This window comes from Simochromis diagramma, unplaced genomic scaffold (assembly GCF_900408965.1).
Source record: "Simochromis diagramma unplaced genomic scaffold, fSimDia1.1 OVJJ01000603.1, whole genome shotgun sequence".
NCBI lineage: Eukaryota > Metazoa > Chordata > Actinopteri > Cichliformes > Cichlidae > Simochromis > Simochromis diagramma.
Window position 1 is genome coordinate 14340928 of NW_024387414.1, and position 71359 is coordinate 14412286.

General features: G+C 41.3%; 4 protein-coding genes across 6 annotated transcripts in view; 3 read left to right on the forward strand and 1 right to left on the reverse strand.

Moving 5' to 3' along the window:
- Window positions 1–5485: 5485 nt before the first annotated feature.
- Window positions 5486–13958, reverse strand: dld (deltaD). The gene is made up of 12 exons (XM_040011817.1): window positions 13399–13958; window positions 12956–13249; window positions 12104–12164; window positions 11098–11355; window positions 9534–9594; window positions 9299–9429; window positions 9021–9190; window positions 8714–8930; window positions 8431–8607; window positions 7629–8334; window positions 7248–7503; window positions 5486–7160 (listed from the first exon to the last, which is right to left on the reverse strand). The coding sequence occupies exons 1-12, from the start codon at window positions 13450–13452 to the stop codon at window positions 7155–7157; spliced, it is 2391 nt and encodes a 796-aa protein (XP_039867751.1). The 5' UTR covers window positions 13453–13958; the 3' UTR covers window positions 5486–7154.
- Window positions 13959–20802: 6844 nt separating this feature from the next.
- fam120b (family with sequence similarity 120B) lies at window positions 20803–42956 on the forward strand. 2 transcript variants are annotated; one of them, XM_040011562.1, is made up of 15 exons: window positions 20803–20939; window positions 21226–21348; window positions 23275–23465; window positions 23630–23763; window positions 23855–23977; window positions 24081–24272; window positions 25755–26019; window positions 26107–26290; window positions 27252–27353; window positions 27766–27938; window positions 29586–29678; window positions 34349–34555; window positions 34746–34893; window positions 39828–40110; window positions 40184–42956. In XM_040011562.1, the coding sequence occupies exons 2-15, from the start codon at window positions 21228–21230 to the stop codon at window positions 40212–40214; spliced, it is 2247 nt and encodes a 748-aa protein (XP_039867496.1). In that variant the 5' UTR covers window positions 20803–20939; window positions 21226–21227; the 3' UTR covers window positions 40215–42956. The 2 variants fall into 2 exon arrangements, with proteins under 2 accessions (XP_039867496.1, XP_039867497.1); XM_040011563.1 differs by lacking the exon at window positions 20803–20939 and having other exon boundaries at window positions 20954–21348.
- A 21864-nt stretch (window positions 42957–64820) lies between these two features.
- LOC120721017 lies at window positions 64821–68132 on the forward strand. Of its 2 annotated transcripts, none has more exons than XM_040011015.1 (2): window positions 64821–65415; window positions 67667–68132. In XM_040011015.1, the coding sequence occupies exons 1-2, from the start codon at window positions 65077–65079 to the stop codon at window positions 67994–67996; spliced, it is 669 nt and encodes a 222-aa protein (XP_039866949.1). In that variant the 5' UTR covers window positions 64821–65076; the 3' UTR covers window positions 67997–68132. The 2 variants fall into 2 exon arrangements, with proteins under 2 accessions (XP_039866949.1, XP_039866948.1); XM_040011014.1 differs by having other exon boundaries at window positions 64885–65433; window positions 67667–68130.
- Window positions 68133–68880: 748 nt separating this feature from the next.
- rufy2 (RUN and FYVE domain containing 2) overlaps window positions 68881–71359 on the forward strand; it is a 23117-nt gene continuing 20638 nt past the window's right edge. The window contains exons 1-2 of the mRNA XM_040011005.1: window positions 68881–69145; window positions 70587–70781. Coding sequence (XP_039866939.1) covers window positions 70706–70781 — 76 coding nt within the window. The 5' untranslated portion in view covers window positions 68881–69145; window positions 70587–70705. The remainder of the gene's footprint in view (window positions 69146–70586; window positions 70782–71359) is intronic.

Below are 71359 nucleotides of genomic sequence, written 5' to 3' on the forward strand. Positions count from 1 at the left end.
GATGACTGAGAGAGAAATCTCTGTTTTCCCACAAGATTTAGCCCCAAAAATCTCTAGTCAGAGATGCTCTGTGAGCATGGGGATTTGTGACAAATTGAAATGCTAATAACAGACAGAGTGGAGAGGGATGTAAAGTCAGCGGGACACTGTTATGATGCTGCTCTCTGAGGCTGCGAATCAGCAAAAAAGTCTGGAGATGTTGAGAGAAAAGGCTCTGTGTTTACTTTGTGTGCAGTAAAATTAGTGCAACAAGTGATCAGGTGGTATTTAAAAGTGGTAAATATACTCAAAAATAGACCTAAACTTCATACAGGCTGTCTACATTCACATTATATACACATAACAATAATAATGGACAACAATAATAATCACACAAGCCAAATGACTTGTTGCCTGGGCCAATTCTTCCTCATATTCACTTAGGCTCAAAATAAGTCACATAATAATTTGCATTGTTAGCTGTTACATTTTTCTTTGTATACAGGTTATGATGAGCTGACTTTTTCTGTTATATTAGTTAAGTGAATTCAGTAAGGTAAGAGTCAGGATCAAATGTAGCAATAGTCTAAGTGGCATCATGAGCTTCAGTTTAAATTGATGTCTCCTGTCTTTGACGTAGCCTAACATTGACCCTGAACACCACAGCCTGCTTTGCACCACTCCAGCATTACTGCAAACTTCCCCACAATACTGAAACTATGGTCAGTTCAGCCTGCTCTGAATTGTACTAAATAACACACATTATCATTCAATTAATTTTTTTAAATCACATTTCACAATATGAAAAAAAAACATCTGAATGTTTTGTCCCAAGAGGACACAAAAGCCATCGTCACAGTAGCTGAAGTTCAAACCAAGCATCAAAAGGCTGATTTAAGTGACTTTGAACATGACATGGTCATTGGTTCTAGAGGGTCTGGTCTCAGTATAATAATAATAATAATAATAATAATATGACATATTATAAACCTGCTAAAGCTCTTAGGTCATCTGGAACAGGCTGTCATTTAGTTCTCCCAGGATTCCCGAAACTTTGAAACTGTATTTACTTCATATGTGTTTTAGTATTTTATACTTAATTATTATCTTATTATCAACAAATGTCTGTGAAAATATTGTCGGGCATAAACCGGTCCGTGGCGCAAAAAATGTTGGGGACCGCTGTACTAGACTAGGGGTGTCAAACATAAGGTGTGTGGGCCAGAATCAGCCCAGCAAAGACCCCAGTCTAGCCCATTGGACAGCTCTGGAAAATGTAAAGGAGTGCATAGATTTTGAAGTTTAAACTGTATTTCCGTAGGCTTTACCGCTTTTCCTGTTTATAAAGACCCCAAAACATCACCACCAACTGTCATTCATGCTACACCAAAGTAATTAAGTAATGGCCGAAAGTTCCTGTTTTTTTCACCATCTACTATAGGAATTTACATTTTTACAGATGGTTCACAGAAAAAAAGGACATTTTCTATGAATTACCAAGACCTTTATACTTTAGGATTAAAGGACAGTCTTGGCAATGAAATACCAGAACATGTTCTGAAATTTTACACATTTTTCATGTAGAGTTTGACATCTCTGTGGGACAGCATGACATTTTTATCCATTGTCCCTCTGTCCCACATATTCAGGGGGACCAAAGACAACATTTTGACAGGTTCTAATGTCTAATAGTTCATTTGTTTTAATTATAGACTGTTCTAAAACCTGGTTTTTATTGATCATTATCAGTAGCTCGGGAGGTAGAGCAGGGCATCTGCTAATTGGAAGGTTGGTGGTTCAATCCTTGGCTGCTCTCAGTCTTTATGCCAAATATCCTTGGGCAAGATACTAACCCAGGGGTGGGCAATCTCAGTCCACGAGGGCCGGTGTCGCTGCAGGTTTTAGATCTCACCTTGGGTCAACACACCTGAATCACATGATTAGTTCGTTACCAGGCCTCTGGAGAACTTCAGGACATGTTGAGGAGCTAATTTAGCCATTTAAATCAGCTGTGTTGGTTCGAGGACCCATCTAAAACCTGCAGGGACACCAGCCCTCGTGGACTGAGATTGCCCACCCCTGTACTAACCCCAAGTTGCTCTCTGATGCATCCATTGGAGTATTAATGTGTGTGAATGTTACATAGAAAGTACTTCCATAGAAAAAATGTGCTTGTGTCAATGAGGCAAGTTGTATAAACTGCTTTTAGTGCTCAGCTAGAGTAGAAAAGCGCTATATAAGAACCAGTCTGTTTACGTGCCACATCTTTTGCTGCCTGTGCTACAATGTGGAAAACTGACTTTCACTTCATCATCACAAAGTCAAAGACCACACAGATTTTTGTGAAATATGGTAATAATGACCGCAATTAAAGGGAAATACAGATATGTGTCACGTAATGGAGTGCAAAAAGTGAGCACCCAAATACAGAAGTTCAAAAACAAAAAGTGAACCATTTATTTGTCTGATGAAAGTTCAAAGTAAAAAATTCCAAGATACAAAGTAACAAAACCTGGACAGCACAGAGAAATACACAGGGAAGAAGGCAGGCACGTAAACAGTACGACACAAAGTTTAACTGGAAGACAAGGCTGTGTATACACACAGAAACACACAGAGGGTTAACAAGGGGAGTGGAAATAACTGGGGAACAAGAAACAGGTGAAACTAATAAAAGATGAAGATAAAGTAAAACTGAAGATGAGAAGCAAATGAATTTCAAAATAAAACAGGAAGTAATCTAAATAGAGAGCCTTAACAGAAATGAAGACTTCACAAAATTTAAGAAGACACTAAGGTCGTTCTTATGCTTGCCCTGTCGCTTGTGTTGCATTTGCCGTCACAGCTGGATTGAAGACAGAAATGTAGGATGGTCCCAGTTTTTACCCCCATTTTAATGATAATACTGCACAGAAGCTCAGAGATGTACTGACACACAGATGTTGTAACTATTTGAAACTTGAGTTTTTGGGAATAACATGGGAGAAAAACACTTGTGGCTTTTTGGCCTTTTGACTTCTGTGCCTTAACAGCAGGTATAAATGGCTACATCTGTCTGATGACGACATGGCGGTGAGCATATAGGGTATATTGGGACCTCAAGGAAGCTACTCAAATACACCAGATCACAAATATAAACAAATTTTTACAATAAGAGCTACCAGATTACAAAAACACCAAGAACTCAATACTAAACATGGAGTCATTACTAAAATTTAAAATAAAAAAAGCCTCAAAGTAATAAGCTAATAAGTCTAAACAAACTCACAACTCAAACTAAACCCAAATCCAATGATTTTCATCCATTTTTGCCAGTCTTATAAAGAGATGTGCCGCTTGATAGATAAAATAAATTTATCCTTCCCAAACACACTCTTTGTCCCATGTTTGGTCTTCTTGGGATGTAGTCACCCCAATGTGTGACAGGTGACCATTACTTGGACTAAAGAAGGGTCAGCAGCCAAGAGTGAGCTTTTTTTATTCCCAAAAATCTCTTTCTGTCCATCCATCTATCCAACACATGCACACACCAGCCAAGATGTTTACACACACACACACACACACACACACACACACACACACACACACACACACACACACACACACACACACACACACTTATACATTCAAACAGATCTGTGAGAGGAGAGGAGTGTATGAATGGACAGATTAATCAGATTATAGCTGAGACACACTTAAACAGCCTGTTCTGTGGATTAGCTACGGTCCTGCCTACTCCCTGTCAGAATAAAAATTGTATTAGAAGAGAGAGGTGTGTGTGGGGTGTGTGTGTGGGGGGAGGCTGAACCAGACAATATATCATCCTACACACACACACAGATCTATAGATTTGTGTTCACATTTTTCTGTTGTGTTATTTAAAATATGAGTGATGGTACATCTTGGACTTCTTTAAGAACTAAAAAAAGAAAATGTTCAGGATTTAGGTGAACGGTAAGAAAAAGAAATGAGCTCATGTGAAGTGTGGACTGACTGGATAAACGTTTCTCTATAGATTTGACCATGAAGAAGTTTCGATTTCCCCCTTTCAGAAGTTCAAAGAGTTGCTGTTCTTTATGTGCAGCAGGACAGCAAATGGCAGCCAGTCACCGGGGCTTTGTCTGACTATTGACACCAGAGAGATGCCGAGAGGGAGGACGCGAGTGTGTGCGACTGTTCAGGGGCTGGAGGACAGCCTGACAACAACAAAGGACCAGCTTTAAGCCTGTCTCCTGTGATTTTCCAACTCAGCGAAAAGCTATTGTGGCACAGAAAAAAAGTTAAGTTAAAAAGCTTAGCATGGTATGTGCTAACAACTGCCTGCCGCTTGTGTAATACAAGCAAATACTTTTTGAGTAGCCACAGTTGCAGTCTTTGGAAGGGCAACCGTCGCTGTGTCTGCAGCCTGTGGGCAGGTCAGTGGTGTGATCTGCTGCTCTGTACGATCAGTTAGGGTGTGAAAGATTCATCCCTTAATGTGGCTCTGTGTCAATATTGGAAAGGAATTGTGAACTTTCTTTCTACTCCATCATTCAAATCTTACTTCAGTCAGCCAGTCCATGACCTCTCCTGGAGTGTGTGTTTGTGTGCGTTATTGTGCTCCATGTCGACACTTAATGCAGTGTGTCCTCTGTAATTGCAGTAAATTTCTGATCATCTGTCATCCAATTTCACCGTCCTGTGTATGTGGTGTGTGTGTTTATATAAGACTGCAAACCAGATGAGTTTCTTTGATGACTACTTCTGTGCTCCCAGTGGTCGCTGAATGACACACACACACTTAAACACACACGGAGTAGTGCAGGCAGGGGCAACTGGGACTAAATCCAGACTGGTGGTTTCTCTCTTCAGCTATAAATACCCCTGTGCTTAAAACAAGATCACACACACACACACACACACACACACACACACACACACACGCACACACGCACACACACACCAATAGTCCTGGACTCTGAGGAGCATAGAAAAAAAACATTAATTCAGAAACACAGAAAGATGCAGACTAAAGTAAATACACACATGCACATATGCAATCCCTCTCTCTTTCATTCATACACACACACACACACACACACACGCATGCACATATTACAATACACACAAGGAGATGGGTCTGGCCTCAGAGGAGGCTAGCTAAGCGTTCTATGATTATGGGGTGTGTCTTTGTCTCATTTAGTGGTTCCACAAGGAGACAGTCTTCTGCTGTGTCAGACAAACACACACATACACTCTCTCTCTCTCTCTCTCTCTCTCACACACACACACACACACACACACACACACACACACACACAAATGCAAAACACTTATAGTATCACTAAGTGACATCAAATCCCTCAGCTTCAATTTTCCAGATTACTTTTTTTAAAATAACCTACAAATGTAAGAACGGGCGAGTATTCATGCTTTGCTAATTTACACAGCTTTTAAGAGCATGTTGCATACTTCTCATAATCCCTCGTTAAGCAGAAAGGGAAAAACAAGCATTCAACACCAGATGTGCCATATTTCATTCCTTTTTTTTTTATTTTGGAAAAATATTGCGCCTTTTTTCCAGTATTAAAAATGACAGGCTCTGTACATCAGACTTTTCTCTTAAATACAACACAGTCACAGTGGTCTCAAGTGCCTAACACATACATGCATACATACTTACATACATACATTATCTGCCAGATAAAAAAAGAAAGAAATCCAACTTAAATTATAACAGGATTAATTAAAAAAATCACAATGAAATGGAGCACAAATAATTACATAATTAAATTAAAAGAATACATCTTTCTTTAGATAACAAATAAAATAAAAAACAAATGATCTCAACCAACGGCAGGCAGGGTGATGGTGTCCTTGAACTGGCTAACAGTGGAAGAGTGAAGGGAGTGGAAGTGAGCAGTGCATTCAATGACACAGGCGTGAACTCTCCTACATGCACACACAAACACACATACAACCACACACTCGTGCTGTCTCACACACATGCACGCTCACGTCTATAGTGCAATGAGGTCTTGGCAGTTGAGACTAGTCCTTTAAACTTCAGCCTACTTGGAAAAATCAACAGCATCACTAGAGGTCAGGAAGAAAAAGACCAAACTGTCAATTTGAGCTGCTGATGCAATTTCACAAAATTCTGGAAATGTTCTGGAAAGGGATGTGCAGCAAATTCAAAAAGAAATCATACACGAACTGATAACTAAACTTCAAATATGTTTGTTTTGAGTTCTTTCATCTGGATTTTTTCTTCTTGGTTCGTCCTCTAATGCCAAAAGTGTTTCCTAAGTTGCTCTGCCCAAAACATTTCCCTGTGTGTCACAACTTTCAGGGGTCAGAGGCCAGTATGGCCCAACAGAATCCATGTTGGATCGATCTGCAGTCACTACTGGAGTCCTTAGTTCTTTAGTTTGTGCCGAGAACCAGCTCAGCATTGTTTCTGTCAGTGCTGCAGAGGAAAAGCTGTTGAGCTGCTACAGAAGTAGTCCCACAGTTTTATTTGTGTCAAGAAAGCTCAGACTGTGATTTATATTTAATGAATAGATTGTAGCAGTTTAATGTTTCTACAACTCTGCTCTCTGCTCTGCAGCACTGCACAGAACTCGAACTACTCATTATCCATGACAGATTTTACACTGCATTGTAAAACACAGCACATAACAGTACTACAACAGTACTTTAAAAATTCTCAGTACTCCAAAGGTACTTCACTGTTCATTCAATCAGTACCCCATGGTACTACAATATCAACTGTCGACATACAAGTCCATATTCCACTGATTGGAGTTCATCCTGTTACAAGCAGTAAATCATCTTGAACTGCAGAAGACGTCTTCATCAGTTTGCCAACAGTCTTCACTGGACTAGACGAGTACTCAGCCAGCGCTGTTTCTGTACAAAGTCTGTACAAGCGCTCGCATTGCCTCCTGGTACTCCGTCCGTAGTGTTGAGTCAACATTAGACCTACATCCATCCAAGAAATATCCAGAATTCACCCGTAGTACTACCGTAGTACTAAGTCCTTGCCAAGTGGGCTCATCAGCACCTTGGCTCAAAGTCCTCTGATAAATCCGAGGGAACAGCAGCAAACAGCAGGAGTAAAACCTCCTGGAGACAAGCTGAGCTCTACTGCTCAGGGCTGGTGTATGTGGACCACCACCTGGTTTTCACTGGTATCATACCTGTAATACAGAAGGGACAAAGTCAGTCTTTGGAACTGCAGTTTTTGTGTGTGTTATGGGCGTTTGGGTCTATTTTTGCGTACTCACCTCTGTGGCAATGATGCATTCATCTTTCTGGTCTGATATGACGTAAACAGACTGGTATTTGGTGTCACTGGTGCACTGGTACCTGCTGTCACTGGGATCGTTGTATTCAACATCACTGGTTGACTGGAATTTAACGTCGCTGGTCGACTGATATTTAAGATCGCTCGCTGCGTGACAGTTCAAATCGGTGGATGAGTGATATTTTGCTTCACTGCAGCTCGGTGACTCGGCCACAGGGTTCTTTTCTGATGCATCACTGTGGGATAAAAGAGAAATTCAGAAATGCTGTCCTTCATGCAACAAACGCTTTCACAGTGATTAAGGGGACATCTGCATGAAATAATTCCAACCGTTAAGAATGTATTTTGATTGGTTGTGTACCTGTTTTTCCTCTTCCTGTATCTTTCCTCTGTATCTGACTCATCCAGCATTTCACATTTGGCCTCTGGCTCTTGGTGACCCTCCTCTTTACATGGTGGCAACTCCTCAGGTTGAAGCTCATGGACCAGGTTGTACTCCACGCTAGGGTACCGAGATTTAAAGCCATTCTTCTCTGTTCCGTTGAGCCCACCGATTCCACTCAGACCTCCGAGAGATCCAGTGAGATCCGAATGATAATCTGCCTTCTTGTTGGTGTTTTTAACTGATGTTGTCATCAGAACTCCCAGTTCCTTGTCGCTGCGGAGACAGTTGTTGGTGGTTGTCAAGTTGTTCATGGTCTCGTGGCTGTCACTGTGGACACTGTCACTGTGATGACTGTGCCGCTCCTGCAGTTTTACCCGAATGTAGACCACCAGCACAGAGCATCCGATCAAGATCACAAGAACCAGGAAGACGCCGGCGCACACGGCCGCCCAAGGGAATCCTCCATTGTCATCCTCCTCATCATCAGGATTTTCACTTCCAGAGTATATTCGATCGGGTCGATCCACAATCTCTGGTAAGAGGAACTGACAGTTGTGACCGCCGTAGCCGGGCACACAGGCACACATATAGCGGCTGCCTCGCTCATGACAGGTGGCTCCATTGTGGCAGGGGTTGTGTTTGCATCGGGAGACAGGGGAGCTGCAGTTTTTGCCAGTATAGCCTGTGAAAATAGTATGGTTTAAGAATCTGAGAAAATGACACTAAGCTGCATAAAAATTCATGTAAACATCAACAAATTTGTCAAAAGTTGTCATACCTGGGGGGCAACTACAGGTGTAGCCACTTCCTGTTTCCTGGCATGTCCCACCATTCTGACAAGGGAAGGAGAGACAATATCCAGAGACGCTACTCCCGCTTTCCTCACAGTTAGGACCTGAAAACCCTTCAGAACACTGACAGAGGTAGGAGTTCACCAGATCCACACATTCTGCACCTGCAGAGGGGAGAGGGATTAAGAGAAAGACCAGTGATTAGTCTCTGGATGTTTTAACCCTGGGTTCAATTGTAGGTTTAGGTGAAGTTAAAATCAGTAAATGTACCATTTAAACAGGGGTTGGACGAGCAGTGGTCAATTTTCTTCTCGCAGTTGAAGCCAGCATATCCTGTCGGGCACTGACAGAAGTAGCCACCTTCCGGATTGTCGACACAATGTCCGCTGTTGAAGCAAGGCCCGTCTGCACAGGTGTTGGCGCTTAACTCACAGTTGTTACCATAAAAACCAGGTGGGCATGTGCACTTATATCCATTGTCATTGTCCTATATTGGAAAGAATGTAAACAGTCACACACACAGGTTTCTTGTTTCCACATCATCTCTCTTTCTGTCTTCCTCTCCTGTGATACTCACAGTGCAGCTGCCTCCGTTGCGACATGGACTTCCGGAACATTCACTGACTTGGATCTCACAGCTGGCGCCTGTGTATCCAGGTAGGCAGGAGCAAGTGTAGCTGCCCTGGCCAGTGTTAGTGCAGGTGGCTCCGTTAAGACAGGGTTTGTGGTGTGTACAGTAGTTCAGATCTGGAAACACGAACAATAACCAACCGTTACAAAAAATATAGTTTAAACCTAAAGCAAAGAGGGTCCAAGCGGGAATTAAGCATGTAGTAAATGTGTCAGTAAACTCACCCTGGTTGCAGAAAAGCCCACCCCAGCCCTCCTGGCAGTTACACTGCCAAGGCTGTTGGCAGGTGCCATGGAGGCAGCCAGGGTAACGGATGCAGTCATCACAGTAACGCCCACTAAAGCCCACACGACACCTGTGAACACGACAATTATTTAACACTAATAGTAACAGAAGAAAATATATTGAAACGCTGTCATATTAATTTATGGAAACTTAAAACTGCTTTTCTGGACTTACTTGCACTCTCCTGGTTTATCACAGAAACCGTGTTCCTCATCACATCCAGGAAGGCAGATTGCTAAAGAGAGTAAACATGCACGGTTAGGTAACCCACTGGAAATGAGGCGTGTTTGCACTCCATCAATCTTCCAATCACTTTAATTCCTTTTCAAGTCACTGACAGCTTGTCTGACAGTCCATCTGGTTGGCCCCCAGGCCTTCTTATCTATTTGGTGGAGTCATTCATCTTGTCTGGTGCCATGTTTGTCTGCCGAATACGTTCACCTGCTCAGGCATGTTTCTAGAGTATTTTTATTCTCTATTATTAAGAGGCTTAATTCACCAGTCTTTATGGTTAAAGGTCTTCTGGAGGTCTTCTTAGCACTTATAATGCAAAAGAGTAAAATTTGGAGGGTAATTGGTGTCACTGGGTCACTCTTGTGAACAGGCTGACATTTGCTGGTTTCTTCATTGCTTCAAAAGTTGTTGAAAATGCTACCGTTTTGGCCTTAACACCCACACAAGGAGCTACGTCAGTTTTGGTCACCAAACGAGGGGGATGCAGCCAACAAGCCCTCTCTTTTAACATGGTTGTTCTCCCATACAAAAGCCTCCCACACAAAGCCTCCTTTCTCCCCTTGACTGTGGGTCAGAAGTCCTTTTTCTCACCCTCAGCCCCTCTCTTTCCATATCCCTCCCTCTTCTTTCTGATCCTCCTTTTTCCTCGTTTACTCTCCCATCCACCTATCCCCTCCTCTCATCTTCCTCTCCTATCCTTTCCCTTCTTCTGCTCATCCTGTCTCTCCTCACTCCCCCCCTCCTCCTCCTCCTCCCCCAAGGGCCAGCTGGTCTGTGTGGAACTAACCACCAGACAGCTGCTCCATTGTCTCCTCTCACCGAGCAGCTGCCCCCTCCACAACAATACACAACCGTGCTCGGCCAATCAACAGCCTGAACCACAACAATACAGGACCCCCACTTGGCCAATCGGGGAGGAGGTTTTGGGCGAGGAGGCCCCAGCGGTCTAATGGAAGGCACGCGGCGTGTGAATTACTGAGGAGCCACTGCGGCTCATTAGAATGGAGGCCTCTGGTGCTATGGGATAACTAACTGACGCCTGTTGCACACGGGCCCCGCATTATGAGGTGAAAAAAAAAGTCCCCAAACAATACAGAGAGGCAAATGACTGTTGGGAAAATTAACTTTGAAAAGTAGTTTATAAACAGTAGAAACTCAAAACCCCTTAAAGCTTATGTGTTTTTCATTTTAAAAGTTAAAGAACTATTTTTTTTAAGATGGCAGTAATTCCAGACTAAGCCGGAACTAGTGTTAACACGTCTCACTTGTGAGGCAGTATTTTGGAATCAGGCACTTTGTGTAAACATCACCGCTTGCTGCTAATGATTGTGCCACTCCTTCAGCTTATCTAAGCAGCTGCCATTGGACTGAAATTTTAACTACTGCATTACCACTAACCTGAAGGTGTTTGTGCTTGCCAACTATATCTCTCAGTTATGGATATTCCTCACATTGCTCCATACAGACTTACTGACATTGCTTGATTAAAACCAAAACCACTCACGTTCAGTGCAGTATTGTCCCTTCCAGCCAGAGTTGCATATGATCTCTCCACGCTCGCCGCAAGTGAAGTGTCCGAAAGCATCATCTCTCGGGCGGCAGAAAACAGAGCAGCCTTCGCCGTAGTAGTACTCATCACACAGGAAGCGGTAGGAGTATCGCAGCTCAGTCTTGCCAGCTGTCTGCACATCGCTGAACCACTCTTCTCCCACACTGAGGTGACGCTGAGTGGCGATCCTGCTGATCAGACGCTCTGGGTTGTCTGAAAAAGTAAATCACACAGCTTGTTGTGAGTCACATGTTGTTGTGAAGCATGGCTTTTCTGCAGAGCGTAGGACAGGATAGGACCCTTTCATTCACATGAAGCTGTCAGTTATATTTCTTTGTTTACTATAGATTTCAGGTCTTGCGGAAGCATGTGTGCTTACGCTCCTGCAGAATGACAGCCACACATGTTTTTGAAAATGAGTCTGTCATGCAGTGAAAAATAAAAGGCCAAGGGGTGAAATCTGCTGTCTGGCTTGCAACAATGCTTTTCTTGTGAACTGTTTTTTTCCCAAATAGAGACAGATTACACCATAAAACCTCAGTGCAATGATAAGATGATGGCTTAAAGATGACAACAGCAAATCTCACCACAAAGACAAATCTGAGAATGCCTATTATCACGAGACAAGTGAACCCACACAGGAAATTGTGCCATTATATGCAAAAACACAAATTTTATGCAACAACATGGCTATGTAATCAAAAACACACTGGACGTTTGCCTCACTGAGATGTAGTATTAGCTGATTCCCCACACTATAATCAGCAGACATTTAGAAATGGTTAACCCTTATTTACTTTTCAAGGGAAGGTGTGTGCCTCAAAAAGTTGGATCTTAATTCTTATAAAAATGGCTGAAAAGAGAAAAATATGACCTGACATTTGAAAGAAAACCAGGAAAACCTATTTGCCTTCTGCTCTGTCTTTGAGTTACACTACTGCCCTTTCTTGCTGTCACCCACCTGTTGTCAGGTCGTCCAGGGAGTCGGTGTGGAGAGCTTCAATGATCAGTGAAAACGTCCCCTGAGGAGAGACAGAGAGAGAATCAACAGCTGCTTAGCCTACAGGCCTCCCTCCCTTCAGAGCGGGCGGGCCATTAGCAGGCCTCCCAATAAACTTCACAGCCTAATTCTCGTGTTGATTAGGTGCCTAATAAGGCCCGGTACCTGCTCCCCTTTTCACACCCCTGCCCATATCACACTCTGACACCGCTGTAAAACCAAACGAGGCGGAATTTCACGCTGTGCTGCCAATGATGTGCCAACTCAGAGGATGTTAAATTTCCCACCACGACTGGTCGGAGGAGAGAGACGTTTGGTGAACACCCCCACATCTCTCTCTCTCTCTCTCTCACTCACACACACACACACACACACACACACACACACACACACACACACACACACACACACACCCTCCTCCCCTCCCCGTTTTATCCCACCAAAGAGCACAGAAATACTACAATAGCCCCTCTCACACACTGCTGACAAAGACCCTCACAAGTGTGGAGTTTGAGAGCATCTGTTGCGTTCTGCACTCTTCAAAGCTAATACATCTCAGTCTGTCAATGCCCTTCATTACTCAAAGTTTATGGGACAGAGAATACCTCAAAACTACGACTTCAAGTGTTTTTTTTTCGGGGGTGGGGGTAACTGTATAATTACCAACAGTGAAAATTGACGCATTGGGCCCGAAAAAACAAACAAACAAACAAAAACAGTAAATGCACAAAACTGAGCTCTAGACTGCAGCTTATCATTATTTCCACAATATTATTAATACTATTACCGATTATATGTCCTGCTTTTACTTACTGGCCATGTGAAACCGAAGGAAAAGCGGATCGGGTTGGTGAAGCTGTCCGCGTTGGTCTCCGGGACCTGGAAGGAGTTGGAGCCGAGGACGGGAGTCACAGTCCCCCCATACGTGCAGGGAGGCTCTGGGGAGACGTTGGCCTGATAATGCTTCAGACAGACCCGAAAGAAAGTCTTGCACTCACACTGCTGCTGGCCCTGCAGGTGAGTGGGGCAGCAGTTGGCATTCCCAGTTATCCCCTTCTTGTTGAGGAACTCCTGCAACTTCAGCTCAAACACGCCCGAGCACAGAACCTATAACACACACGCGCGCGTAATCAATCAATGGAGAGTATTTAAGGCAGGACCCGTGAGAATCAATCTTAAGATGTTTGTATTCAAAAATATGTGCAGAGGGTATTTCAATACCCTTTAATGTTAAATCTTGCTTTCATCGGACCTACCTGGCAGGTGAGTACGGTGAGACTGACAGCCAGGAGCAGACACAGGCGTCCCATTGTGTTGACAGCCCCTCAAAACCAGTGAAAGCTCCACAAGTCCGTGCAGCCCGGCTCAAACACTCATGGAGAAAGTCCTGTAAAACCTTCCCAGTGTCTCGCAGTCAAGGTGAGTCTTTGACGCGCAGTGGGGGTGGGAAGAGGAAGTTGTAGTGAAACTTTTCCTTTTGGTGCGTCTGTCTTCCGCCTCTATATTTTCCAATACACTGCGAAAGTTTGTGACAGAAAGGCTGTTGCAGTGCAAAGTAATCCCCAGCAGACTGATCCACTCGAAGAAACGTGAATGAAATCCCCGATGGAAAGAGTTAATTCCAATCAGTCGGTGAAGAAGCAACTCTTGATGGGCTTGTTTGTTTTTCCACTTGATTGATCATGATATGCTGATCATAAACACAGAAAACAAATCTGCGGTCCTCTCCGTTTTCCTTGGTGTGGCAGTGCGTGTGTCTGATGGGTCTACTGCCCCGTGCAGGGTTTTATACGGGGCCAGCAGGCGAAGGGTAATAAGATGCAAATGAGCCCCTCTGCTCCTCTTCTTCCCCTCCCTCCACCACCACCACAAGTCCGCCCAGGGGCCATCACAAAGAAAGGGAAGGGGGAGGTAGGGGGTGCACACAACTTTTCTAAACCCGCCCCCCTCCTCTCTTTTTCTCAAAGGGATGGACCAAATGGCTAGTGAGCTGTTAAATGTGCAACAACCCCATGCTTCCCCCGATGCCTCCCTCTTCTAGGACGCACTGGGCCCATTTACATTCCGACAAATTATTTTACCTCTGGACAAAATCCTCCATCAAGCGATTTATACACATGGTGCAGCCAGACGCACCGTGGCTTCTTATATTTGAGGGGCTATGGTAAAGGTTTGGCCTGGCTCGTTCCTTGGATGGCCAGCCGGCCAGCCAGCCGTCCCAACTGCGTTACAACGACCATCTGCTCCGCTGCATTCCTATGGTGTTACCCCTGCCGTGGTTTTCACAATGCCACACCCCCAAAACAAGTCCCTCTATTCTTATTATTTTATCTTTATTTCTTGGCTTAGAGACCTACAGCCTTTCTCCCCACTTGCGCCCTCATTATAAAAACATTGCTGCTGTTTTCCTAATGTAGGCTGCACCAAGTGTGCTGTTATTTTAATACCCACGTCTTGATAAAAATGGTACTGACGAGTCTCTTCTTCAAAACAGCATTGAATATTAGAACCGTGATACCGAGAAAGAGCTTCATTTTAACTCATTACGATTTTTCAATGAATACAATCGATTTCCTCTAATGGTTAATAGATTTTGAACCATTTTGAGTGGATAATGACCAGCTTTAGGTGCTCGAGAATATAAAAAAAAATCTCCGAGAGTGCGCTCAGTGGCCTCAGGCGAACACACCAACCGTATTTGTAGGCATGCCTGTGTATTTCCCTTACTTGCAGTTTGATAGAGACAGTAAAAAAAACAAAAACAAAAAAAACTTGGTGGTGTGTCACTCGCGTGGCTGTCATTAAGGGACTTTATGGGGGAAAGGAGGGGGAATATGAGGCGGGGGGAGGGGGAGTCATACTAGGAGTAAAGTTTTTTTTCTCTTTGTGCTTTCAGCTGTATGGTAATTGGGACGGCAGCACCTGCTCTCCCACAATAATACAGCACCAGAGAGAGAGAGAGGGAGAGAGAGAACGAAGGGGAAAACATGGCCGGGTGCATAAACAATAATCTTACAATGTGTTTTATAATAAAACATCATATTAACGAAATACAGTCAGATTATATTAGATGCTGCAGACCATCACCCTATTCACGCTACAGTGTAAGTCAGAGAGTGTGCTCGCTATACACCAGGTTGGCAACACAACTCGCGCAGGGTCCACTGTCTAATTTGCATATGTGTGTATATCCGCAGAGAAATGTGGGCAAGAATGCGCACTTGTTGGCGTGATTTATTCTGAGCTTATCTCTGGCATTCCCAACTGTGCTGTGATTCTTTACCAAGTCATTAATGTCTCACGGGATTACATATATATCTAAAACAAAATTAGCAACCCTGCAGGAAAGCAGTAATTAAGCAATTGTTTTTCAATATAGATAGAAATGAAAGGCTCCAAAGATAGCTGTTGTGTAAAAAGACGATTTCCGATGTGATTTTATATCCAATATGTTTACTTACATTGATACATAGACCACAGTCATGAGGATTTACGAAGGAATTATACATAAAATAAAGAAATTACATGTTTCACAATTTTTACTCTAGTTAATGTACCTATATTATTATCAGCCCAGCCCTTATTGAACTGTTATGTTGTGTTTGTTGAAAATTATGCTGCCCTCTTTGCCAGAAGTCTGTTGAAAAAGACATTTTAATGTCATTGATACTTTTTACTTAGATAAAAGAAGTTTATATAAAAATCATTTGGCTAAAAACTGATTGCAGCTTCTACTGTACCGTACATGGCGTTACATATGAGAGATATGTTTGGCAGACTAAATACCGACTTTTCCTTATCTATTTATTTTTGGACATTTCAGTTCATTCACTTTAGGTTCCGCCCGTTTTATGTAACACCACATTTTCAAAAAAAAATGAAAACCTTTAAATGAGGTTTGAGCAGCAGTCAGACTCAATGAAGAACTGAGTCCTCTTCTAATGTTTACAGACAGTAGCGCGCACTCACAAGGGCGCGCGCACTGGGAGATTTTTAAGGGGGGGGGACTTAATTAAAAACTCTAATGGAAGCTACTCCGTCTGCATATCATTACTGCTTTGGTTTGCCGCGGTACACAAACAAGGCCTTCATTCACACTCCACAGATAACATATGCACAACTTTCGGCCTGTCATGTCAGGCGCACACGGCGCTGACGGGCTGCTGCGGGAGCGCCGCAGTGCCACCATGCACAAGTTTGATGACCCTGCTTGGTTCTCCCCTCCGGGTCAGTGTATACATGTCTGATGTGGTTGCGTGTCCGCGATGTGCTCTTTACACCCCTTGAAAATGATTGAAAGGCCTTTAACCTTAAGCTTTAACGCTATTATCCCTGCCTGCCACCGTCTTTCCACATACCCGTATGTGTGTTTAGCTGTAGGACGCTGCTCAGAGCTGCTCATTTCATTTAGCCAGTTGATTTCAACCCCCTTTAATAGCCTGTGATGCGTCTATGTGGCGTGGCGTAAAATCCCCCCTTCTCTAGGCCTTTTATTTACACTCATCCCGACTTTCAGAGGTCCCTGGTGCTCTCTTTCCCTCTGTGTATCAGGCCAATATACCATCAGTCATTCATCACCATGACATGGCACACATTTTCCGATTACGCCAGCAAAGCGTGACTGAAAGGCATGGTTACATGGAAAGTGACCCCCCCTCCATCGTTCACCAGCATCAAGACAACATTTTACCCTAAAACGTAATTTATGCCGAGAGCTTCTCTAATTGTGTCTTAAGGAAACAGCAGAAAGTAGAAACTCCTCCCTCTTCTGATCCCCCTTTGTGTGTGCGTGACCGTGCGTGCACGCGTGTACGTGTGGGGTTAAAAAATAGTTTAACTGGAGGTCGATTGTTTAACTGAAGTGCTTTCCTGTTGTCTGTGTGTGTGCGTGTATGTATGTGTGTTTGTGTGCGCGCGCGCGAGCAGGAGCTCCGTGACACATAGTGGAACAACAAAGGAAGAGGTCTCGCGCCCCGCCGCCCATTCATCCCTTTCTCTTGCGAAGTAATTCCCATTGATTCCTATTGAACGGCGAGTCGCGAGCCCCTCGGGGGAGAACCGTGTGATTTGTGAAGGGTCGCGAGGACAAGGCACGCCCCTCCTCGAGCCCGGCCATCTGCTCACCAAACACCACAACACCAACCAAGTACCAAATGGCTTCCTTCATCTCTGTCTCTGCGTAGTCTCTTAATTTCTCCGTTTACGTTCACTCATCTACTCCATCTCTCCGCCACCATTCCACCTCTCACTCCTTCATTTCTCTCATCCCTCTTGGGTGAGAGTAGGTGGCCTCCGTAGGTGGATCAAGGCCTACTGGATGCCAAATCACAGTGGAGGCATGCAACGGGTATGAGGTGGCCATATGGCCTGTGCGTGTGTGTGTGCGTGTGTGTGCCAAGAAATGGATGGATGGATGGCCGTCGTGGGAACCTCCACATCATCACCATCACACCGACCGTAAACATTAACGCACACATGCTGGGACTGCTGTAGGAGAGATAGATAGATTATCTCATTAACAGCAGCATTGTGATCAGGAGGCTCACCTCACCTGGGCCAGGAATATACCGACTTACACCATCTGTCAGCCTCATTGCGACACTCTGTGTAATCTACATATACATTTATCATTTGAACCGGTTCAAACGTTAAAATGTGGCCTTCTATAGAATATACATCACATAAAAATACTGCCTGCTCCAGTGCTTGTGTTTAAGTAACAGGAAAAGTAAATGAATTAGTAAACAGAAAATAAAGCAATTGTTACCAGTTTCACACATTTCCAAAGATTACTTGGAAAACGTTTTATTTTTTATCTTATATTTTGTAATATAATGGTTATCGTACAATGTGACAAAGCACTGACAGAAATGTGAAAGTAAAGAAAAAATACCAGTGTGTGTGGGTGTGTCTGTGTGTCAGAACATGTGCCCCTATGTAGATATGTGAAGCTCTATTCACTCCAAATTATTATTATTACTATTATTATTGTAATAATTGGATTGTTGGTTGCTTTAAACAAGACATTTGAAGACATTCTCATAATTTTAGGGAATCTTATAAAAACATTTCAGTGACACAAAAATATTTTTCATGAAATATTGATATGAAATATTCAGATTTTTTCAAACAATATCTCTTTCATTACACCGAGTGGAATTTAATTTGTCTTTTTTTGTTGCATTTTCTTGCATCGTTTTACAATAAAAATGTTTACAATCTTATGGGTGACCACAAAATGTGAGTTACAAATAAATCTACTCCTGAAGACTGTGCAGAAATGGGACAAAGCCTACAATATCCTGCTATTTGCTGTTTGTTATGTTTGATGTAATGTTTGATTTATAAAGAGCAACCAACCAAACAAACAAACAACCCCTGCTTGCACTTTGAACAAAGTGAACACCCCCCACCAAAAAAAAAAAAAACTCCCTCAGAGGAGGGGTTTGCCTTTAGTTTGAGAAGCACCCTCCAGCAGCAGCAGGATTAGCCAGGCCAGCTGCCCACAGAGACCATGAGCCCTGAACACTGACATCAGGCGTGACCTTAGAGTGGTGACTATCAGAGACCCTGAGGGGATCTGGACAGCACTGTGTATGAGTGTGTGTGCGTTGTTCATTCAGTTGGACAACTGTTGAGCCTGTATAGATTTTGCCAGCGGTGTTCTTTGTACGAGTGTGTGCGTGCTTGTATGGTCAATTCTTTCCGGGGGTTAACTGCTTATCCAGTACAAATGGGAGGTGTAGGGGTGGGGGCGCAGTTGTGTGCTCCTGGAACATCTGCCTCTGTTTCTCCTGAGTCAAGCTGTGGTCAGGAGAGGAGGGGAGAGGGGGAGGCAAAAAGGGGGGAGCAACTCAAGGGGAAAGACATGGAAGCAGAGAAGGGAGAGTCAGCGCAGAAGAATGAGGAAGCTGAAATTATCCAAGAGGCACAGGTCAAAAACACTGAGTGCTAAAATGGGGACTGGACTGGTTACTGTGTTTTTATCTACCTATCTAATTTTACTATCATGTTTAGGTACTACTACTGGGTTTATTATTGCCCGCTCAGTTCACAACAGTAACAGTAACAGTATATATGTGAGAGAAATTGTGGAAAAGTAGAAATGGTCCACTCAATGCTGCTCACAGACTCATTCATTCACTGTCAGAATGAGCCACAGTAACTGGATGATATTAGTATGAGCCAGATTTGATAATACGTCAAGTTTTCATATAATGATTTTTATGGTTACATTGACCATTAGAAACAGCAAGTGTGAGAAAGAGATAGCTAAAACCTGAAAGAGTGAGTAGGTGGGTGAATGTGCTGCTTCAGCGCAGTCTCTGTTTCACTGCTGCACAAGTTAATATTGTTTACACCTGGTCTCATGGCTTACTTCAGGTTAAGGCACAATAATAACAATAAAGTTAAATTGCATAATGCTCTAATTTATACACTGATTTGTAAAACTAATGTGAAAATTACAGGCTGATTGGACTATTGTGATATTTAGCTTGATTTTGTGTCAATGATGTAGCTGACAGTGTCAGTGATGTAGTATTATTATCTGTGATGTTTGTCTGGAGGCACTCATATCGACACCTTGAGTTACAGGTCATAAACATAGACCTAAACTAAACCCTTGCAATGCTGAGAGTTTAAAATGTAGCACATTTCTTCAAACCCACAGTTAGCAGATGTTGCCCTTATATAACTTTCAAAGATTGTAGAAAAACAGTACAAAGACATATTAGAACACAGAAACTGTGTGTTACAGGTTCTCACACGTAAACATTTGATCATTTTTGTGCTCTTCTATGAAAGTAAACATCTTACATTTTGGGTTTTGGTATGCTGACCCATTCAGGGAACACCACTTTTTGTTTCTGGTCAACTAATGTATATAAATTAACTGTAATGAAGCACTGAGACATTTTCATGTAATTCAGTCTAAAAATATATCTTATCATTTGACTTGTCCTGTAATCTGTTAAAACACTTAAAAGATTTAAAAAAAGCTCAGGAATTCTGAACAATAATCTGCAGCAAAAAGCTACAGACTTAAAACAAAAAACGAATAAATAAATGAATAAATAAAAAGGGATATGCTGCCGTCATTTTAGCTCCAGGTGCATTTGGGAAAGGTGCCCAGAGCCTGTAGGCCAAGTTCTGGGTGACATCAAAATGCCTTCACAAGCCCAAAGGTCATAACTCTCGAGTGGGTGATTGGAAATGAAAGTGGGCAGATTTACAACACAGCTCCTCCCTCCTTGAAGATTAGGTTTTGGGTTTTTTTTTCTGGAAAGCGTAGATTATTGTCCTCTCAGTCCACAGAGCATCTGGCTGTAGAGCGACAGATGCTGACAGCTGCACTGACGGCCAGCATATGTCCCCTCCTTTTATTCCTGCTCTGGTCACACAATGGAGTGGAAGGTACCGGGGGCGCTTTGTGTGGAGAAGGTAGACCTAATGGCTTTCAGCAAAAGACTGCCCACTCTCCAGGAGAGCAATTAGCCCTCCTCTTATCCTGTGCTGGAGTGAAGTCTTACGAGCCCACACAAACACAAAGGCTCATTCTCATTCATGACATTCAGGATGTTCGCTAGTAAGAAGCGCCGTGCCACGTTTTTATTTATTTTTTTGTCTCTGCACACTCTTTGTTTTAATGAATGCGCGGTGGTCTCCATGCGCCGAGCACGTGCGTTTTGTTTTGTAACGTGATGACGCCACGCGTAGATTATAGGAAGTAGTTTGAATTTACACCAAGTAAACACAGCAGGGACCAATGCTGCTCAGTGTCCAGCGACATTTCAAAGTGAGTTTTTTTTCCTTTTGTTTCCATGTGAAGCGATACTAGAGTAGTTGTAGTAGCATTTGCTGTGACGTATCATCCGTGATACGAGTTTGCTGGCAACGGCACGAAACGGGGCTAAAAGCGAAGCTAACAGTTAGCATTCGTGTCAGTTCTCATTAAAATCAACTCCCCACAGTGACGGTGTTACACCAAAACAGATCCACCCGATTAAAAGTTAAAGTACACTCTATTTGGAAAGACGTGAAATGCTTCCTCCCGTAGCTCCCTGTGTGTTTCTGCTCAATAGGAATGGGCGTGAAGGGTCTACAGTACTTCATGGACCGCTGCTGTCCAGAAGCCTGTGTGACAGTGAACCTGAGAGAGATGGCCAGACAGCAGCAGGCCTCCGCAACCGCACCTCACACCAGCAGTTGAGTTTATTTCTGTGTGCAGCCAGTGTGACAGTGGCTCTGTGTCATTCATGAAATGGTAATATTAGCAGACCCCCCCAGAAGCTCCAGCTTTCTCCACTGGTGTGCATGATTATGTAAAGTAATGTGAGGAAACAGCTTTTCAGCTCTCAGCTTTTCAGATGTGTGTACAATATTTGGCTTTATTAACCTGTTAAAGCAGTGGTTCTCTATTTAAGGATGCAATTTTTTTTGAAGTAGAGCAAAGGTGGAAGATCCAAACGCAGACTTCAGAGACAGACTTGAAAAGAAAAAAACGAACCCTTTATTATGGCTGATAAAGTCCAAAAGCAGAGGAAAAACAGAGTCCTGACATCCAGGCAACCGAATTGAAAATGACAAGGGACCAGCGAAACGCACACAAAGACAGCAGTAGGACACAACATAGTTTAACTGAAATATAAGGGGTATAAATACAGACAGAACAAACTGTGGGATAACAAGGAGATTGGAAACAAGTGGGTAACAAGAAACAGGTAAATGTATCAATGAGACAGCAAAAGTAAAACCAAATATAAGACACATTGGACAAGAGACCAACAAAAACAAACCAACCCAAAACTGGAATAACATAATAACAATGAGCCTATAATAAGCCGTAATCACCCTAACTCAGAGATGGTGACTTAACAAATCCAGGAAGACACCAGGAAATCCAGGCTAGTTAAAAACACAAGTGGGCCATGGATGACCAAAATGGAGCAAGTCTCAGAATAGAGATCGAGGGGTATAAAAGTCAGTTCCCTGCAAAATAGTGCAACCATTCTTGGAAGATCCCTTGGTCTTCTGTTATATAATTCCACCATTGTGTCTGCTCTTATATTTGAGTCAATTTAAAGGAGATGTTTATCCAAATGATCAAAGCCAATGGCAGCTGCAAGGAAAACTGTAACTAAAAACTGACTAAGGACTGAAACACCCACAAGACTGATTGAGGAAAAAAGTCATAATAACTTTAATTATTAAAATAAGCCAACTTGCTCCAACGTTGCTGGCTTGGAAATGTTCCTATGATTATACATAGAGAGATTTTCTTTTAGCTTTTGGCTGAAGGAAATAGTTTGTTCTGGCTTTTGCCTAATCGTCAGTTTTTAATGTTCTTAATGTTTAAAAAAAGCAAAATAAAACATCTATTTAAAAAACTAACAAAAATCTGTGGCTTGTAAACGAGACAGAGAGAACACTACAACAACATAGGTGGTGGACAGGTGCGTGCAGTTTAATGAAAGTACTGCTTCAGCAATGCACAAATAAATACTGTTTACACCTGTTCAGTCTTTATTTCAGGGCGTGACATGGTAGTAACAATAGTTATTATCATGCTTGTACTTACAGATGTATTTGAAAATGTGTAGTAAAATTATGACCTACTGACAGAAAAAATATTTAGCTTAATTTGAAGTACATGTTTTCCTAACAGTAATTTTAATAGTATAGTATTAGTTGTGATATTTTTAGCTGTTTTCTGGTGGTAGTCATATGTACACCTTTGCTTACTAGTCATAACAACAGACCTAAACAAAGGCCATGCAATGCTAGGAGTTTAAAAGGTAGCACTTTTCTTTAAACCCATACTTAGTATATGCTATGCCTTTAAGCATGTTTATTCGGTGGATTGTAACACAGTACAGTGTAGTTGGTGGAAGCTAAAACAGTGCTTTTAATGGCATCTCTAAAACTTACAGAACAGGACATGTTCATGTTCCTTTGAAAATATATTATGACTTTTATATGCTTCTACTTTATTTTCCCAGATTGGTTTACTGTACTACTATGTGTATACCCACATCAGCAAGAACCAAGGCAGACAGTACACAACGGTGATCATTGTCTGGGTTATCATGCAGGTCTGCTGTATGTTACATTTTGATTTCACTTACTTGCAGACCCCACACTTGTTGTGGATGGTATGGCCTGCTTGCGCCACTGGTATTCATGCAAGGACTGGGCATGTGGGGGCCAGTGGAGGGAGTACTTGGATATCCTAAAGAGATGGGTTGAGGCATTTACGTCTGCAGGCATCCGACTGGTCTTTTTCTTTGATGGAGTAGTGGAGGAGCAGAAGAGGCAAGAGTGGGTGAGAAAATAACCTTAATAAATAACACCTTGGCAGGTTTCTACATACCTCAAATTGTCAGTGGTACAAGGGGTAGCTAAGTCACAAAATTTGCTTGAAAAACATCATAAATATTGGTCTCTTATTTTTGCGTGACTACAAAAAACCTTGGTTCTGGTCTACAGGTGAAGAGGAGACGCAGAGTGAACGGGAAGATTTCAAAGATATTTTGTCACATAAAAGAGCATGGAGATCAGCCGGGTAGAGAGCTTTTTTGTCTGCCCTCAGGATTGGCGACATTCACACCCTTTGCTCTCCGGTCTGTTTGCAAGACAGGACAGAATATATGCACCATAATTATAAAGCCAGTAATTCTAGTTCTTATACATTTGTTTTGTTTTGTTTTACAGGTCATTAGGTCAGGAAGTGTTTTGCTCAGTGCGGGAGGCAGACTATGAGATTGCCAGCTATGCTCGCCAACATGGCAGCATGGGTATTCTGGGAGAGGATTCAGACTTCATCATATATGACAGGTTTGTAAAATCAATCTCATAATTGCAGATTAACTTAATTTTATTGACAAACGTGGTCAAACTGTCTGATTGGAACATTTTGTTTTAACCCTTATCTCTAAAGTGCCCCTTATTTGTCTGTGGCAAAGCTGCGGATAAACAGCCTCACCACTGTCATGTACGACCGACAGAGGCTCTGCCTAACCATTGGACTGGCTGTTACCCAGCTACCACTGCTGGCCTGTCTCCTGGGTAATGATGTGGTGTCAGAGGAGAAGATGCGTGATGTCAGGAACAATGCGATGGCAGCTTACAGGTGCATATCTGCATCCGTATTGAATAGAATTAATAGAACATTGGATTTTTCAGTCTTATTTACTACTAAATCAAAGCTATATTTGTTGCTGGCTACATTTAGTTACATAATATACCCTTTTTATGTTAAAGAGTTCCTTGACTTCATTCTCTAAGCTTTTCTTTGACAGATTTTTTTTCAGTGTCTGTTTAAAAAATACACACTTATTAAAAATAATAGTAAGTGTGAAACCTGTGGACTTTGAGATCATAAGCATGTTCAAGTTTGTTTTTCCAACACCTCAGCCCTGCACTTAAATGCAAGTTCAGCCCACTCAGGTTATCTTTTCCTTATCTTGCTTCACTTACCCTAACATCAGCAATCAGGCTAAAGTGACACATGAAAGTGGTAATCCCAAGGTTTCCTAACTTATCTTTGAGCATGTTCACGTGAAAGGGATGGACTTAGCTCCCCTCTAATGTATAAGCCTAGAGGGAGCAGAGTGACTGATTATACAAAGGATAAAAATATAATTTGATAAAAATATTAAGAGCAACAGAGCTTCAGTAAAAAAAAAAAAGTGCTCTAAAAATGTATGTGGGCTTTATGTACTATGGTCAGGGAAACTGGAAGAGTCTGTCTGGTCTGTTCGAGGCCAGGAAGGAAAGCCAGAAAAATGCAGTCTGTGTGAATGAATGCACTTATCAGTATCACAGCACTATCATTAACACACGGCTCAGCAACTCTGGCAGGTTTCGGTTGGATGATGCAAGTAGAAGAGCAAATATGAAAAAAGAATGCATGCATAGACTTACTTTACAGTCATATTTGATGTTCGGCACACAGTTATGAACAGTTGTCCAAAATTGATCTAAAATTTCATCCAGCCAACTGTGAAATAAAAAAAGGAATAACATGTGGGAAGACCGTGAGTGGTGATGCTATTTTCAACAGAACTGGTTGTTCAGTATTTCATATCTTACTGTCAGCTTAACATGCTTCAAAGCAGGTTAGGTCTGCTGCATTAAGTTACCATGGTGAGCCACCTTGGTAACCCTAGAAACATGACGTTAAACCTGAAGTTACCTCAATAAGCCTGTGGTGATAGATCTTTTAGAGCGGTGGCCCCCAGGTTGTGGAATGCTCTCCCTCATTACGTTGCCTTGATTGTGTTTATTCTTTTAAAAAGCAGCTTAAGACTCATTTATTTAGATTGGCTTTTAATTAGATTTGTGCTGTGTGTTTTATTATTAATGTATTTTATGTATTTCTGTTTTATATTACTGTGAAGCACTTTGTGGTTTTTATTCTGTGAAAAGTGCTATATAAATAAGTTGATTTGATTTGATTTAAGCCCAAATCCTTCTTTATTATACAGAGCTCAGATCAACATGCGGTACCAACCCATCACTCTTTAATTTTGTCTGCAAAGAAAAACACTCATCTTGTTTGCGTTTGTCAATGAGCCAAAATAGTTAAAATTCTTCATTTTATTGTTCCCAGGAAAAACAGTCCTGCACCACATTATGGTGCTCCGCAGGGGCAGGTGGTGCTAGCAGTGTCCCAACTTGTGAGCTCTCTGTGGAGTACAGAGGACGAGGAAGCTGAACTGGTTCCACAGTCTCTGAATCTCTCGACTCCTCGTAGAGAGCTACTGAAGAAAGGTGTTTGCTTATACACACTACCTGGACAGAAACGTCCCGAGCTGTGTGAAATCTCCTCACTTCCCTCTGCTTTTGAAAAATATGTTAGTCCAGAAATCCTAAAGGTATGTTATAGTCATATATGTGATTTTGTTCTTTAGAGCTCCCTGCAGACTGGAATAAATGTTTCTTTACTGTGTGGTTTTCCACAGGCATGTAGAGAGAAGCATGCAGCAGTAGAGGGTTTCATGGTTTACACTGTCTTGTGTGTGGGTGTCACTGAGTGTAGCAACACTCTGGAGGATGAGGAGGACACCGAGTTAGTGCCTCAAGCCCTCGTCTACAAGCCCTGCAGACAACTCATCTATGGTCTCCTCCTTCTGCTTGGTCACAATGGTAAAACAGTTAATACATAAGACAATGAGAACAGAAGCATACACGAATGAAAAAAGTCAACAAGAAATGCCAAAAACTACAGTTTTTCTAGTGGTGAAATGAGTCTGACTCCAACAGCAATTTAATCCCCATAGACTCCAGTGTTAAAATACCCAGAAAAAACAACATATTATTATCCTATTAGAACTATGCAATGAGTTAGTTATTTATTATAATCATTTGAATTTTGCTTAAAAGGTTACAGGGATACTCACTTTGGCTAAGAGGCGTGTTGATAGCCAGTAGGTGTCTATCAGGTCTTATTTTCCCAACTCACCAAGCTGGAACTTTCCATTCATATTTGTGCCTTTGGTCTTTTTTTTTGATCAATTAAATGTAATTATCTGATAAATATGGCCTGCTCAGTAATACAGAGGCCCAACTTTTATTTTGAAGACAAACTGCCTTTGTTTCGTGGTTAGTTTGCAAGCATTTGCAGTCGGCAATTTCAGCATCCACCACTGTTGACGTCTTCCATGCAAACTGTGGGCAAGTGCAGCAATCTGCTAGTGACTAAAGCAATCAAAAGGAGGTTTTTGGTGCAGCACCCTTTTTGTAACGGATTTCACCTGCCGGTCAGGATATACACTTAGCAACCAGTTACCAGGGGGTTACCGATTGGTTTCTAAGTCTGTTGAGGTCTCATTTAACATTAATCAACAGACATCTGGGTCTGAGTGATTTCACAGTGGCTTTGTCTGTCTTCATATATAGTTTGTAATAGGCGCATGTAGATTCTGGCAACATCAAAAATATATCTTCAGTGGAGAGGCAAAGGGATTACGAACCGTGCAGACACACACACGTCAGTGGAGTTTTTGCTGTTAGTTTTTATGTAACGTGAGGAAAATGATGATGTTCTTTGCAGGAAATCGAGTAAATCTAATCCAAGCATAACCCTGACAATGTTGTGCTTTTTCAGGAAGGATTGTGGACCCTCCAGCAATCAGGGAATGGTTTGTCTTCCCCGGAAACCCTTTGAAGGAACCTGATATCGTCCACCCTCTCCCAGTCAGCCTGCCCTGTACTGTACCTGCTGTTTTTCATATACTTATCTCTGTATCTTTGGACACAAAATAAAACACGATTTCAGTACAGTTACACCACCAATACAAGATTTTATTTGATTTATTTTTTTAATCCCTGAGATGATAAAACGACAACTATGTCCATGATTCTTGGCTTATGCACTATAGGACTAAATTGCTCCCAAATAAGCAGCAACCAAATGAGTCCTGTGGTTATAAGTGATTGTTTCCTGGGAATTATGTTTTCTCTGTAATTAAAATCATTGTAGACTAACCCTGAGGCACCAGCGGCTTTAAGACTCACGTTGAAAAGCTGGCTCTGGTTACGTTTAACACATGAAAGAGATATTGTGCCATATTTTTCCATCTAAAATCCATAGTATTTTTCTCTTTTGCTCGAATCTGTAGGTGATCAACCCAGTCTGGACTTGTTATGGTTTAGCACGGGTCCTGACGTGGCTGCTCTTCGCCTGACAGCCTTCCTCACAATTTTTGGCTGTCCTGAGTTTTCGGAGCTGCATGGAGTTATTGAAGACTCTCTCCTGGCTGCTCTCTGCCTGGTCACATATTTAGTCCTACAGGTAATGTAGATGCGTTTATCTGGTAGCGATCAGAGAATGAAAATAGTTAATTAAGTTAATTAAAGTTATTTAAAGAGAAAAAAAGCAGAAATATTTGTATGATTCTCTGGGAAAAGGATGTGATTTAATTATTAATGAATCAATAGCAAATGTAACTTATTTTTATTTGCAAATAGGAAAAAATCGAGGTGCTTTTTGTTTGTTACACATGTTTTACAGTCTTCTCTGGTGTCATGTTGATCGATTCTGCCCCACAAAACATAAAAATAATATTAACAGCTGTACTTTACAAATGATTGCATCTGCAGCATGATTGGTCTTTCCTCTTTTGGTTGTTATTGGTCAGGGCGCATGTTTGGCTTGGGCTCTGGTTAAGCTGTTAGATGAAAGGGGATGATACCTACAGCTGGCGGTTCATGTAAACAAAGAAATGAAAGACAAAATATGTTTGATGGCAGTTTAACGTACGAGTCAGCTTTTGATTTGGGATTTACATCTATAACACGTACACAACAATTATTCTGCTCTTTTGTCACCGTGTGATGTAAAGTCAAACATCGCTTGTTGATGGCTTGACGGTAACCATTATCATTCACTGGGGGCCCAGTTTAGACACAGACACCGGCCTTTGTAACTTCAGCTCTTACGTCAACAAGTCCTGATAACCATCCAGGGGCTTTGAATAACTCAGGAGACAATTCTCAAACCACCTCAGAACTCGTATTACTGTATTTTGATTGTAAATCTAAGAGTGTATCAATCTGAGCTGCTTTTGATCCTGTTGTAATGCCCTGTGATCACTAATTCGTATGTGAAAGAAGCCGAGATTTGTGCTTTTGGTTTGGGTATTTTGCATTGACGTCTTCTGACTGAGCTTTAACACAACATTGGATCGCGTGACAGGATAACCGTGTGTGCGTCATGTTATAGAAGCGAAACATAAATTATACCTTTTATTAACTCTTTTTCAGAGACACTTGAATCACTTATTAATGCGTTTCTAACAAAGATACATTTTCAAAGAAAAGCTCAGATGTCTTGTTTTTGTGTAACATGTTATTTGCTGTCTTAAAAGTATGCTTAGAGTACTGCTTTCTTTTTTCTTTTCTAATACATTTAACACACGCCAACTGAAAAACACCAAAAGATTTAGTCTTATTTAGATCGGAGTAACTGTTTCCTCATGTTTGCCCCACCTGGAGAGACAGAGCTGAATGCTTTAATACTAAAATCGACAGGCAGCCTTTCAGACTGGTTTTCAGTCAGGCGCTGGCTGGCTGGCTGGCAGCGATTTAAATGAATGAAGGCCCTGACAGACAGGACAGTAGCTTGTTAGAAGGAGGCTAGACGAGCAGATGATTAAAGATGAGCAGACAGCATGACAGACAATAGTAGCTGTTGTCTGATCACTGCAGCATTCACATTCCCCTCTCGCTCTTCTATTTAAATAACTTCAGGGTTTGTTTGTTTTGTACACACAACTGGGCAGCCTTGTCTCTGTAGCCGCCATTGTTTCTTTTTGTGTTGACTTGTTGCACAGCGAGCAGACAAAACAGACTGACCCACAAAGAAGACACACTGGGATGTGATTGAACTGACTAACCACGTATTTTCCCTTGTGTGTTTGGTTTGTGCGCATGTTTTCAGGTACAAACTTTATCTCTAGAAGACGTGGATTCCTACCTGAGTCAAGCTGTGTGTCTGAGACTGAAATCCTCTCAGGAGCTTCAACAGATCGAGGTCTGTCACAAACGCATTTAGATCATTTGTAAAAGATGCTTTTGATATTTTATAGTTGTTTTCATATTTTCACCCCCACGTTTTTTTAACGGTGAAGCCAAACATTGTGTATCCCGCTGCAAGAAGACAATGTTCGCTGACGTTTACAGTAAACAAAGTCCTCTTGGGGTAAACACAGCTCTGAAAATGTTTCCATTAATAGAAAGTGAAGAGAAAGTGGAGAGAGAAAAAAATAAATAAGCTGCTGATTGACAGTCTTTCCAAGAAAGCATACAACAACCTTGAAAAAATAAGCAGTTATGATAAACTGCAGGGTGTTTTTGTTCTTGGAAATAGAAATTTTGAACCTTATTTTTAAAATCCGGTCGTCAGGAATGTCTTAAAAGCGCACATACACTGGTGGATATTTATTCTTTTTTGCATTTTCTGTGCAATTAAATTTATATAAAATGTTTATACTTGCTTAGCTAACAATTTAATTGTCCAGGATTTTTAAAGTTTACTTTCATTGTTTAGTTTTGAAACTATAAAAGCCACTCAGTTTGGGCAGCTTTATTTTTTTGCATTTTAATTGGAAGGCTTGCAGAGTAGATGGAGGAAACACATGAAAAGAGGTCCACAACATAGCGCAGAGGACATTGTGGTTAGGTAGTATGAACCTGACCCACAAAGGTCACACCAGAAACACTTTCATTTTTAAAATCCTCTCCCTGATTCTCATTTACACTGGATTGTCTTAAGATCAAAACTTGGTTTTCAAAGACTAGCATCCCCAAAGCAGCATCATTATGCAGAAATTAAAGAAAACTGAACCTATTATTGCTAATTTCCAGCTCCTTACTCTCCACAGCACCAGAGTCAAAATAATCCATACCTGTCTTGGATTAGGCCTGGGTTCAGCCCCTGTGTCTGAAGTACATAAGAATATCCCCTCTCTTTGACATCATACAGAGCCAAAGCATTCAGAGCAGTGTGAAGTGTGAGGTTTTAGCTCACAGGGATTATTTGTACACACACTCACATCATCGTTCGAAACTTTAGACATGTTTAAGTCCAGCATCCACCATTGAAATTTTATAAATACACTAGATGGATAAAAGTAATGGGCCACTTACACATTACACCTACACGAGCTTTATGGCATCCTATTCTAAATCCATAGGCATCAGTATGGAGTTTATCCCAGTATGAAGTTTATCCAATTTTGCAACTCTTACATCTTCCACTCTTTTGGAAAGGCTTTCTGCAAGATTTTAGAGTGTGTCTGTGGGAATTTTCCCCCATTCAACCAGAAGAAAATTGATTAGGTCAGACAATGGTGTTGGACGAGAGGTCCTGCTCATAATATCTGTTCTACTAAAGGTGTTCAGTGGGACATGCAGCTGGAAACCCATGCCATGAAGCTCCCGCTGCACAGTTGTTGTGCTGATGTTAATGCAAGATGACAGACGGTCAGACACAAGAATGACAAATCACTCTGTTCAAGGGTATTTTTGCTTGACTCTTCTTGTCAAATTTATTGTTTAAAGAGTTTTCTTATTGTTTATTAGAAATATCCACCATTGTAACAATGAGTACATGGCTTATTGCACAGGAAAAGCAAAATAGTTTAACTTTAAATTTGAGATGATTAAGAACAATACATTTTTAGAACAGATTGGTATAAAAATAGAGTGAACCAAAGTCCTCATCAGACATGTATTAACAAGGCAGTGGATACTGCTACTTTATAATTTCAGTCTTCAGTGAAGGGGCATCGTGGGACTTGTGAGTTCTCTCAGATGCGAGCGTCTGAGAGTCAGCTGTGCATTTCCATTCTCTGGGAAAACAACCGTTGTGTTTGCTGCCTCTTTGTAGCCCCATTTATTTTTACTGCTTAATTACCATACTTATGTCTAGTAATTTGTATTTGTGCTGCTCATCTGTTTTCTACACAATAATTAGGGCTGGGCGTTGATTTGAATATGTCGTATGGGAGAGGTTCAGCGCTGCAGGAGGGGTTTTAACTGAGTGACTAGTGTACGGATTAAATATGCACATAAACACAACACAAACAGACAAAGTGTTATTGATGTGCGTATGGTATTCATTTCTGCAAGTTCATATCTGTGTGTGTGTGTTTGCACAGTTTACAGACAGCTACAGATTCACATACATCACACATCAGAGCAGGAAGTAAAAATCACAAAGATTTTCTTTATTAAAAGATTAATTTTTGAGAGAGAAGTGTCTGTTTGTGAAAAAGTGTCACACCCAGTGTGTGTGTAGGAGAGAGGGGCTGTGGGTCATAGGTTTTTGGATGCGTTGGTTGTGTTGCAACATTCCTCCCCATGGGACAGTGATTTTGGCGTGTGTGTTTGTGTGTGCGACAGAAAGTAAGCTGGCGACAGTCGCCTGTCTGTCCTGGCTGACGCTCACCACATGGAGCTATTTACACCATGCACACTCCGCCCCACTGGACACACACATGCACACACACATTTCTGTCTTTGTCTCTCTGTCTTTTGTGTGTGTGTGTTCTCACGTTCTTATCCTTTTTGCACTCGACCACTCTTTCTCTCTCCCTCGTGTTGCTCTGTATCTCTTTTCTGTCTTTGTGTCTGTGTGTGCCTTCAGGCTTGTGTGTCTGTCCAGTGTTTCATTGTTTTCAGAAGGTGAAGCTGTGTTTGACTGGAAGCAGGTGGCAGGCAGGGATGAGTGTATGTGTGTGTCTGTGTACACGTAATCACTGTTATCAGTGCTATCTGAGGGACAGGTGAGAGCAGACACACACACAGAACATCTGCCTGCTGTTACAATCAGCTTGTGCTCCACTTCTTCATCCTCCTCTTATTCTTTATTCTTCTCCCGCAGTTTGTTTTTGTTCTCTCAGTTACACAAAACAGCTGTAAGATATATTATAATTTTGCCTGATTTTTTTTATTATTTACTCAGGAGAAACTTATCTTTATTAGGGCATTTACAGCACCGTGCAAAAGTCTTGAGTGCCTCATTTATTGATGTTTTGCTTCCAAGGAGACAGACTTTCTGTGGTGTTACAAAGTTTCCCTTTGTCCAGCCCTCTGGCTGTTTCCAGAGGAATGGCTTTTATTTTGTTTTCAATGACCTACGAATGATTCAAGCATAAGAAGTCGTGCAACTCAAAGGATGAACCAATGTGTCTACACACAGAAGACAACTGACCAAAAAAACAAGTTTTAATAGTATCTTTAGCCACTTTGATACCAACAGGCTGTCATAAAAAACATAATTTATTCCAGTTTGTTATGGGTTTTTCTTTTTTAAAATAACACATAACAGTTTGAAAGTCATAAAAATCATCAATAAGCTGATTCCCAAAGAGATGCTAACAGAAAAGTTGGCATATCTGAGCCTGATGTGCAAAAAAATTGAGGAAACCACACAAGTGGAATGCAAAAGAAATTGCTGCAGTATCGTAAATGACCTGAAGGTCATGCCTTTAAGAAAAATTTAGCAAATACCTGAAAGGTATGATCCATCAGCTGATCCATCTAGTGTCTACTGAAGGATCACCAGAAATGACTTGATGCATGCTTGGTGGAGCATGCAACTTCCAGATGAACTGAATCAGATTTCTCGGATTTCATCACAAATGATCTCAGTGGAAGTGTGGCTGTCAAGAAGCAATTCTTAAGGAAGGGAAGCAGGAAAGAAAGGCTGGGGCATGCCCGGCGTTTAAACATTATTGATGCAGTGTGGGCTCATCCTGACAGAAAAGGGCAGCCAAAATCCAAAAAAGGAGCTTTGAATGTCCTTCATAAAGCCCGGAGACCTGGCTGCACCTATTTCCCAATTTTCTGGCTAAATATAAAGAAATGAGGGAAGGGTGAAGACTTTTGAAAAGTAAATGGGGAGATTTACTCTTGTTTGCCGCAGTATAAGAGCAGGTAAACTCTGAGATATCTTTCCGGTTTTCATTTTACTTTGTTCATCCTCATCATTCAAAATGTCCTCAAGCATAGTTATATCCAGAAAAAAAAATGTAATTATGGTCTTAGTTTAAAAGCCAATTTGAGTCCAACTAAGCAAAGAAGTTTCACCATCACATGCAGCCAACAAATAGGAAGATATACAGAGATGCTTCACTGTCATCTGGCAGTGAGCACGAGGAAACCAAGTGAAGTAACAGTGAAGTGGGTGGCCTGAGGAGTATTTTAATTTTCTGATTTATGAGTCAGTGCAGAGCAGATATGTTTGTGCAAATTGGGGTTGGGAGACAACAATGTTCAGGAATTTGTTGCGGACGGTGACGCTAAACACATTGAAGGAACAGATGGTTCTGTGCAGCAGGACTTTTAAATCTGCTGCAGTTCAGAAAAGACACTAATGCGACAATCAGTGCTGCAGTTGATCTCAGTTTATATTTATCTATTGATGTTAGCAGCATTTGACAGTCAAAGAGCGATTAAAAGCTCTTAAATACTAGACAGGTAATTTTTGCATTTAAAAAGGGAAATAATCAACATCAAAGAAGTCTCTCTTTGTGCTGGAAAAAAATCTTCTCCTACATGTGGTAAGCTCAAAGAGTTGTGTTTGTGTCGTCGGTATCTATTAGGTGACTGACAATGGCCTGTAGCAAAATATTTGATTTTACTGTAAAGAAGTTACACAGTCTAAATATACAACCAAATGATTTTTTTTGTTTTCAGCTGCCTTTGTTTTCGAGTCGTGCGGTGCAGTTGGGATCTCTGTACGTCCGAGGGCTGAGCCACCTGCTGGGTGCTAACTGTGCCAGCGGCTGCCCGCTGCCCAGCGCTGCTCTAATGCCCTGGCACAGCTTCGATGGACGGCTGTTCCACTCAAAGTACCTGCTGGCACACAGCGGCACAGAGAAAACTGAGCTGCTGGACCACGATGTGAGTGGAGATGGGACAAGAAAAATGGGGCATTTATGAATCTGTCAAGACTTCAGAGGGAGAAAGAAGTGACTTCTTATTCCAGCTAGTCTGGTTTTGCTTCTGTTTATTAATTCAAACGAATGTCTTTGGTAGTGATAAGTAAATTAATCTGTGGGTGTGTAATCTTACGTTTGTCTCTTTCTCCCAGTCGTCCAGCCTGTCTCTGTTCCTCCAGTTAAGGGAGAAACTTACAGAAACTTGCAACAAGAGAGGCAGAGTCCTGCAGTCCAGACCCAACGCACCACAGTCACGTCCTAAAACCACAACACAAACCGGATACAGACACAGACACTCAGGTGAGACACACACACTTGATACCTGCTTTTATCTGATTATCTCTGTACATGTGAATACTGGCTCGTCACTTAACGTTTCCATTAACTCTTTCTCTTCTTTAGGACCTTTTGGTACAAAGTTTCCCTGTAAACATGTTGCTTAATTTGTCTGAAGCATAAAAAATTATATGAATATGCGTTCCGCATGTTCAGATGATGATGATGGTTTAAGTTGTTTTGTCTCTTTTTGTGCTGGTCTGTGGTATTAGTATTTCTTAACACTTTAGCTTTATTTGTCAGCTTTCCAAACACTTAGTCTGCTCTGAAAGCGATAATCGAAGAGTTAAAATCACACGGAAATGCGCACTTGGCCTTGTTCTGTGCTGTCATATCACAGCAGAATACAAACTGTAGAAAGTACACTGATGTTGGTAGCGCTGGCTCACAGAACAGCTGATGTGGTGTGCACATTTAAACGTGAGATCCAGAAAGTCGATCCAAAATATTTATTATGACAATGATGATTTAGTAGATTTAACAGATGAATGCATGCATGATTTTCTCAACACATTCAAATAAGAACAAAAAAATTTACAATTAAGGACCAAACCAAGTCACAGTGCTTTCATGCTACTGAAAGGACTGAAGAGATTAGAATGTCAACTTACGTCACTAATGCATCCACCATCATAGGATTTCTATTTATTTAAAGTTAATACAGAGCTCTCGTGTAACTACTATACATTTAAGTCAGGAAATATCTATTTACATTGCATGGCAATCAGATTTAATGTTAAACAGTCTTCTTAACTTACAGGTTCTTTGTTCTCAGTCTTTTGGTTAGGAGGTTAAAGGCCTACCAGGCCAAAGGGGTGGAGTTGTGCTGTGTGCTGGTGTAGAGAAGTTGATTTTAACACAAATGGAGCTTACTGTGCCTTTCCTTGTTTGTGCATCAAACATGGGCTTCTACTGTCAACATACGCATAAGTAATGCCCCTGGGCTGACAGCTCATTATAAAAGAGAGCAGGTATCCTCAATATGATCATCTCATCTCTGGATGTGAGCACAAAAGCACTTTTACATCTGCTGTTTAAACCTTGTGTTAATGAGGGGCAGCCAATCAGAAGAGAGTTAGGTTAAAGGTAGAAGCGCTAAAGTGGTTTCAGTGAGAGCTGAGAAGCTACGCTGAGATACAGTACAAACTAATTTAAGGCTGTTTAAATTGCTTCTCTAGACAGTCCTGGGATAGAAATGTGGGGAAATAAATTATTGTAATAAGTCGTCGACTTTTTTTGCCCTTACCATTCACTTTGTGTGTGTTGTTTTCGTGCTGTATAATTTTGCTCCCATTTGATCCATGACTCTTTGGAAAAAGATGTTTGATCTAAAGACCATCCTAAATGAGGATCAGAAAGAGAAAACCCTTCTGACTGAATGTTACAGTGTTTCTGGTGTGCTCTGGTAACCTCGTGGTTCAGATGCATACCATTTAACCATAATGTCCTCTGTGCTATGCTGGGGACCTTTGTTGCACATCAGACCAATTTTCTTTTCATGTGTTTCCCGTATCTGCATCTACTCTGGAAACAAAACAAAAAAGAAAAGAAAAGAAAGAAGCCCCAAAAAGAGATGCCACGATGTCTCTATTATTTTTTACGCTTCAGTTGTTTTTATATTTTAAGCTAATCACTGTCCAAAAGTATCGAGTGCTGAAGAGGCCCCTAGTGATCCGATGGGTGCAATCTGTCTGCGAGCTCACATGAAAAACTAATAAAAAATCCTCCTGGAGCTGAACAGAGAAGCATCATTTTAATCTGACAGTTGATCTGCGGTTGTAGTTCTTTGGGGCCCTCATGGAACCACATTACCCAGAGGGCCATGCTGTAATGAGCTCCATGTGTGCTGCGGCCTCATCACATACCGCCGTGCTCATTTGCACGCACACACACACACACGCTTGGATCCGAGACTTGCTTTGTCAGTGCACTAGTAATAGTGGGTTTCTGTTTATAGGCTGGGAGAGCTCTATTTTAAGACTCACAACAACTGATTACAGACTCCTCTCGTCTGTCTCTCCCCTCTTTCTGCTCCCCTTCCCCTCGGTTGTTCCCCTCTGTTTTACTTTTTCTATTCATCATCTTAACTTCTATCAGTGGGGTAGTTTTCTTCCAGCTTCCAGACTCTTCAAAACCCTTTGCTGTTTCTTGAACCTTTTTACACGCCTCCTGTTTTGTCATGAAGGAGCATTAATGCATTGTTATACGACGGTCTTGACTGCAGTGTGCAGTCTGTAGGCCATCTTCACCTCTTGCCTGGAGTTTGCAGACCCCATCACAAAAGCCAACTTAGCGGGAGCTTATGAAATATGAACCCGCAGTTTCTCTTCAACCCTGTGACTTATAAACCTTTTGCGACCGTTGCGCTGCATGCCATGTTGGCGCAGATCCTCCAGTTTGCGCCGAACTGTCTGCTTTCTGCCCAAGTCAACCCTTGTGGGTCTCATGAGGATGTTTCTGGTTTTATAGATGGAAGGCTATACACTCTTTATACCTCAGTGTTTCATTTCTGCCAGACACAGACACTGATCATTACTACAGAGCTGTGGGGAAATGAGTGTGAGTGTGTGTGTGTGTGTGAGCCGCAGAGAGAGCATGCATGTGCGTGAGAGTAGCGGTGGCGCTATGTGGTATCGTTGAGGACCCGGGTTTGGTTTTTGTTTGAATCAGGCCTGATGTTTAGTCTCCTCAGCAAATATCTCCTCAGCCCGCCTGCCCTCGCAATTACACTCCGGCAGTGAATCCAGTGTAGCTCCTCTTCCACGTCTCTCCAGCTTATATCTGTTCAAAAAGACAAGATGTAATTGTAAACAACCTTATTTTCATGCATTCTTATCAGAGCTGCACATATTTGCAATAAAATATTTACCCTAACCTCTAATGTTCCCCTTCTTTAGCTCCTCCTTTTTTCTGCAAGACATAAAACACCTTTAAAAAGATTGTGGTCCTTGTGGCCTCGCTGACGCATTACTCTCGTGCTCATGGCATGTGTTACATACTCTTTTTCTGCACCTTCACATTCAGGCACTGGATGGATGTGAAGATGGCGGTCTGATTTAGCCAAATGCGCCGCTCCCGTTTGGTAAACTCTAAAGTTGGACTTGATGTTTTATTTTGAGCACTTTGTAATTGGCATAAAACGTTCCACATCTGTCAGAGTTTCTTAAGTGTATGGCAAGTCCCAGGCTTCTGTGAATCCAACAATAGATTTTAGTGGCAGCTGAACACGCCCAGAGAAACTGTTCCTGCCAGCAGATCAATTTCATAATCAGTCGTGTAGCAATAAAAAGCTGCTCTGGGGATGTTTTGTTATTTGTAAGGAAAGCTGTATAAACTCTCAGTGCGATGAAAGTATTCTGTCCTATCATAATTCGGCTGTCGACACAGTTAATGCAAACTTGATGATTGTGTGCGTCCTGCCTGAAATTTTTAATTTTTGCTGTTTTGTGGGCTGTTGTCACATAATTGTGGGAAGACTTGAAAGGCAAGATGGATATCTGTGTATGTTTGAGAGAGGACGAGACGAATGTTGATACAGTTCGAACTGATTAACATTTACATTTAAGACTGCTGATTTCAAGCATTAGTCAAAGTTATTATCATTTACTGGTTTCAGTAAAGTCCTATCACAGACTCTAAATAAACTCTTATTAAAACACAGAATGTATATAAAAGATCGTCGTCTCTGGATCTGAAAAAAAAAAGCCGTTCCCAAGGAGCTCCTCCTCTCAGTCTAATTGTTTAGAAGTCCACAAGTAAATGGCCCTCCTCCTCATGACACTTTCCTCATGAGTTTATGGTCTCAATAAACTCTTTTAAAGTATTTTTAGTACAACATGTTTCTTTTGTGGTCCCATTTATTTATATGTTTTATTTGAGAGTTTTTTTCTCTTTTATGTGATAGAACAGTGGAGATTAGACAGGAAAACTGGGAGAGGGGGAAGACATGCAGTCAGACTCAAAAGCTTTTGGCTGCTTTCAGCCTTGCGGTACATGCTCACCTGCTCCACCAGGTGAGTTAAGCTGGTGCCCAAATTGTCGTCCTAATTTAAATAAATGTCAGGTGGCAGGCGCAGACTGGACGTCACTTTGACGGTGGCGTAAGGATAATTGTGGTCTGTTTTCAATTTGGCACAGATAGCCTTAGGATATCTGGAGAACTTGGGCTTGTCTTGTAATCTGGATAACTTTCATTCCAGGCTCAGTTGAGTTGCTTTATATCTGCCAGTATCAAAGAGAACCATGTTATTAAAAATGAAGTATCATGCTAATGTAGCTCATATAATATTCTAATAAAAATATTTTTTGTGCATCTTTTGTACAGTCATGGAGTCATAAAGACTCTCTGGACCTTTCTTCACTCTTATTTTAAGCTCTCATTCATTTGCTAAAAACACACAACTTACTGATTTCTAAACTATTTTCTACACTAGACTTCCAATCACATCATTTAAGTGATTGCTTTAATCATATAGAGACAATCTGATATGGTGATTGCCTCCCAAAACACATGGTTAGCCTGAGTGACCCAGGGTGGAGTCAGATTTCCAGCCTGCTACCATATAAGAAAGTTAGACATCAGCAGCTGAAATGTGCACCTCAGTGCTTCAAAAGAGTACATCATGTCACTGTGGGCTCATCTATTTTTTGGATACGGTCTGTGAATTATAAAATGAGGTAAACGGCAACTGTTCTCGAATTCGTCAAAACAACATAAAAGGTGATAAAATGCCAGAGTTTTGTTAATGCCCTCCAGTGACCAAGAATCACTCGAAGCAATTTAATGAATTAATAACTCGCACGTCCAAATCTCTGGACTGAATGTGTCTAAAACCTGTTTGCTGCATTTTTGGATGTTACAGAAGCACGGTGTACGGAGATTTGTGTCTTACCCTCAGGTTGGGCTCCCAGTGGTGGTACGCGTTGGAGGGAAAGAGAGGAGACGACGGGTGGCCATTGGCGTGGACGGGGACGGAGGGAGCGAGAGGAAGAAACAGAAGCTCGAAGAGAATATGAAAGCACAGACGGGCCGTGGGCGAGAGGAGGACACAGCGAAGGAGGTCGTCATTTTCACTCATTTTATCCTGACGACCACGATCGAGGAAATCAGAACACAAGACGCCCTCCGAAGCCCAGAGGTCGAGCGTATAACAACAGAGGGAAATACCAGCTGGCTCCGAGGTAGCAGCAGAATATGGCACAAAAATGTCAGTTTACAGTTTCCTCTTCTCTAACTCATCTCCTCTCCTCTCAGATGGCCGCAACCTCCGGCTCCAGGAACATAACTCGACAAGGATTAGAGGGGAGGACTTTGGCAGTTAAGAGGATGGGAAAGACACGGTGAAAGAAGAGGAGGAATCTAATTTCTCTGAACAAACTGCTTAGTGAATGAGCTGTCAGGAGTATTTGTCCAAAGGATGCAGGAGGTAAATGAATGGGGATTTAGAGAGGGAGGAATGAAGAGGTTTGGAATGTGTCTGACGTTTCATTTGTCAGTTTCGTCCGTCACCAGCCTCGGCTTAATCTCAGGAAAACCTGTTTTAACTATTACACAAAATGAACAGCATGAAGCCATCAAACAAGCAGTAAATGAGACGCTTCCATCTTACATCTGAGAGGTGGATTAACAGGTAACCCTTGAGGCTGTTTTTATGTCTTATCTCAAACAATAAAAAGGCGAAGATCTTAAAAGCTGTTTGTGTACAGTGCCTTAATCCTTTCAAAGGAATGGGATTAACTAGAGAAACAGTAATACTGGTATCAAATATCAAATGAGATGGGACATCAGTGGCACACGGCTTCATACAGTTCAGTAATGGGATACCATAGGTGAGGTGTGAGAAACAAAGCGAGGCCACTGGAGAGCCTGTTTTTAAGACACACGCACTTCTGTTGGTTTGCTCTAATGGAGAAATATGGAAAACTCTTGGAGAAGCTTTCAGAAAGTGCGCTGTAGCAAAGCAAAGGTCTTGACAGTCGTGTGATTCTTTAATCAGATTTAAATTTCTCTTAATGCCAGCACGGTTTTCCAGTTTTAGACCTTGTGTACGTAGGATTTAACAAATGACCTGTGAACATGAACCTGCAATTTGTTCTAAAGATCTCAGGGCTGCTGGTGCTCCTCTGAGACATCACTGCACCGAGGTGAAGCTGACCTCTCAGGGCTTATTTGCACCACTTAGAAACAGCTTAAAGTATTTTCCCACTCAGTGAGAATACCATCATCAGTACTGAGTGTGTGCAGATCAAATTGCTGTTGCATCTGTGTGTGTGTGTGTGTGAAGTTGTTGAGGAATGTATAGTCAGCTTGCCCACCTTCCTGTAGGACCATAATTGTTGTAAAACCCAGCAGAGAGGAAAAGGATGCAGAGAAAGTTCCCCAAGGCCTGAGTGCTCTCATTCCTGTGTGTGCACATTCATGTGCTCATAAGCAGATCATAAAAGAAGCGTGACGTTAGTCAGTAAATGGAAACAAATAGAAGGAAATCAAAGTATAGATACACAAGCTCAATCCATTTCATATTCAGATTACTACTGTGAACAGTGTGTTTTAAAGGAACCGACTGACGGTAATAAAGGTGCGATAAATTGTGCTACCTTGTTTTAAAGCCTGTGGGACATATGGGTCAAAGATTATGTCTGCATACACAAGAAACCTTAGTCAAGGTTTCCAAACCTTTGGGTCTTGCATGTGGGCTAGATCAGAGATGTCAAACACAAGGCCCGGGGGCCAGAACTGGCCCGGCACAGAGATCAATCTGGCCCACTGAACAATATAAATCTTGTGAATTTAACTTTATTTTAGTAGGTTTTACATCTTTTCCTCCCTCATGGCCATCTTTCACTACACCAAAGAAATTAAGTAATAGATAAACGATTAAATGACAGAACAAAACCTTTTCTTTTTTTAATATCTACCATGTATTTTAATGTATGTTTTTTTTGCAATGTGTTCCAAGTTGGGGAAAAAAAAGCTATTTTCTGTGAATTAAAAACTTTCAGCTTTATAATTGCAGAACAGTCTGGGCAATGAGCTACTAGAAATAATGCTATTAATGTAATTTCACACATTCATTTCTTACAATTTTAGCCCAAGTCGTAGTACTGATTTCTTTCTTTAATACAGCTCAGTTTCTTTATCAGAAACAAAAACGGAGACATAAAGTATAAATTGCACTTCTTTATTTTAAGATATCTCTGGAGATAAATCTGTAGTTAAACGTCCTTGCATTGATGGAGGGAGTTTCATTGGTGCGACTCATTTAAAATCAAAGTGGGCTTCGTGCGTCCACAATGTAAAACGAGTTTGACATCCCTGGAATTCAACTAAGACAACAGAAAAGAAAGAATTTGAAGAGGATTATGTATGAACCAAATCCTTCATGGACTGCAAATAAATTTGTGCCTTCATGCATTTACAGTGCTGCGATTTCTATTTTTTATTTTTGCATGTTTTACAAACTTAAGTGTCTCAGATCCATCCATCCATTTTCTTCTTCTTCTTTAATATTAGACAAAGGCAACCCAAGTAAATGCAAAATACAGTTGTTGAAATTATGATTTTATTTATTAAGGCAAAAAAAGCTATTTGAAATTTCCCTCCTTGTTAAATCTTGAATTAAATGTGATTAATCACATGCTAATGAGTTTAATTTCACGCTCAGGCCTGATTACTGACAGACCTGATGAATCAAGAAATGACTTAAATAAAGCTGAAACTGTCTGACAAAGTGAAATAGGAAAAGATCTTATAAAGTAACACATGCCATGATCTAAACAAATGGCTGAGAAACAAAGTTGCTGCCATTTATCAGTCTGAACAGGTTTGCAAAACCATTCTTAAGGTTTTGGGACTCAGTGAGAGCCATTATAGTACAACCTTCTCAGGAAGGTCTAGCATACCAAAGTTACTTCAAGAGTGTATTGATGACTTATGCCGGACTTCACAACAGAACCCAGAACAACTGCTAAAGAACTGCAGGCCTCACTTTCCTCAGTTAGGGTCAGAGTTCATGATTCAACGATTAGAAAAAGGCCGGGAAACATTGGCATCCATGGGAAAACCACTGCTGACCAAAAAGGACATAAAGGAAATGAAAATATTTGGTGGAGTTATATTGGGGTATGCAGCATCACATCTTGGACTTAAATCCAGTTGGGATGCTTTGGCATGACCTGAAACAGGCCGTTTCAGCGTGGCTGAATTAAAACAACTGAAAGACTAGTGGGCCAAAATTCCTCCACTGTTATTTCCATAGGGGCACAAACTGATGCTGTAAGACAACACAGATAGTTTTAATCAGGGAGCTGGCAGGTTCAGTGTTGTCTGATCTGACTGCACCAGACGTTTGCTGTCTCCATTCAGAGCTGCATGTGCGAAAACAGGTTTTGTGGAAAGCTATGAAGCTGTGGAGAGCTATGTTACTGATTTAAAACTGTTTCATCCAGTTGTGTATTCGTGGATTATGATCGGAACATAAACATGACTTGGGAGCCTTTTCATGGTTTTGATGTGGCACTATCCTGTGTTTAAAAGATAATCGTGTGATCTAGTTGTTAGAGTTTTGATGGGTCAAAGGGGCAGGGTAGAGGTACCGATCAATGGCCAGCGTTCGTTGCAGTCATACCAAGCGGGGTGTGACTGCACCATCCGCTCCCTGTCTTTCGTCTCAGGCCAGTGGCAGCAGAAGAAACAACAAAGCGTGTGGGTGTTTTGGGGTTAGTAGCTGCGGTGAGTTGAGTGGGTGTGGGTGTGTGTGTTAGGAGGAGGCCAAGGGTGGGGCACGCAGCATGCATGCATAACTCGGATCCAGTCACCCCTTCTAGATAATAACAATAACAGGAGGAGGGATGTTTTCTGTGGTGAAGAGGAAGTGAGGAATGGAAGGTTAAAGAGAGCGGAAGAGGGGAAGAAAAAATGGCAGAGGGATATGGAGAAGTTTAAAGGAGGAGTAAACACTGAGAAAGATGAGAAGCGAAGGAAACGCGGCAGGGTAATGGGGTGATGGCTAAGAATAGATAAAACAACAGAAAAACAGGATGAGGGGAAAAGGAGAGGAAGGGGGAAAACACAAGCAGTGTGAGCAGTGCTAGTCTTCCCTCAACCGAAGGAAACCCTGTTGGCTGCCCGACAGAAGTGCTTCCTGTTTGTGTGTGTGTGTGTATGTGAGTGTGTGTGGTAGAGGTCTGGGCGTGGTCCTTCCAGTAGCAGTGAGACAAATAGACAGTCAAACCTCCTTTTTTGAGGCCTCCTCCCTCAGATGGGCTCAGGCCTCTTTCCTCTCTGGCGGCGTTCATTCTATGGGCTGTCTGCTCTTTTTGTGTCGCACACTTTCTCTCTTATCTAAACTTTCTGAGGCTTTCTACCCACTACAGTCATCAAACCAGGCGCCCGCTTATGCAGCCCAGTTGGACAAAGAAGGGTTTTGATTTAAACCCTTGTGGCATTCATATGTGGACACAGTGGCCTGGACCTAAATGGATATGGGGATCACAAAACCACCTCAACATAAGCAGAGAGCTCAAAGGTTTCAATTATGTGAATGGTACACTCGGCCAAAGGCAGGTGTAACAAGGTAATGCTCTTCAGTGTGTAGGATAAAAGCAATTGATTGTTATCTCTGTTTTTGTCAACGTTTGCACAGGTCCATGCTGATAAAATTCAAAATAAATGCTTCAGTTACAACATAAAGTTGACATTTTTCAGCTTAAAGGTCATCTTTAACATGTTACACACTCCAGCAACAACTGCTGTGACATGGCATGAAATTAATAAATCATCAGTGTTATTGATGATTTACTAGTTTCATTTGTGATTATGCAGCTCTCAGATGCCAGCATTGTTCTGTCTCCACACTACAGTCCATGCATGTGTTAAACTGCAGGCTAGCGGGTCAAATCTAGCCCTTCCCAAGTTTTAATCTGGTTTGTATCCCATTTTGGGTTCTCAATAAATTTTTGTAGCTGTGTTCTACTGAGCAACACACACCCCGTGCAAATGCCAGACTAACTAATGCAGCAAAAAGGAAAGTGGAGGTTGAAGGCTGTCAGTTTAAAGGGAGGGCGGAGCCTGTGAGTAGCCAACATCTTTAATGAGAGTAAAAAGGTCCATGCATCAATTTTTAGGCGCATGAAACCTGCTCAGCCAAGACTTGTGCAAATATGTAGAATTTTTTTTTTTTTTACATTTGTTTTTATTTAGGCTTCTGAAGCAAGTTGTTGTCTGTTGGCTGTAGCCTGACTGAACGTGAACGTGATTCAGAATTAATTATTTTGCTTGACTAATATCAAATTAGGTGTTCAATGAAGTCAAAGTAGTGGCATCAGTAGGTGATATCCCCTAAAAAGCATGATAAACTTGTGAGCTTACAGCTAGTAACTCATCAGTTTCTGTATCCATGCTGTCAGTCTGCCCCAGGGCAGCTGTGGCTACAACTGTAGCTTGCCTCCACCAGTGTATGAATGTGAGAGTGAATGAATAGTGGAATTGTAAAGCGCTTTGAGGGCCCCGAAAAGCGCTATATAAATGCAATCCATTATTATTATTATTAAATGAGCTTTTTAAAATCATATATGTTTACTTACTTTACTCACTTTGGACATTTTGGAATGATATTTGTAAAGATTGTAGCTAATGGGGGTGGGTTGAATGAGAACTTGAACAGCCTCTGCTCCTTGAATCTTCGTCTTTTTCCGGTCTTCAATCTTGTTTTTTATCTTGCTTCTACTGACTTTTATTTCTCTTCTCTTGGGAGCAGACTGCCACTCTCAAGAGAAGAGAAACTTTATTCCAGACTTTATTCCACCTGCTCTCTACTTGCACTACAGATCACAATGCCATCTACAAACATCCGAGTCCACAGAGACTCCTGCCTGACCTCACATGTCGATCACTCCTGCAGGCAAGAACGGGCTCAGAGCAGATCCATGATGTAATCCCATCCAACCTGTGTGATGCGCCCACACATCGTTCTTGCTAATCATCTGTAGTCAGACCTGACTCACTAACTGCCCTCCTCTTTCTATCATTTCTGCATTCATCAGCTCCTCCTTCCGTCTTCTAAACACGCTTTCTTCACTTGTTAGCACTATGCTGCACATCCTTTCCATTTGGTACAATTTCCCCTTCCGTAGTGAAGTCCATGTATTAGACTCTATATAGTGACTATGACTATATCTCGCTTTCTAAAAGATGTTTTAGAAAGTGAGGAGATGTGAGAAGATGTTTTATTTCCAGGGACCAACGGCATGTATATACATATACGCATATATATTTTGTTCAACATATTTTATTCAAGCAGATCATATTTTATTCAACTAATGTATAAGTTAATGTTCAGAGAGAACAGTGACTGTACCTCATACAATCACACATCGTATATTGCTTAATTCAGCTCAGTCACACCATTAAAACAATACATGTTTGGCATTCAGATAAAAGAACAGAAAAATAACAACTTTTAAGAACATTGGTGACTCCTGACATTTGTCATGATCATGGAGCCCAATCTTGATATCAGTATTGTTTACATGTACATGCTGGTTCTGTGTGTTTGTGTGTGTGGTCCTGGCATTGCTCATGTTGTGAGCGCCTAAATTTGTTTAGACTGTCACATTATGAGCGTTGAGTTTTCTTTATGGGGAAGAAAAGCACAGGAAATGAAATATAATGTTGTGTGTTTGTGTGTGTTTGTCTGCGTAAACATACACAAAAACAGGACTTTGGTAACAGAAAGTGCTCTGTTATTTTGTTGTTGTTTTACTCGATTTTACAAAGGCACTCATTGAACAGACACAGGCATCCAAAAATACACCAAGCCATAGTGAACCAATATAACCCTCGTGTATTTACAGCAGAGTCTATAAATACAAACTGCTTTCTTTAGCTGAGGCCAAAACACAGAGGGAACAACTCCCAGACTGTTCAGTGAGTGCATGTGTGTATATTTGTGTGTGTATGTGCATGTGAGAGAGGTTAACCAGTTCGAGGACGCTTCATATTGCTTCCTAATAGCAGCAAGTTTGTGGAACTGGACACACAGAGGGAGGAGGTGACTAAAAAAGGGAAGACCACAGAGTAAAGGGAGAGAAGTAGAGTAATGTGAGCAGACACCAACTGAGGAGAGAAAGCAGATGAAAGAACCTTTTAGCTTTCTCGGATCTTTCTTTTTGTTTATAATCTATTGGCCTCCACACCAACTAAATGAAGGTTTAACATTCAAACGCTTTCTTCTGAGAGTTTCACAGCTGATCACACTTACACAGAATAAAACACAGTTTATCTGCTAAATAGTGAAAATGCACTCAGACTGTTATGAATTTTATCAGTTATAATCTGAGAGCATGGAACTACTTCCATTCCTCTAGCAGCCCAATCTTTTTCAAGCCAGTGAGAATTTCATCTAGTTTTCAGTTGAGATTTGTGAACTTAAGTAACCATAATGCCTCGTAATATTTTCAAAATAAAAGCTTTGTTACTACTGTTCCACAAATAGTGTCAGTAGTGTGACAATAAAATGAATGAGTTTATTTGCAGTTAACAGTTTGTTTTGGACCTGTGGCAGCTTCATAATTATGTGCAGTAATAATTAATCCTTTAAGTGACCAAGTACCCGTATGTTATGAGTGGCGTCACTCTGCTTCTCCTAATAGTTATTTTTTTAGAGGAACAAGCAACTAATGGAATGTTGTGGCAAATCATCTATGACAGGGAATATATACGTCTTGTTTTTTCTATTATAGGCTTTGATTTTATTGCAGTTATCCATCTCTGATCACTACATACGAGAGAGTTAGCAGCATTTACTGCTGCAGACACCTTGAGGCAAATACTTAACTGACCGTGCTGTGGGAAAGTATTTGCCCCCTCCTGTTTTTTGTCTTCTTCTTCTTTGGTTTTTGCAAGTTTGCATGTCTTAATATTAGAGAAAGATTTAACACAAGTAAATGCAAAGTTCCAGATCTTGATTGCAGTTCTTGCTCTCAAAGGTGGCATCATATAGGGCCTTAATAAATGAAATGATCATTTAAAAACTTAAATGATGAATGAACTTTTTTTTTTATGATGTACTCTAAATGTTTCTGTCTATTATTACATTTTGTTTGCCAATCTGAAAACAAATACGTTTAAAAAAGTTTAAAAAATATGCCATAAATAAATCAGGAATCACACCTCTGTAATCTGGGTTAACTCCTTTTTCCATCAAAATTTTTAATAGCGCAGATTGTAGAACATATATCATTTCTGTGGTACAATAACAAAAGTCTCACCTCTACCACAAGTTATTACAGCGGGGCTTTACACACGTTTTGCTTCTGATTGGGTCACACTAATGACACACCCACCAAACGAGATCGAATGTACTTCATTACACAATTTCAAGAAAACATGATACTCAACCTGGAAGCCTTAGCCAAACGATGCACTCCAGCACTTTCTGCAACTGTTTTGGCTTCAAATGTGGGCAGGAGCTCTTTGACCACTCCCTCCTTCGTCTCCTGCTCTCGTCCAATCAGTTCCCACCTCACTCCCCCACCAACTTCATCTCTTTTCACCTCCATCCATCCCTCTCCCTCGCTCACTCTTTTTGCCTTTTGCCCATCCCTTCACAGCCCCTCACCCCACCCCTGTCTGTCCTTGAATGAATGCTCTCTGACTAGTGGAACATATGCTGCTGGTTGTTCAATACCCTCCCTCTGAGCGGGGCGCATCCATGCGTGTGTGCGTGTGCGCGCTCATGTGTGTGGGTGTATAAGAGGCTAAGAGTGTCATGAGTGTGTGTTTATGTGTCTGCCTGAATACAAGTCAGTGTGTGTGTTTGTGTGTGTGCACGCGCATGCGTTCATTGAAACATATGCCTCCTGTTGCACATCGGCCATCTGTTCCTTGAATGGACTGATGGAGTGCTGCTGTAACCATGACGATAGGCCATTCAGTCAAATTGCCCATCAAACAACCCCTGGCTCTGTGTGTGTGTGTATGTGTGTGTGTGTTTGTATGTGTTTATGTTTAGGAATTGGCTTGCAGAGTGGAGGAATTCCCACATGTTGATAAAATGAAGCTGACCCTCCGAGTTGACCTGCTTCTACTTTATCTGAAGGTCCCCATTGATCTCGTTTACACAGATTCTTTTTTTTACACTGTAGCAGACTGTGGACACAGGAGACCTGCTAAACCCATTCACAAACCAGGGAGAAAACACGGTGCAGTTTAACCAGGAGAGAAAATACTAATAAAACAACTTTCTTTTATATTCAAATTAACTTTAACAAGAACTTTATAGGATAACATGCAATATAATATTTGTTCTTAGTTAAAGAGAGAAACAAAGAGAAACTTGTTAGCTCAAAACACAAGGCACACACGCGCGCACACACACACACACACACACACACACAAAACAGCAGCAGGGCAACAGTGAAAATGAATATTGCGTTTCAACTGTTTCTAACCACTGGTCTATTCATCTGCACCCTCAGTCAGACCATTCAACAGCCCCACCTTCACACACACACACACCCTGCCCCACCCAGCGCAGTGGTCTGCTGGCCATATGTCAGCCCTTCTCCTCAGAGACACCTCTTCTCGGACCCCCGCTCCTTTTGTATACATGTGTGTCTGCGTGTGTCTTCTCTAATGTGTTTGCCATCTCTCGCCGGTCTCACTCTCCACCGTATCCAGTGAAATTAAAACACAGCGTGTTAGTCCAGCTAACCACATAACATCTGCTTAGTTTCAGTATTTTTAAATTCTGGTCTCGCTGGTGAAGACAAAGCCTATTTTCTGCTGCAAGTTTTAGAAGTGAAAGCAGTAGATGTGTTTTAATTTGGACCTGCTGAAACCAGTGGTGGGCCCCTGTGGCTTGTTTGCCTGCGGGTCATCGCTGACGTTGATTTCTGGAGACACAATGGTACACTCAGAGTGCGGGTTTCAGCGAGTTGTCACAGTGGCGTCTGTGTGTGCGTGTCTGTCTCACTGCAGGCACATTAATGTAAACAATAACTCAATAACAACGCTGAAGAGAAACAGGCTTACCTCCATTACTCACAAAATGCAGCGCATCAGACGTTCTTGTCCTAAAGGACATTGTTGAAAGATTTTATTATGTTTATGTATAGAAGTACATTTCATTTGAGGTTCTCTAGATGTGTTTGCTCTTTGTACTAGAGAAGTTACACTGTGCAAAGCTCAGCATAAAGTCTCTACTGTTGTATGTTATCTTTTCCACTCATGTATCTGTGATGAAGTCTCTACCTTTCTATGTTATCTCTTCCACTCATGTGTCTGTGATCGTTATATGTTATCTCTTCCTGCATGTGACTGTGACGCAAACATGCTTGAGTATAAATAAAGGGTGGCAACTGCTGCGGAGTGTGAGTCTCCGTTTGAGCTCTCACCCGTGTGCACGTTAAACCTGCAAACCTGTCTGAGTGTCATTTATTCTGACCTGAGTTGCATTACAGGAAAACTCCTGACAGACATACTCTCAGTGCAGCACTTTAAAGAGCGTGCAACATCAGGACACACATCCATGAACTCTTTATTTGCAGTTACACAAAACGAGCTGTTTATACAAGAAATATTATTAGTCCTTGTAATTCACTCAAGCGCATTCTGCCATGCGCTTGAGTGAATTACAAGGACTGAATTTAACTGAAACATCTAGAATAATAGATATAAACTAGGGCACTTTGCAAATCTGCATCACAAAATGCTTAACATGAGCACGATACGATAAAAGAAACAGTGGAAAATATACAAAAAATGGGAAACTTATTCTGCTCAGTCTCCCGTCGTTTTAGTGCGTTAGTGCCACCGTCTCCAAACCACACGTCATACCGGCTCTCGCTAGAGGCTTGTAAATCCTCCCTTTGACGCTTGCTGCTATCCTTCTGTTACAAATCAGTGTGACACACATCAGGGCCAATGTAGCAATAAAAGAAAGATCCTCGGTGATTTTTCGAAAGCACATGGTTCTGTTGTGTTTATAAAACTTTACTTAAACAGGGACAAACAGTGCACTTGTTAGAACTATTTATGCAGATGCAGATTAAAACAAAATAGTTTTCTATTGAGTGTTGGCTCACCGGTCGTCTGACTAAACGATCATATTGGTGGTTTGTTCATAGCTGAAACAACATGCAGGAGTCTTTCCACATCACAAATGTCCATATAAGATATGGAGGGTAGTAGCTGACCAGGAGATGAAGTGTTTTGGATCATTTTTAGAGTTGGGTTAGGCACAAACTACTTAATAGTTTTAGGAAAGGATCAAGACTTCAATTCAAATGTGGCTTATAGAAACATTATAAACATTTTAGAAACCTTCATTCTCTTGGTTATCAGGATGTTGAGTTTTGCCCCATCGAACTACACACATTTACACACACTGGCTGTTAGAAGTCCTTACATTAAAAAACCAAACACACTAAAAGTGCTTCATCTCCGGGATTGTGGTTTTTGTTTTGTGTGTGTGTGTGTGGGGGGGGGGGGGCAGTCTTGTTTAGCAGCTGCAGTATTGGCTCAAAGTAAACTACCTTGCCCAAATTTACTGTGGTTAAGGAACATGTTACCAGTGCAATAATATCTTTTTAATGAACACATACTGAGTTCTGTGGCACAAAAGATAATCATATAATGGTGGTTTCATTAATTAACTCTTGATTTGGGTCTTTTCAAGGGATCTCTGATGGTGAAATACTTATGTATCTACATACAGTATATTTACTGCCTGGTAATGTAATTACACTCAATATGGCAGCATGTTTAGAATTGCAAATGCACTGAGGGAAATTTAGCATCCATATCGAACACTGCTCTTTGATAACTCCCATAATGAGCCTCTTATAATGTGCAAGAGGCTGGGGTGTTTTCCTTCTCCCACCCCAACCGGTCGCAGCAGATGGCCTGGTTCTGCCGGAGGTTTCTTCCTGTTAAAAGAGAGTTTTTCCTTCGCATTGTCGCCAAAGTGCTTGCTCATAGGGGGTCATATGATTGTTGGGCTTTTCTCTGTATCTACTGTACAATATAAAGCGCCTTGAGGCAACTTTTGTTGTGATTTGGCGCTATATAAATAAAATTGAATTGAATTGAATCAAAAGATGGTGAGAGAGCTCAGGTGTTTTACAGCAGTGGAAGGACATTTCCAGCTGTTACAGAACACGCATGTGCATAATGATTCGTGCATCTAACATCTGTCTAGTACAAAAGCTCCCAGGAATCCTCCTCTAAAACAACAGTATGGGGCTTACTTAAGCATCCTTGTTGTTTGGCAGACTGCGGCTCGTTCCATGTTGTGGTGTCTTGTGTTTGAGTCCAAATTATGATCTTGGTTTAATGTCAACCACCTAAATTCTTTCCCATTTTATTGATGTCTCACCACTGTCTCCACTATCTCATAACAGCAGACATGGCTTGACTATACTATTACATTTTCCATCAGTAATACTTCTGTTATTATTAGTGTTAATGCTGATTGGCTGTCACCAAAGAGAACAGTTCTGTGTGTTTCTGATCCCACAAGAGGAGAGACAATTGTTTCCTGATTTTTTAGATTAAATGCAATCAAGGGGCTGAATGTCTTGTTTAACTTCTCAAGAACAGAGAAAAACAAATAATTTAAATTATTCACATCCATCCTACATGTTTGTGGTAGTCTGTGACTTTTGTGTGTCTGTTTTGTGTTTATCTGACTATAAGCTTGTGTTTGTGGATCTGAGAAAAGGTAATAAAGCTGTATGGGACAAGTTTAGCTTTATAAAAAATCTGGGAAACATAAATCAGTTGTTGACAGATCATTAAATTATGGAAGGAATCATTGAATTAAAAGCCAAGGCAGATTTTAGAGCTCAGAATTAAAAGATCATTTCACTCAAATGACTAGTTTAGGGAACGGTTAATGATAAAAACCACTTTGTAGATTAGTTATTATCCTTTACTATGAACAACCTTTTGGGGGATAGACAACTAAAATACTAGGACCATTTTCTCCCAGGATCATTTTTAAAGGTTTAGAAATGAACAGAGACAGAGAGCAAGTGAGGATCCTTGGCATCATATTGGACTTTGATACTCACATTGGTCTATGCTTTCATACCAAGCAGGTTAGATTACTGTAACAACTTCAGCTGATTCAAAATGCAGCGGCCAGAATCCTTACAGGTACTTTTCAAATTCTTCTGTTAGTTCACAAAGCTCTTGATGGTTTGGCCCCCCAGTTCGTTTCTGACCTGCTCACTGTTTACAACTCAGTCAGACCTCTCCGGTCACCAGGTTCAGATCTTTTAAATGTTCCCAGAACCACATCTTAGTGTACTGAAGGTGCTTTCAGTTATTGTGGTCCTGGTCTTTGGAACATCGTGTTTGCTGACCTGAGATCAATAACAGCTGTGCACATATTCAAAACCAGACTCAAAACCTTTTTTATTCACCCACGCCATCGTTTTAAAAGGTGCTGTTGATTTATTTTGTTTGGGTTTTTTTTGCCTTAGGGCACTGTAAACCTACACAGGTTTTGTTAAGCACATTAAGTTTACATGTAATGAAATGTGCTATAAAAATAAAATTGCTATTGCTATTACATATGAGACTTAAGGACCAGGATCTCTGCTGACCCCGGGTATTTTCTCTGCTTGTTCTGTGTGTCAGAGCTGCAGGTCTGTGTGGTTGTTTCTGCATTTGAACTTTGTCAGAATCGGGTCTGGATGTTTTTCTCAGGGCTTTCTCACATGTAGCACACAGCAGGAAATCAGCCAGGAGCTTGAAACCAGGTCCAGAAATTAATTCTAAGGTATTTTGTTAAGTAAAGTTGTACTACTAGAAATACATGGTGTGGGTTTAGGGGAGGAACTGCTAGTATAGAGCATGCAGGATGCTGTACAAAAGACACCCGCTTGCTAACGGTAAATACACAGGAATATAAGCTACACCGTTTAGACATCAGCTCAGTAAGAGAACATGTGGACTTGATCAAACCAGCTAAAATGATCTGACAATTGCAGTCCCACATGCACCTCTGTCTGGTAAGTCCAAGTTCAGGGCTTTATGTGTGAAAAAAGTGCACAACCAAAGAGTACCCATCGGATAAAACCTGTGCAAAAACATCTTCCATGTGTTAGCTTATTGCAAGGTTGTGTGCGAAATTGTCAGCACATTTATTTTAGCTTCTAAACATAACTGCAGTGAAAAGAAGTTAAACAGTAATGTTTGTTTCTCTGATTCGCCGCTTCGCTCAGGGTGACGGTTGCTTAGGTCGTGCAGGTCATATCTACTAATCAGAAGGTTGGTGCTTTGATCGCTGGCTGCTCTAGTCTACATGCGAAAGCATCACTGGGCAAGATACTGAACCCAAGTTCCTTCTGATGCATTCACTGGAATGTCAGATAGAAAGCAGTTTTGTGTCTGAATGAGGCATGTTGTGCTTTGAGAGCTCTAGTAGAGTAAAACTAAAGTATTATATGAACCGGTCCATTTACCCCTGTCTACCTCACTCTACCTGTGCTGCTCTCTCTCTTTCTTTCTCAGGCCATAAGGGCCAAAGTTTATATGTTGTGCTTCCAAGCAGCAAACAACAGTGTCTAAGGTATAAAGTGTACCTCAGTAAGCAGTTTTAAGTTTTATAACAAGTTTTCCCACCTTATAGGGAGAAACCTTTGAAATTGTTTCTTGTTTATGGGAAAAGTTCATGCAATGGAAAAGCAGCTATAGTGCCACATATCGTATTGTAAGGTAAAGACCCTACATTAATACAATGAAAAAAGGGAAAACCCATGTAGTGTGACTTCCTGTGAGGAAGTGCTTTGCTTCGGTTTTGATGCTTCTCTATCTGACGGACGGGTCTGAGTTTGGTAAATACCAGAAAAACGTCATCTCCCTGACTGCACTCTGCCAAGTGTAACGTTTGGTGGAAGAGGGATAATAATACAGGGTTGTTTTTCTGGGGTTGGCCTGGGCAATTTATTCCAGTGAGAGGATGCGTCACATTAACAGACATATTAGTTCCTTTTCTGGTCCAACATGACTGGTTCACAAAGGCTGTGGAAGAACTTGACCCACCCAAACAGAGCATATGGATTTAGAACAGGGGTGTCAAACTCAAATACACAGTGGGCCAAAATTCAAAACTGGAACAAGGTCGTGGGCTAACATTAATATTTATTGAAAAAGAAAAAATCTTCCTCCAGATTTAAGAATGAATCTCTTCTTATGGACTCAAACAAGTTTTGCTGAAAAACTGAATATGGAACAAGCAAAGCTTAATACTAAACAATATATATATTAGCTGTATAATACCAGTAGGCCAGCTCTAATAATAATTTGGTATGGCTTTGCGGGCCAAATGTAATTAGGCTACGGGCCAAATTTGGCCCGCGGGCCAGAGTTTGACACCTATGATTTACAATGTCAGAAATCTCCTGCAGTTATAAAGTGGAGATGGTCCAATGCTTATATAGTTCAGGCGTTCTACTTCTAATTATTTTCACAGTTTCAATTTTCAATTCTTTCAGCCTTGACTTAACGTAAATAGAAAAAAAGGATGTTTTGTCATCTTTTTTTCTTTTTACTATACCCTGCTAAGATAAGACCACTTCTAATCACTCAAGGAGTGACAGAAGTTTTCCGGTACACAGAAGTTTCTCCTGAGTCTCTGCTCTGTCTCTTTTGTATCTTGGCTCTGTCCTGAGCAGCTGTGAAGCTATCTCAGTTGACAGATGCAGAAAAACATAGAAGCAGACACAATGAACACAATATATCTCTGTGTATGGTGGGGGCGTGATGTTGTGCAACAACAGCTGAATCATAGAAAAAAATTCAGTAAACACAGCATTACCGACCACAGTATTCTCAACTAGTTATGGTTAACCAAAACGTCTCTCTGCATTCTGTATGTATGCATGCGAAGTATAGCAGCAAACCACATCTGACTGCGTGTGTCCGTGAGCCTTTTAGCTGCAAACTCAGACCACGATCCAACTGTTGCTTATTCCATTCTTCTTCTCTTGATGTCTTCCTTTGTTTTGTTTGCAGTTTTCCGAAGTGAATCACTCCAATTTCCCTCTTTTCTACTTCCCTTCATCTTCCCGCTCCCTCTAACTTTGACTCCTATCTGTATGAAGCAGGATTCAGTGCACTTTTTCAGGTCTGTCAGTTTGTCCAGCTCCTCTACAAATGCTGGTGTCTTTGAGCAAAAAAGGTAAAGATGATTTATTCCCCACTGGGTCATATTTCTCTATGCGTACCTTCAGACAGGTACGCATAGAGTTTAGGACACTAAAACCAGAAAGTTATAACATTACAAGCCAGTACATATAATCACACAGAGTCTTAATATCTGTTCAGCAGCTCTACCTGCTCTTTCTTTGTTTTTATTAAATTCTGTACACGTGAAGAGCAGGATGCATGCAGTGTCAGCTGACCCAGTGACAGCTCCCATCTGCTGCTGTTTTGCGTTCATCCTAATGATGAGCAAAAAAGTCCTTCCATTGTTTTGTCTCATACTGTGAGACAACCATCTTTACAGATGTCTGTGGGTTTAGCTCCCACAGCTGTAATCCACAGCGTATGAGTGGAGGAGTGTACTCTAAGCACAGTGGGCAGTATATTTTAAGAACTGTGGAAAGACACACAAGCCTGAAACCTAAAATAGATTTAAAATTATGTATTACTATACACGTTAGTATTAACTGGTTGCGGTAGGTGTCTGTCCATACTTAATTCTGCCAGAGGTCCCTTCCTGCTAAAGGGGAGTTCTTCCTTACCACAGTTGACAAGTGGTTCAGGTATTTGCGTTTAAGGAATCGTCTGATTGTTGAGGTTTTCTCTCTAATATTGTAAGACTATAACGTACTTTCAGGCCATCTGAGTTGCAAATAGATGACCACCACAGCAGTTTAAACAAGTTTAGGTGTGGCCTTGGCTTGGCCATTGGAGCACCTTGATTCTTTTCTTGCTGTTACCTAGTTTTGGCCAACTTTAGCTGTTAGACAGATGGCCTCAGTTTTGACTTTACAATACTTTGGTCTACAGTGAAGTTCATTGTCAAGTCAATCAGCCTATCTCCTCTGCTGTAAAACATGCTCCCCCCACCCCCCATCCACGCCTGGCCAAACATCTCCACTACTCTTCTGCCTAAAGAGATTCCAAAAGTCTTGTGGTTTATTCAGATGCAACTTTGTAAACATAAATCATGCTGCCATTTCTGTTTTTGTTTTGTTTTTAGAGAGGAAGCTTTCTCATAGCAACCCATACTTGTTTTTTCTTTTTAATTATGCTGTCATGACTTTACTATTTAATAGTTAAAATGCTAACTGAGGGCTATAAAGCCTGAGATGTACTTCTTATTTTTGTTTGTTTGTTTTTCAGTTTCTTTGAGTATTGGGATGAACTTGCTGAATACTCAAGACCAGCAACCTTTATATACTAATATTAAAAGACCCAAGATTCAGATTTAGGTACATCTTGGATTTCCTTCATATTAAAGTAAGCACATACACAATTGTAGTATATATGTATATATATATATATATATATATTGTTTGTTTGTTTGTTTTTTAAGCCCTACAGCTTAAGGGAAAACCAGCACACATGGATTTGTTTTGCTGTGGATTCTCCCTTTAACTCGATCTTTGGTTGCATGCATATGCTGTCCCCCCTGCTGCCTGCCTGTTCCACTGCTCAATGGCATTCATGTGTTAATGCATGAATCATGACATGCAGACTCTGTGCTTCTCTTTCTTCCTTTCCCTCACTCTCATTCATACCCCTCTGTCTGTCTCACTCCCTGTCTGTCAGTAACGCTTTAACCCTCCACAGATGACTTTCTGTTGGCACTTCCTCTGAAGTGCTGATGGGTCACACGCATGACGCTCAGGTTAACAAGCAAGCAGGTTGGGGAGGTGGGGATAGCAGGTCATGGTCAAAGGTCAGGATAACAGGGAAATCCCACAGCTCAATGCAGGGCTGCTCATCCTCCTGTGGGATAATTACTCCAAAAATCTGCTTTAATCTGCAGCTCTTCCAAATCACTTCTTCAACAAAAAAAGTGACAAGATGTTCTGCTCTCCTCAGTATGTTCTGGTTTGTGCTCTTTGCTATTTTGCTTTTAGTTGTGCTCGTAATCATTTCTTTTTGATTTAGTCACACGGTTTAAGCAACTCCAACACATTCAGCACATGATCTATTTCCTTGTTTAAGGAAACCTGTGAACAACAGGTGTTAGCAGTTCGAGTTGGTTTGGTTTGTGAAGACACACTGTGTGAGAACAGAGGCCCTAATAAACCAGGCCACTTATCTTAATTAGTCATTGATCAGACTGACATCCTCAAGTCTGCTGCACCGCAGTGGCATCCTCCTCTGTGTAAATCAAAATTATTACTGCAAATGTCTGAAAGAAAAGGCTTTGATCAGAGTGACTCTCTGACACTCATACAGTGTGTATGTGTGTCAGAGAGTATGTGCACATTTAACTGAGGTGAGGGTTCCAGGTCATCTTTTTCCAGCTGGACATGTGAGGAGCTTAGAGGAAACAACTTTATGAGTAAAAGAGTCACGCTGAATGCTCCACAGTGAGAACCACATAAGTGATGCTGGTCCCCCTCAGAGCAGCACAGTAATGCAGGAGTTAAGACTGTCACTACACAGCAAGCAGGTTCTGTGAGGCTGTGTGGAGTCAGCCTGATCCCCCTGTGCCTTTATAGGATTTCTGGCTTCCTCCTACAGTCCAAAGACATGAATGTTAGGTTATTTATTGATTCTAAATGTGAGTGTGAATCTGTCACTCTGCGTTAGCCCAGTGATAGATTGGCCTATCCAGGGTATACCTTGCCTCTTGACCTATGACAGCTGGGATAGGCTCCAGACCCACTCCAACCTGGAAGTGGATAAGAAAATGGATTGACAGTGATGCTGGTATCCAATCTAGAGCTGTTTCCATGAAACCCCCCTCCAAAAAGAGGGGGGGTGGTAGTGAAAATGCTGCTCTACAAAGAGCTATTACAAGAAATTCACCCGAGGCTGGCAGGTTCGGCCAAAAGATTCTGTCTTTCATTATTTTGTTTCTCAAGAGGCACAGATGCTGAACTGGATCTGCACATGCACTGTGCTTCCTGTCCACGCTGCTGGACCACTTTGATGTTCACTAGAAAATTCAAAGCATATTCTTCTGGGTTTGAATAACTGCAACAGTTACTTCTCAAAAGGGAACATGTGAATGCACCCTGAAATGGGAAGAACTGCTCTGATCGTTTTTGTACATGACTTGGCTGGTAAATGTCTGGTTGAAAGAAATAATGGAAGAAATTAACTGCAAATGTTAAACTTGTAATTTGGCATTAGAATGCAACTGTTAGTTACTATTAGCAGTAACCCTGATAATAAAGTGGGTAAATCAGTGTATTTATCATATACTTTAAACATCTATCACCATGTTTAAATGCTCTAAGTAATTGACAAAAAACCACATTTTCTTTAATGTGTCCATGTTGTTCCCAGATTTCAGCTAAAACGGGGGAAAAAGTTAAATATACAGGAGGCCGACTACAGCCATGACACTGAAGATCGCTCTCTGTTTGCAGAGTCTTCACCTTAAAGTGTGTTTCAGATGATTAATATTCAAATACGTCTCCAAACACACAAACACTCTACACTGTGTCTGTGGGGGAAGGCGGTAGGAGGTATCAGCCAACTTAAAAAGCTGGTAGCACTTCAGCATTTAGATGTCAGCTCAACCTGCTCTTTGATAAGCACAGACACTTCCCCTTAGCATGGGTCTGACAAATGCACACACATCCCCAGTTACTGTCCTTTGTACTGTCATGTGGTTAACCTACGTGGTCCAAACCATGCATCATTTTGGTCTTCAGCTCACGTCGAGCTATTCGTCTTCGCACCCACAGATGAAGCGTTTCAAAAACTGCTGTCCAGGTTTCAGTGGACTGAAAGTGTGTTTGTTAAAATTTAGTTTTACTGTCAATAAAGTCAAACATATGAGATCATAGACTGAAAAGAAGTTGTTTAGTTTATGATCTTAGTAATGAAAGCATGGCTCGGTGAACGGTTAATATTTTTTTAAACGACTGCTCACTTGGCAGGAGAAAAAGGAAAATATGCCAAATCATTTGCAACTCCTGCTAAATGAATGTGCGTGTGTGTGTGTGTGCGCGCGTGTGTGTGTGTGTGTAATAAGGGAGAAAACGCTAAAGAGCTCCAGAGTTAATGAGAGACTTCAGCTCGCTGACAATTCTCACACCCAGAAGATGAGTAAGATGCAGGGCAGAAGAAAGGAAGGAGGAAGACGTCTCACTGAAGCCTTAAATAGTACAAATGAGTCCACGTCTCTCTTTAACATGTATGTGCCAAAAGGAACAGGATGTATGTGAGTCTGTGTTACAGAGGCAGAGTTTAAAGGATAGGCACACACTGACAGTGTGGAGCCTTGTCACGCCCCCACAGTGTGATTGTGGGCACTTTAATTCAGCTCCTAAGATTCAGGCTGGTTCAGAGATTTCCCAATCTTTATGAAAAAATTATGTTGTACTCGAAGTGTTGTGCAAAAAAACAAATTTGTCATTTTGAATAATTTCAGGACTTTGTTTGTGTCTGTAAAAAAACATCTGGCTTCACAAAGCCACAAAACACAATGAAAAATCCTAATATGACGACAATTGTGAGCGAGCCCACTAGTTCAGTAAAGCGCACGGAATGGTTTCTCAGTAGGCTGAATAAGAGACGTGAACTATATCGTGATATACTGCTTCCATGAAAACACAAAAGTAAAATGGTAAGTTAGCCAAAATTCCTTTTAGGCAGTCAACACTTTATATTTATAAAAGTTTTACGTCATGAAATATATCTGAGTCTTTGTTAAATCCATTTCTCAGTACATTCATTTAGTCTCTTTAACCCAAGCATATTCTGTGAGCAGTTTTTGGTTAATTGGTTTTAGACAGTGATGGGACTGGGAAGTTGTTTACCACACACAAATGAAATCACTCAGAATTGCTTCAGTTTACTGCATTCTCAAACCTCATGTGTGTCCAAACTGTTGCTGCAGCACCATCTCTCATCTGAATGTTCTTGTTTGAAATCTGACTGGACAGAAGTACCAAGATGAGGTGCTGCAACCTGTGCTTGTGCCATCCAGACACTTCTTAGCATGTATTTATGTGGGTGTCTCTTATTGCATATGCCAGGACAGGCTGGGTTGATGTGTACAGAGGCAGCAACAGCTAATGACCACTGCACAGCTGCAGGTTGCTCTTACCCAGCAATTCCTCAACAACAGATCCAGACACTTGTGCGGACCATGCAGACAGGTGACTGCTTCTATCGCATGCAGAAAAGGTCGCAATTTGAATGAAACATATATTTACATGTATTTTAATGTTGGTGACACAGTTGTAGCCTGAACCGTTTTAACATGCTGGTTAATTTAATGACGCTGCAATATTCAAAACTGTGTGAAAGTGTGCTGTCAAAGCAGGCAAAATAGAAAAACCACAACATAACATTATAGATGCAATATGATGGCAAAGAAACTGCAAAATGCTGCTCAAATAATGTTTTAATTTGGATATTGATGCTTCCATGGATTCTATTGTAAGTTAACACAGGATTTCTATTTAGCTTGAGTAAAGTGGAATGAGTTTTGTGTCCTAGGTAGGATTACATATACATTGTACCTCTTTCTTTATTGTCCTCTTTAGAGCTTTAGATGTGTGTGTGTGTGTGTGTGTGTGTGTGTGTGTGTGTGTGTGTGTGTGTGTGTGTGTGTGTGTGTGTGTGTGTGTGTGTGTGTGTGTGTGTGTGTATTAAAAGCTCAGTTACAGGATCATCTCCTATCCTCAGTGAGGTGTGAACCCCAGACTTCTCACGCCCCACCCCAACCCTGTCAGCCTTTACACCAGCATAGGTGTTAAAGGCCCCGCTGAGGTGACATTTATCACTGCTCTGGGAAAGAGCTGCTCTGAAACAACACACACACACAGAGCAGAGGATGAATCGGGTTGGAAAATGTATCTCCTTCTCACCAGATATTAAGATTATCAGGTCTAGACATGAATGATAAAACGACTTTTTTAGCACTTGAAGATGATTAACTCACTGTTCCCATTAAACTGCCCATTCAGAGATACTGTTTTTCACTGATCTGCCTCGTGCTGGCAAAGCTTGTTGGGTCAGACACTCGCTCACAGACTTATCTATGACTACCTGATCAGTGTCTGTTTTTAGGTGGTGTATCTCGCTCCTCCTTTTCCCCTGATGATAAATATGTCACTCTCACTACAGAGGATGTGCTTGTGGCTGAGGGAAAGTGTGTGTCCAGATGATTTGGGATGTTGAGTCACCCACAGTAAAGAAGATAAGATAGCAGGCAAACAGCTTTACGAACCCATTCATTTTTTTTTAATCAAGATTGTTCCAGATTTAGTAAATACACAGTTGTTACAGTAATACTTTGTTATTTTAAACGCAGACGAGTTCATCGTGAAACAGGATACTTCAGCGGGGCATGCAAGGACAGTAGCACAGTACAGAAAATAAACATTTGTAGAGGACAGTAGCCAAATGTTGGCAGCGGTAACCTTGTGAACAACGGGTCAGTGGTTCACATTCCTGAACAGCCTGGCAGGCAAAGCTGCTGAAGCACAACAACACCCATCATGATACTGTAGAGGAAGATACCCATACCCATTATAAGTTGGCTTCCAGACGCTGAGGTGCCACAGACCAAAGATACATTTTCTCCGGTACAGCACTCATCACAACTGTCTGCCAAGGATAATATAAATGCCAATGATTTGATAAAAACTGTATATATCTTCAAAATCAAACTGAAGGTAAAGGTTTTATGGTTATTGCCAGTTGCACTGACTGCTTCTACTTTCTTCAGATGATTTCTGCTCATTTTGGTCTTTGGCTCCCCCTAGGTAGCCGTTTATACACATACACTGTGTGGGGAAAATACTCCAAATGTTCTTACTTGTCCACTCCAGGGTAATTCTGGCATTGCCACACCAGAAACTGGAGTACTTATTTCACTTCTTACCATTTCTTAGCATTTACATCCAGTGGCTCAAATGGGCAATTTCTTGGACCAGGTGGGGCCTCTGGGCCACATGTTTGACACCCCTGCTGTATAGGGTTCGAAAGTCTGTTTTAAATACAGCAGTCTATTTACCGCATATTTTCCCAATTTTTTTTATATTTAAAGTTGTTTCTAATCATCTGACAAAAGTATTTTCTACAACTGCCTAATGTTATTTTATTTACACTTATAGTTTTTATGAGCTATCAAGTTATTAGAGTAAAATCCTACACGTCAGGTTTTCAGAAACACTAATGCTGCTGCTTGTGGCTCTGGAAGCCAATAGTCTGAAATAGTTTGTGATTGGTCTACAATTAAAAAAAAATCTGAGTTAATATTATTTTTCCAAATCTGCACAATGTAATATCCAAAAGCTGAATTTTATTGATAAATTAAAATGTTTTATAAAGCTTTCAGCCCTTCACAACACTTTAAAGTAGTGGATGATTTGTTTCTGTGCCAACAAGAACAGCAACTCTGCATGTTTACCAGTTCAGTAGATTAAACGGGTAAATATGTCTCATGCTGTGTGTATAATCAGTGTTGTCCTTTTAAATGAAGGTGTCTTGACTTTCTGGATACTAATAATATGTTGCCTCCCCTTTTGGGACCTATAGGTAGTCTAGACAGTTATATTATAATAGTGACTGTAACAGGGTGCGAATCACATGTGACATCCCTATGATCAGAGCTGATGTCCTGGTAATTGGTGTTATCCTTTGTGTCATCCCTGTAATCTGCAGTGTCCTGCACGAGGAGCCCACCAGGTGAGGAGAAACGGAGGCCATGTGTGATCTGTCACAGATCAGCATTGCCTCCTTCAAATTAAATCTGATGTCCTGTGATAAAGGCTGCATAAATATCTGAACAGGACTAATATAGAAAATATTTACATGTTAGCACTGTAACACAAATACTGTATAGATCAAGTGTAACACTCTGCTCAAATGATTTATTATGTTGAACCGATGAATTTTTCAAATATATTTTCTTTATTTATAACATATACATCTAAAAAAAAAACAACTGTCTGCCAATGGATAGCTATGTTAATAAGGGCTTTTGTGTCATAACCAGCTTTTCTGTCATGCTTTCAGAACTATCAAGTTCCAACAATGGTAAGACTTTTCTAAATTTTTAATATATTTTCTAAGTGATAGAAAGCAGTTCTGCTGACCTTATTAATATGATGAATAAAAACTTAGATCACAATCCAAAATAATGCCAAGATTCCCAGTTCCTCACAGTGTTTTATAGAAATGGATAAATATGAACAAATCTTCTGTCTTGTCTCTGTTCAGTTCTAAAAGGTTTGAGGCAACCATCTGATAAGTGCAGGTATTAACTTGTGAACAAGGGTTAGATCATCAGAGGAAAATGATAAGTATAACCCTGGATCATCTGCATAAGAATGTCAGGATATATCGTGATTCTTTATGACAGCACCAAGCAGCAACATGTAAAGGTTAAAGAGTAATGGAGCAAGGACTGTTCCGTTAGGAACCCCTGACTGACTTTTTATTTCTGCAAATCTAAAACTTTGAAGTGTCAATGTGTTGAAGGCAGCAGTGAGGTCAGGTAGAACTGACTGAAACTCATTGTGAGTCACTGTTGATCTTCAGGTCATTGATGACTTCGGTAAGAGCTGTTTCTGTGCAAAGTTAAAGTCACATGCACGATTATTACAGCTTTTACTGTGTTTTAACGGAGTACGTGATAAACCCACACAGCATGGGTGAGAAGAATAGAGCAAATACGCCATCTATTGGAGAACCACAGAAAACATATTTGAATTTGATGAATTATATTTAATTCATGTTCTGCTTTAAAATAAAGTAGTATCTGTAGCTCATATTTTTTCCAATTTTCCTATTTTTTTCATGGTAAGGAATTTTTACTGTAGGATGTCATTTGTCACCAAAGTCCAGAGAATAACCTTTATTTTGAAGTCTGCGACGTTAGTACTTCCTCCTGCCGGTTAGACTCTACCGAGAAAAACGAACCGAAATCGCGGTCTGTCGACGAAAGGACTTCGCGGTGAAGAAGTGAACCAACGGAAAACAAAATGAACTCGATGGAAAAGAAGCTGGCGGATTTGATACGTGAACACCCGAATCTGTACGATCCGAGACGGCGGGACTACAAAGACAACATGAAGGGGCATCTGTCGTGGAAAGAGATCGCGGACGCCATGGGAAAGTCGGAGGAAGAGGTGAAGCTGAAATGGAAAAATCTGCGCGACAAGTTCTGTAAAGCGAAGAAGCGACTGGCCAAGAGACACTTCCCCCTGCTGGACGACAACGAGGACCCGGCAGACAGGCATACCCCCGTGCTGTACAGCCAGCTATCCTGGCTCACCGCCTATGTCAAACCCAGAGGAGAAAGAGGCATGGGGGAGCCAGAAGTGTGTGTCCGCCATTCGGTAAAATGCATTTTTATGTTTAGTAGATTAGCTTTTGCTAAGCTTCGTAGCTTAGCTACAGCTAACTAACTTAGTAAGGCCATAATGACCGCCATCATACCGAACTGTTGCATAGTGTTGAAACTCTGCACGTATAAACAAGAATATATAAATGGCTAAATATCGTAAACATCATAGTATATGTTGTGTTCGCTAAAATCATGAAAACGTCCAGCCATGTCATTACGAACAGATGCCTATAACAATATCCGTTTTTCCAAATAAAAGCACCTGGAAGTCCAAAGGTAGCAACCATATTACTGTAGATAAACTAACACATACTCAATTTCTGAAGCTGTTGTGAGTTATTTCTTTTATTAATAAGGGAACTTATCTTTGTAACATTGTAATTAGGTCAATACTTACAATATAAACTTTATTTATCTATTTCAGTAGTACACTATACAGGGGTTTCAGTCATCGATACAGCCTCTAAATTTTATGTTTACATTTGTTTGTATCACAGTACTTTGTCATATTTGTGCTTTTTAAAAAGTATTTTTTAAATAAAATTTGGTCTCGATTGGATATTTTAATATTTCTGTCTTGCACAAACTATTTTGCTTAAAAACCTCAGTCAGTTTTCTGGAATGAACTAATATTGGCCAGTAACATAACGTTGCTGTCTAATCAGCCTTCAACAGAACAGCATCACATAAATTTATTAAAGCTAAATGTAATCAGAATTTGCATAATTTAACTAAAAATTTCTCCTGTAGGTCGTTAATGAAAAGACATGAGGCAGAGCCGGAGGTGGCAATGTTGAAGATGCTCAGATTATTTTATTAGGAGTGATGAGGATGAACAAGATTAGAAATAACTGTATCAGAGGTACAGCTCAGCAATGAAGGAGGACTAGCAGAGGGTTTGTGTGACAGAGGAAGATTCTAGGGATAGGGTGAGATGAAGGCAGATGACCCCTATGGGGAGCAGTTGAAAGAAGTAGAACAGGCGACAGGTAGAGGTGAAATTTTTAGAGTCAGTGTACTTGCCCTTGTTGTGAGATGAGGTTGATGCCGTGGTTAGTACTGTTGTCTGACAGGGAGAAGGCTCTGGGGTCAAATTTCCTGGTCCAGTTCAAAGACATAGATGTTAGGCTAATTGGTGAATCTAATTTGGCTGAGGGGGTGTAGGTTTGAGAGTGTCTGCCTCTCTGTTTTAGCCCTGCCTTGCACTCTGTGTAGGTTGGGTTCTAGCCCCTCTGGAACCCTGAACAGGATAAATTGTGAAGTAAAGAGATGACAGGATCCCTGCTCAGAACCAGGATTTTTTTTCAGACAAAAGCTAAAACCTTTATTGTAAAGCGTTGATCTTTACAGTCTAAAACTAGCAGTTTGTAGTTTTAGACTGTAAACCAGTAGTTTGCACCAGTGAAAGCTACTCCAGTGTTTACTTGTTTTCCTTTTCTTTGCATCCTGCTGTGATTTTGCAGCAAATGTCTACAGTCTGGTCCATTAAAGCTGGTCTTAATCAACTGCTTCTCCGTGAGCATTTCTGTCTCTTTTTCACTAGCACCTAACCTGCTTGACTCGACTTTTTAGTGTTTTCCATTAGGTACTAGTACCTGATACCAGGTACATTTTTAGTACCTACATGGCCGGGATTTTAAGCGAGCTGAGTCACATTGAACAGACTACATGCCACTGATTGGCCAGGAGGTGACATCACTAGATGATTCATGAGGTCAACTCCTTCACAAGAATCAAACCCTCCAATTTTGAAATTCTGACGATCATCTCGCTGCCTGCAGCCACCCCTCTCTCTCTCTCTCTCTCTCTCTCTCTCTCTTCTTTTACCCTGACTCTAGCAAAAAGCCATAGACCAAGCCACATGTAGCATCACCTTGATGTCCTCCATTGTTGTCTTGTGTTTGTGTCGCATACAAATGACATCACAAGACTTTCCAGCTGCCTTCCTATGATGACCCTATCTACATTGAGCTGGTACTCAATTGTAATAGAAAACAACCAAAGCAGAGTCAAGCGAAGTAGGTGCTAGTGGAAAAGCCTTCTTTCCCATTGGATGTTGGGACACTGGCTCACCACTCCATCTTGGGGTAGACAGTGAAATATTGTAAAAGTCTGGTGTTTGACTGCAATCTGAAAAAAAAGAAGAAGAAAATCACTGAGCGTAATCAGTAGTGTGTTGCAATCCGTGTTAACCAGTGTTTGTTTTCTGTTTTCACACCACACAGGTAGCTAGTAGAGCAGGCAACGCTGAGAAGGAGCAAGACAAAGAGGAGAAGGCGCAGCTGGGCTCTTTGCCTGTCGTCAGCACCAGCTTTTCTCTTCCAGAGTCCTGTCCGACCAGCGATCAGGACGTGGGAGGCTCTCTTAAGCGCAAAAGACAAACATCTGCAGAAACAGAGATAAGTTCTGCAGATCCCCTCAGCAACCTCAGAGATGAGGATGAACTGTTTTTGCTCAGCCTCTTGCCGTCACTGAAGAGGCTAACCATTAAAAAAAGGATGGAGGTGCGAATGAAATTTCAGCAAGTGCTTTATGCTGCTGAGTTTGAGGACTAAATAGTTCAGGTCCCAGTAAACACTAGTAGTTGGCCGTGTTTGATCTTAAGGATGTATGTTTGTATCAGACTGTATATATTTACTGTATATATTTTATAAATAAATATTTTATGGATCCTTCAAAACAGCTTTTGCTTCTTGTTTTCTTTTCTTCTTTTTCTTTTTTAATAGTCCCATTGTGTCCCATTTGGCTCTAATTCAGCACCTCTCCCTCTGACTTTGGCTGATTTTAAAGGCATAAGTTAACAGGAAACTATGTAAAAATATGCTTATAAAAGTGCTTCAGTACTGATAGAGATGCGTGTTTTGTTTTGTTTTTGTTTGTTTTTTTAAAAATGCTGATTGTGCCTTTAAATATTTGCATTCTTACTGCTCATGCTTGCCTACATGAAATCAGCTTGGTCTTTGCGCTCGTTCTGTGAATTAGTAGAAATGTAGTGAGCGTCATCTTTGACAGCTGCACTGGTAACTGTTTCATTCTCTGAGCTGCAGAGTCATTCACTCCCAAACTGAACCAATCACTGCTCTGCTTCACTGAGACCCTCTCTCTGCTTCTGATTGGATGGTAACAGACTCGCCCCTCCCCTCTTGTGTTCAGAAGTCACTATTCACAGACAATGTGTTTTCATTCATATCTTTATACATTTCATTCATACATTCAGAGTGTCACACTAATGTGTACATATTAGCACAAATAAGAGACCCACTGGTCTCAGTCTCTTCCTGCTTTGTGTCTTCTGTCGGCTCCCCTTCGTCTCTGCTGTATTTATCCCCTTTTCAGCCTCCTCTCCGTTCTTGCTTGTGTTACTCCTAAACCCCTCCCCCATACAGCTTCCCTGCTCTCTTGTCATTGGGTGCTATGTGGGGTGATGATTGTGGTTTCTGTCGGTGATATCCCCCAAGCGTGTACCGGCTTACTCCTCCTGAACTACAGACAGTCATGTTGTGATACTGCATCCATACACCACCTGCGAGATAGACAGATTATTGTCACCAGATGACTGGGAGCTGGTAACTGGATGGATAAGGTGAACCTTTGATGTACATCAAACCAATCTTTCACAGAGTCATCACCTGAAAGTGACCGGATTACAGATTGCTGAGACGCTGACATAACCAAGGATCAACGCACCGCTTTTTCCTGTTGAGGTGAGATGCAGCATCCACATGTTTAAGTAACGACGGCACATTATGAGTGGTGGAGTGATACTTAGCTGTCACACATACTGTAATCTGTAGTGTGCACGTTGTAATTATACTGTGTTTTCTATTTATAAGATGTGTCTCTCCTGATATCCTCCTTGCTCCTTGTCACTGAAACTAATAAATCTGTGACTCTGTCAGAGTGTGATCACAGCACCGCTCCAACTGCAGCAGCATTGCTGCACAATGAATGGCTGCCTACTACGATGAAACAGTACCACACCCCTATTGGTGGAAAGAACTTCCAGTGGGGGATGTCAATTGGCTCATTGTGCTGTCTCTCGGGCAGAAGGGCGTGTCCCAGGGATTGTCAAATGGCACAAAAACACACCAGGCTGGAAGTGGTGTGTAGTGAGTAGGGAGAATGTTTAGGTGTGGTTCATGGATGGAGGGAGGAGATAGACGGGAACATGATACAGCTCTGGTTCCAAAGAAGTTTTAACTGAAATGTATTAAAGCTACTGCTCTAAAATATGAAATAAAAGAATAACTACATTTAAAATCCAGTGCATTTTACCTTGAACGGTGATGCATAGTTATACAGTCATGGTTATACTCGGTGACTCTAACAAACACGACATAAAGATGGATACAGACAAATTCAGTGAGGTATGGAAAAAAGACTGAGATAGCAGAAGCCTGAATTTTTTATTCTCTACTGACTGAACTGATAAATGAAGATTCAGAGAATTAATGGTGGTAGCATTCAGGGAATGCACAGATCTGCACAAACCTGGTCATATGATTCCTGGTCAGCCCTGAGGTATTAGAGAGAGCACGACATGGAGAGAGAGAGAGGAGAAACAGTGCTCTTTGTTGTGTAGTGTGTTATAAGCCTCTATGCTGCCACAACTGTAATGGATTGTGCTGCTGGTGTGGTTGGAGGCTTTTAGATCTGTATGATGGAAAGGCGGTGGCCCAGTGGATGCATTCCTTATAGCTGAAAGAAAAGGTAAAAAGCCTTCTGTTAAATGTGGTGGTGAGTGTATTTTTACTTAAATACACTTACATTTTGGGAAATTTAGTTTTTAGGATAAATGAAATACTTGAGCAAAGGTACTTTTAGCATATATTATTATTAACATCAAAGGATTTGTATATGTGAGTGATGTGTTTTGGGGGTCAGTGATCAAAATGAGGATTTAAAAAGAGGAAGTGCAGCAGATAATCAGAGTGTGTTTACCTCAAAACCATCCACATCTTCACATCCTGGTGTGCCGGTGAACAAATGCTAGCAATGTATGACTTTAGGTGCTCTTATGTATGAAAGAAGTCAAAATAATGCCAATCACTTATGTATTTTCTTTGCAAGCTCCTTTGATCACTTATGTAGTTTAATCTTAAAGAGCTTAAAAGTCTGTTACCCTCTTCACTATCTGTTCCTCAGAAGTGGGATTAGAAAACTGAAGATAAGCTGACTGTGGAGCTGACCGATCAGAGTGGACAACTTCAGGAGGGAGGATCTACTCTTCAGTTCCCAGTGGGCAGAAAAGAGCCCTACTCATCATGTACTCCCCTCAGAGTCTCCACCGCTGGGGCATCACTCATAGTGAGAGTATGGAGCGGTTAGCCTACAGCCAAGGTATGATGGAAATTTCTGTTTGGTCTCTCACATTGAAAAACAGTGGCTTACCCACAAATCACTGCTTTAAAACAGGTGAGGTACAAGAGTTTAATAGGATGTTCAGGGATTTAGAAAACCAGCCACTGACAATGGCAAATAAGTTTGATGATGCTTCATTTTTATGCTGTTGTGTTCACTGAATCTGCTGAATGGCATTTTATTTTTTCAGATTATTTGAAAATTAAATGATTATTAGCTGCAGCCTTTAGTGTCAGCTCTAAACCTAATCAAGTTTTCCATTTAGCTGCGCTCTCTGCCAATATTTGTCTTCTTTCGCTATACTGGTGACTGTGTGGGTGTTTATGATTTCCACTGTTCTTTTTTAATATTATTCCGCATTGCTATTTAAGAATTTTCTACTGTAGGTTTAGTATAGAGGGCATGGGACGCCATGGTAGATGAGTTCAAGGTTGGGGTGGGAAGACATCGGGGATCTGCTCTGACTGCACAAGAGAGGTTGCAGAGCTTATTTTCATGGGGAGTAACTAGGATGGACAAGACTAGAAATGAGTACATCAGAGGAACAGCTCAAGTTG

What these genes read in the sequence shown, in the direction of transcription:
- fam120b (XM_040011562.1), top strand. Translation starts at nt 21,228, where the DNA reads ATGGGCGTGAAGGGTCTACAGTACTTCATGGACCGCTGCTGTCCAGAA. An exon ending in TTCACACCCTTTGCTCTCCG is followed by an intron (nt 23,764 to 23,854) that starts GTCTGTTTGCAA and finishes TTTGTTTTACAG; the next exon opens with GTCATTAGGTCAGGAAGTGT. An exon ending in AATGCGATGGCAGCTTACAG is followed by an intron (nt 24,273 to 25,754) that starts GTGCATATCTGC and finishes TATTGTTCCCAG; the next exon opens with GAAAAACAGTCCTGCACCAC.
- dld (XM_040011817.1), bottom strand. Translation starts at nt 13,452, where the DNA reads ATGGGACGCCTGTGTCTGCTCCTGGCTGTCAGTCTCACCGTACTCACC. An exon ending in GCAACGGAGGCAGCTGCACT is followed by an intron (nt 8,931 to 9,020) that starts GTGAGTATCACA and finishes TTTCCAATATAG; the next exon opens with GACAATGACAATGGATATAA. An exon ending in CACCTGTAGTTGCCCCCCAG is followed by an intron (nt 8,335 to 8,430) that starts GTATGACAACTT and finishes CTATTTTCACAG; the next exon opens with GCTATACTGGCAAAAACTGC.
- LOC120721017 (XM_040011014.1), top strand. Translation starts at nt 65,077, where the DNA reads ATGAACTCGATGGAAAAGAAGCTGGCGGATTTGATACGTGAACACCCG. An exon ending in AAGTGTGTGTCCGCCATTCG is followed by an intron (nt 65,434 to 67,666) that starts GTAAAATGCATT and finishes CACACCACACAG; the next exon opens with GTAGCTAGTAGAGCAGGCAA.